The sequence below is a fragment of the Cupressus sempervirens genome, chromosome 10 (genome assembly GCF_028749045.1).
Source record: "Cupressus sempervirens isolate cs-2001-9-10 chromosome 10, ASM2874904v1, whole genome shotgun sequence".
NCBI classification, from domain to species: Eukaryota; Viridiplantae; Streptophyta; class Pinopsida; order Cupressales; family Cupressaceae; genus Cupressus; species Cupressus sempervirens.
In genome coordinates, this window is record NC_143127.1 from 410860221 (window position 1) to 410932309 (window position 72089).

The 72089-nt window shown below is 35.9% G+C and overlaps 1 long non-coding RNA gene and 1 pseudogene across 1 annotated transcript; both read left to right on the forward strand.

Moving 5' to 3' along the window:
- Positions 1-429: 429 nt before the first annotated feature.
- Positions 430-1994, forward strand: LOC149534437 (cytochrome P450 94A2 pseudogene; annotated as a pseudogene).
- A 6529-nt stretch (positions 1995-8523) lies between these two features.
- LOC149534438 (uncharacterized) lies at positions 8524-10095 on the forward strand. Its single transcript, XR_016357232.1, has 5 exons — positions 8524-9218; positions 9310-9374; positions 9463-9552; positions 9653-9718; positions 9805-10095. It is a non-coding gene; the product is annotated as an uncharacterized LOC149534438 (long non-coding RNA).
- Positions 10096-72089: the final 61994 nt, after the last annotated feature.

The following is a 72089-nucleotide window of genomic DNA, read 5'->3' on the forward strand; positions in this document are numbered from 1 at the left end:
GTCCAATCTATTGTTTTTACACTCCTTAGAAAACATAACCAGGTTTTGATTTTCAATTCCTATCTACTAGTAAGAAGTTGGAAAATCTGGTTTTGAGGCAAAATTGGAAGTTCGATATGCTAATTCCATTTTGCCAATTTTGAAACAAATGAAAAAAATTTCAAATCTGGATTTCAAAAAAGCCAATACCTGTCATCTTCTAGAACCAAACGGACCCTAAATTAGTATCCATGTAGGTACCCATTTCGGTGTCAAAAGAATAAAACATAAATATACCGAAAGCAAATTATAGCGCAATGTTACCCTATTTTACTAATTCATGATTTATATATAGATCTTTATACGTCACCACACAGTTAAGCTGGGTACGTGGCCTCCTCAACACCTTCCGAGGTTTATCATGTTGTACAATGAGACTTTGGGGCAAGGCAGGCATCCAAGGCAATGGCGATCTTGATTAGCTTTCTCCTCTTTTCTCTGGGCCTGCTATTGACCATTGCAGCCAGTAGTAAACGCTGGAAAAAGGCACGACCATACAATGGCCCTACGCTATATCCTCTTGTGGGTATCACATTCGAGTTTCTCAGAAACCGAAACAGATTCCTTGAATGGGCAACAGATGCCGTTTCCAGAACACCTTCCAAGACATTCATGATCCGCCGCCCAGGAGTAACGGGCTTCTTCACTGCCAATCCTGCAAACGTGGAACACATTCTCAGCACCAACTTTGTGAACTACCCAAAAGGAGAGCGTTTCAATTTCCTCCTCCATGATTTCCTCGGCAGCGGAATCTTCAATGTGGACGGCGACCTCTGGAGGATGCAGAGGAAAGCTGCAAGCTACGAATTCAATACCAAGTCTCTCAGAAACTTCGTGGTGGAATCAATGCAATCTGAGATTCATAGCCGCCTGATGCCGCTCCTGTCCCAGGTAAGCCAAACGTCCGCCGCCATAGACATGCAAGATGTTTTGCACAGGTTTGGATTTGATAATATATGCAAGGTTGCATTTGGCGTGGATCCTCCGTGCCTCGAATCTTCTATGCCTCGCTCGCCCTTCGCAGAGGCTTTCGACGATGCGACCCACATCAGCTCTGGTCGTTTCTTTTACGTTTTCCCCTACTTGTGGAGAATCAAGCGCTTTCTCAACGTGGGCTCTGAAAGGCAGCTCAGGAAAGCCATTCGCGTGGTGGATGACTTCGCCATGGATATAATTCGTTCCAGAAGGAATGAGATGGGGAAAAAGGAAAAACAGGATCTTCTCTCCAGATTCATGGAGGCTGTTCGCGTTGTGGGTAATCCAGAGCTGCAGAGGACTTTCGATGAGGAAGATTTGCTTTTAAGAGACATGGTGGTGAGTTTTATAATGGCCGGCAGAGACACGACTTCCACGGCGTTGACATGGTTTTTCTGGTTGATCTCTTCTCGTCCCTCCGTAGAAGAAACCATTCGCTCTGAGATTTCGAAGCTTCTCGCGGCCAGAAATGGCGGAGCAAAAGAAGGAGATTCGAAATCATGGGTTGTGTTTAGCTTTGAGGAATTGAAGGAGATGCATTATTTGCATGCGGCTCTGTGTGATGAGGCTCTGCCCGCCTGTGCCTCTTGATACCAAAATCGCTGCAGCCGATGATGTTCTGCCCGACGGTAATGTTATCCAAAAGGGCTGGTTTGTGAGTTACAGTATTTATTCCATGGGCAGGATGGAAAGCATCTGGGGCAGCGACTATCTGGAGTTCAAGCCGGAGAGATGGCTGAGAAATGGGAAATTTGTTGCAGCGGATTCGTGCAAGTTTCCTGTGCTTCAAGCCGGGCCTCGGATATGTCTTGGTAAGGAGATGAGCTTCATGCAGATGAAGTCGGTCGTGGCTTCCGTTCTACACAGGTTCAGTGTGAAAGTGAATGGAGAGTATAGTCCAAAATATTCTCTCTCTATCACGTTGCGTTTGAAGGGTGGACTCCCTGTAATGATATAACGTCTCTGAGTAATTTGTCTAATCACTGGCTTATAAAATCTTGTTAGTTGCCTCCAGTTCAGAAAAAGGACTAATCTTCCACATCTTGTCATAATGTGAACCACTTTATTAGTGTTTGCTGGAGGTAGGATACAGGATCACCCCGCGAATGAGTTCAATCAGCCAAAGCTAGAGCAAACAACATGGCCGCAGCCAGCAACTATAAACTATTCATCAAAAAAATAATAACAATCCTCATGCTGCCAAGGCAGTACCAGCAGAGGGAGGAGGATCATCTTTATCTGGAAATCCCCACGCATCAGTGGGATTGTAAGGCGGACTAGGAACAGTCCAGCCGTCAGCAGCATCTGCAGGATCTGGGGTGGTTGCAGTCTCCGCATCCTTCTTGTCTAGCCGCGGAGGAGAAATTGCCAAGGCCAGCCGGGGAAACTTGCCAGGGTGCGCCCGTCCAGGGGGAGGAGTTGGAGACCAGCCAGAAGCTCGCCCAGGGGGGGGAGCCAGGGACCAACCAGCACCACCACGTGGTGGGGAAGCAGAGCGGCGCCTCCAACCGCCATGACCACCATTGGGAGAGCGATGGCGGGGACCCTGGGAGCGCGGCGTGTGAGAATGGCGGCCAGAGGAATGGCGTCTGGAACGGTGATCGCGAGATGAGGAAGCATCAGTTGAGGCCTCCAGAGGCACTCTGGCAACGGTACAAGGAGCATTGCCCCAGTGGTTTAACAATTCTTGTAAGTGGGCAACCTCTAGTGCAACTTTATTAGCTTACACCTGTATCTGCATAATGACATTGTTACAAATGCATGCCTTAGTGTACATTGCAATGTTAACATCCAAAAAACTGTGAGTGAATAAAATTGCATTCCTATCTTTCCATAGAAAAAACAAAATTTCCATCCTAAAGGTATGCCAAATCTAGAAAAACTTTCGAGGAAATCTGGGGGAATCACCCAGAAGGATCATGTGCCATGAAAAAGGTTCGGGCCTGAAAGGCTTGAAAAAATCATGGATCCAGTGCCAATAATTCTGAGCACGTTTGCAAAACCAAAAAATATGCAAAAAGGACTCAGGTTGGCCACAAAAGGGGCATTTGGGGTCAGGAACCCCAATGTGCTTGAGCCAAGGCCCCAGGGGAAGACCTTGGAAAGCAAGGCACCAAGCAAAGTGAGCAATCTTAGGTTTTGTAATGGCACTCCAAATGGTGTCGAACCGTTTTCTCCATTGAGAAAGCAAAGAATGCAAATGCCACCATTGATTAAGCATGTCTACCATTGGAAGGTGGGGCGAAAGCCATCTATATCCCATATTGGGCTTATAATTGGTAAATGGAGTGGCAGGAAACCACTTCCAATCATACCACCAAGGTCGAACAGACTGAATCCCCTCTTTATGAAGTAAGTGCACAGGGATGGAAGACAACAGAAGCTCATAAGTCTGACGATCGGCACGAACAAGGCGGTATTGAACTTACATATCCTCCCAAGACCTGAAATTCATGGTGACTCTTGAAAAGATATCCTTAGTAGTGTGAATGCCTCGTTTATAGAAACGCAGAGCACTGGCACCTTGAGTCTTGGCAAGAGGAATACCCTGGAAGGAAAATAGGGGAGACCACCAAATGTTCTGTTGATTTAAGGATAGCCCATTGCGGAACTCATTACCGGCCCAATGAAGCCAAGGTTTAACAGCTTCCCAGGCTTTCTAGATGCTCTTTATAATGAAGGAGCCCTGTATGACCACTAGTTCTCACATAGTGAGAAGAATCTAAAAACCAATTCCCTTCTAGGTCGGTCTGTTAGCAGGGAAGCCTGAAGAGATGCAATGTCTGACAAGAATTTTCCAGGCTTCATCTCCAAAAATAGCTTTGATAATCCATTTAGCACAAAGGGCATGGCCCTGCTTCCAAGTGGAAAGCAGGCCAAGACCCCCAGATTCCCTCGGGAGACAATAGAAATCTCAAGCAACTCTATGAAAACCATGATGGTCAGAACCAGAGGCCCAAAGAAAATCTCTGAGAAAACGTTCTAATTTGAGGTATGAAGCTTTGGAGGGAGCCCAACAAGAACAATAAAACACATGGGTGCCAGCCAAAATCTTAGAAAAAATCTGGAATTTTCCAGCAAGAGAAAGCAGCTTAGTGATCCAATAATCAAGCTTTTTGGTAATCTTTGTAAGCACAACATTCCAAAGTTCCACAGGGGAAGCCTGGAAAGCAAAGGGAATGCCAAGAAAGCAAAAAATTTCTCCATGAGTAACCCATTTCCATTGGAATTGGCTGAGCCAAGGTGGAGCTGGCAAAAAAGACTGTTGGTAACAGAGCATTTTATGCCATTGAATGGTAGATCCGAAGGCTTGACAAAAAGTGTCAAGACAATCTAACTCATTTTTGATGGTTTCTTCATCCTCAAGAAGAGTGAGAAAAGAATCATTAGCAAAATGACCATTGACTAACTGGGAGGAAGAATCAGGCAAGGAAATGCCACAGACCAGCCCATAAGACACAGAATGAGCAAGTAAATAACCAAAGCCTTTGGCAGCAAGGACATAAAGCATAGGAGCTAACGGACAACCTTTTCTGATGGAACGAAAAAGTCCAAAAGCTTCAGATTGCGAATTATTGATGGTGATGCAAGCATTAGCGTCACCAAAGAGCATCTCTACAGACTGAAAGAAATTGGGACCAAAACCCAGAGCCTGAAGCATAGCCAAAATGAAAGGCCATTCAATACAATCATAGGCTTTAGCAAAATCTATCTTTAAAAAGATAGCCTACTGCTTGGACTTATGGGCCCATTCCATACCTTCCCAGACAACAATGATGTTGTCAAGAATATACTTGGATTTGATGAAGCCAGTTTGTTCAGGCCGCACAATTAGAGGAAGCAAATGGCAGATTTTGAGAGAGAGCACCTTAGCAATGATCTTATAAGACACATTGAGGAGGGTGATGGGCCTCCAGTTGCAGATGTCCTCAGGATCGCCAACTTTAGGTATGAACTTAATATTGCCTTTATTTATGATCATTCCTAAGCTTTTAGAATGGTATGCTTCAAGATAGACTTTGTGCAGATCAGGACCAATTTTCTCCCAAAGATGTTTGTAAAATTCACAGGGAAATCCATCACACTCAGGGGATTTGTCATCCACCATGGAGTAAGCTGCCTCTTTAAGGTCTCGGAGGGAAAGAAGTTGCTCACAGAAAGCATGTTGCTCAACCGCGAGGCGGTTTGGAGTAACAGAAATACACTTTCTAAGAGCCTCCTCCTAAGCAACCGAATGGCCCTAAGAAGCAAAAAGGTTCTCATAGTGAAGAACAAAAGCTTGCAGGATGTCTGGCAGATTGAAAAGAACCTCAGTTCCCTGTTTTATCTTTTTAATCCCAATATTGGTATGACGGGCTTGTAGAACCTGAAAGAACTCCTTCGAGGCTTTGTCGCCAACCTCCAACTAGTGGAGATGGGCTTTGATTTGAGCTCCTTGGGTAGCATAGTTAGCAGCAATTTTCTTTTCATGGCGAAGCTTGGCAAGCTGAAGTTGCAGATCCACATCAAAAGGGCTGAAGGTGAGCGCTTTAGAGGCTTTTTTGAGGGCAAGGGTGTTGGCTTCATAAGAATGTTTTCTAAAAATTGCCAGCTAACGCCCATAGATGCGCAAAAAATGAGCCGTTCTGGCAATGGCATCATTCCACCATTGAATCCAACCTCGATGGGAATGTGGACGTGGTTCCAAATTCCAGACACGTTGTATGTGGGAGATAGTGGAGGCATGCAATAGCATAGACGTGTTGAGGAAGAATTGAGACTTAACCACTTTGGGGACAGCTGTTTGCCAAGAAATGCCAAAATAAATGGGATAGTGGTCTGACAAGGTCACATCTATCAAGGGAATGACAGGTAGATCATGATCTTCAGAAAAATAAAAAAAAGATTGCGCCGAGATCATAGCACGATCAAGACGTTTCAATATGCAATCAGGACCGGCTCAAAAATTGGACCAAGTGTGCCAAGCCCCATTATCATGACGACAGCTAGTATTGGGATCAAAGAGGCCCAATTTATGACGCATGTGAAACCAGGCTTGTCTTTCCCTAGCTATCCAACGGAAAGGTAGAATGCCATCTTTGTCAGAGGCTACTTCAACCATATTGAAGTCCCCACACAGGACCCAAGTAGCAGGCGACAAGTTGTCAGCAAGCCTAACCCACATTTGCTCCCTTTCCATAGCATCATTGGAGGCATAAACATTAATGACTCCAAAAGAATGATTGTTGATGGAAAGCAAAAGCCAAATAATACAGTGTGTGGGGTCAAAACCGTGTGAAATAATAGCAGAATGAAGGCAAGGTGACAGGAGAGTAACTACACCACCTCGGCCAGCTTCATGCTGAGAAGAAAACATGACGCTATCCTGCCAAATGACTCGGCATGCAGCAGAAAGCATGAGACTAGAAATCTTAACTTCTTGCAGGCAAAGAAAATCTAAATTCCCAAGTCTATGACGGGTATCTCGGGCATAGAATTTTCTTGGGAGGTCTGTAAGACCTCAAACATTCTAGGATTGGAAGTTCATGAAAACTCTTCCATATCATCCTCGTCCTCGAGAGAGGAGTAACTATTTTGCAAAAAGGTAGAAACCGGGTGGAAGTCAGACGAGAAATCCTCTAGACTTATAGCCTACTGTTTGACAGAACGCCTTGTTGCTAGTGGTACTATGGAAGAGACTACAAGAGGAAAATGAGCCCCATCCAAGGATGAGGTCCTGGTGGCTGCCTTAATCCCCTGCAAGCCAACAGGGTTTGAAACCTGTAGAACCAAAATCGACACAACAGAAGCCGCTGGTGTCTCCATGCTAGTAGGCATTGATACTTCGATGGAAGCAGGAGGAATTGTAGTTATGGTCGCATAGGATGGCTTGGGGGCCAAAGGATTCAAGGCAAGCTTGCCTTTGTGCCCAACAGTAACCCATTCTTCTTTTTTTCCTTCGACCTGCTTGACAAGCGTTGCTTTAGGCTAGGGTTTGACCCTAGGCATGGCCAAAGGGCAGTCCCTGATCTTGTGTTCCATAGACTGACACCTATAACAGGTGTTAGGTAGGTTCAAGTAAAGCACCTTCTGTGCGAAGGTTTGAGCGCCAATCTAGAATTTCACCGAATCCTTGAGATCTTTAGAAAGATCAACTTCAATGCAAACACGCTACTGAGGGTAAGCATTAAAAAAAAATTCTGGCTCCTTGGTAACAACTTTGCCAAGGGCTTGGGCAATAGACTCAATAAAAGGCCAGCAGGGCAAGGGTAGACATGGGAATTCAACCCAAACAGGAACCCTAAACTTTTTATCGTCCGAGACAGAGAAGTCTCGGGACCATTTCTGAAATCCAAGCAGAGAGGAATGCACAGACCAAGGGTCGTTGGTAAAAATCGCGTCAGCTTGCGACAGGCTAGCGAAGCGAAATAAAAAAAACCTTTGTTAAGGTTTTGCACAGCGTCAAGGCGGACGCCATGCGGGGTCCATCTTTTTTTAACCCATTCTCTGAGCATAGCTTTAGGTGGGGTCCTAACAACAAAATACCCAATCAAGGTATGTTGTTCTAACCAGTCACATGCGGCATCAAATTCTTGCAAAGGAAGGACAATATCAGGCTTACCTCATGGAAAAATTTTGGGACAAACTTGCGCGGGCATTTGTTCGGTGGCAGCGCCATGGCAGTCCGAAGCAGCAGCGGGGCATATGCACCGAGTTGTGGTGCCAAAAAGGTGACAAGGAAATTTTTTTTTCCTATTTTAAATAGCGTGTGCGCGCTATTTTTTAAAAATAAAAAGTATATATGATGGGCTGCAAACCTGCAGCCCATCATTTTCATTACCATTTTCTTCGACTCCTACAGCAAGCAGCGCGTACGCGAGTTGAAGACTCAACATTTGCACCAGCATTTGCCAAAATGCCTCCTCGTCGATGAAATCCAAGACCACAAGCGCACCCACGACGATGCCGTAAGTGATATAAACCTAACTTTGAATTGTTTGATATATTTTTCATATTGTTTTGTAAGTTTTTTATATTCTTTTGTAGGATTTTTACAAATTTCATTAAGATTTGTTTATTTATTTGAATTTCAATTGTTTTTTTATCAGGAAATGTTCATAATCAACTAGAAAATCTACAAGAACATCAAAACCCTCAAGAACCCCAAAACCAAAACCCTCCTCAAGAAGAAGAACAAATTCCACAACCCGAACCAATTGCAAGACCTCCACCAGGCACACAAGAAAATCTAAGAAATGAAATAGAGAGAGGAAAAACTGAATTAGAAGGAATCATTGCTCGGTTGAAAGAATCCAAACAAACCAATCCAATGAGGGCTAAATTGGCATCATCCCTCAAATCCATTAACACTCAGATAGCCTCAGTTAGTGGTCAGTTAGATATTTGGTAGGCTAAGAGGGATGAACAAAAATGATTTTATGCAAATAAATTGTCATATGAAGATGTTAAAAAAAAGGAAATACCAAAAGGTAGTATATGTGCATTATTTAGAAAACCCGGTGAGCAAAATACTGTTAGAGAGGGTACTAAACGATTCCCCATCCATTGGTGCATACATGATGCTATTAGAAATAATTTTTGGCTTAGATGGTGGATGGTTTTTGATGCCCCTCCTTGCAACAATCACGAGGTCCCCATGTATTTTTTGAAGAAATTATATTGTGAGTTTGTCCTTGGGGAGATCACCAATTATTTTGATATGTTAGGCTCCCAGGGTAGAGGTGGGGGGTCATCATTTGAGAGGCCCGGAGCACGTTGTGACCCTAAAGTAGTTAGGGCACCCGTGGTCCATCCACGGTGTGAGCATGTGATTATTCCTTCAGTTGTGAAGGAACATGTAGAGGCCAGCACTCTAGGGACCATTAATGCTTTGACGCAGACCCTCATCCATTCCATGAGACCATTAGTTGAGGGGGAGCCTTCTATACGTCGTGGTCACATGTGCACTTCATGCGGATCCCTATGCACATTTGGCACTCATGTTGGAGATGGTGCAGATGATGGGCTTTTCACCGATCAGTTCCTAAATGAGACATTTGGCATTGACACATAGGTAAATTACTAATTTGATCACATTTCATACGTATAGTGAATGATTAATTAATTAGGATTTATTGACATTGTTCAAAATTTAGGGTCAAAGTGTTCCCGGGCCTAGCAGTGATCCTCCAGGCCCATTTTTTGTCCCTTCGACGAGTCCTGAGGTATGTATCAATTTAATCATTTTAATTAATACATATATTTATTACGTAATCATATTAAGGATTGACCAAAAAAAATATGCATGTGCATCAGTTCTCCACAAGACCTCAACCTTTACCACAGACGCAGAGCAGAGACATCATACGAGCTTCACACAGGTACAATTGTTTCATGTTAATTTAATTCATTTGATTATATTTATTCCATGTTTCATGTTAGATATAACGTGTATTGTATGACATGCAGCTCATGATGTCAGACACACCTCCTCATCTGCGACAGTCTGTTGATAGTGGAGTGGCCGCAGCTGTGGCTAGCTCACAGCCACTGACGGAGGTATGAAAGAATTTTCTTCGTTTTAGTTGTTGTTTATAATAGTTAATCTCAAAATTTCTAATGTTATTTATAAGTGATTATATTTATTGAATTGTTGTAGGGTCTTGTCATGCCTGATCGTCCACGAGCATTTGAGGTGGACTTACAGAGTGACTATTTGTTGGTGGTAAGAAAATAATTGATTTTGTGAGTACATATATTTGATTTCAACGTATAATAAATATTGATTCATATCTACTTTATTTGTATTAGTTGGACCTGGAGAAGAGCCTCAACAAGAGGTCAAGTGAGCATGTCAGGAGGGCCCCGTCATCTCCACTGTCTCCCTCCACACGATGACAGAGGACGTCGAGAGACTTGTTTCCTTCCCCTCATGGGAAGGAAAAGATGTAGTTGAGATATTTGATACATATATATAGACACTTGTTTCCTTCCCCATGTATATATATAGGCATCTGAGAGACATATTCGATACACATTTGATGTACATATGACATTCTATATTTGATGTATGACATTATTGGTTAATATATGATATGTTTGTTCATATACAACATTATTGGTTATCATAATATATTATGTGTTTGTTAATGTATATGACATTATTGGTTATCATTTTATATTATATGTTTGTTCATGTATGACGTTAAATTAGATATGTTCGTGTATGAAATTAAATTAGATATGTGCATGTATGAAATTAAATTCAATTGCTAGAGAGTTGCCATTATGTCTACCAACTAGTAGATGTTCTATTTTGCTTTATTAGTATTTCTCAAAAACTGCAAAGAAGTTGTTTCTGGTAGTATCTACAATAGTCCTTCTACTCAAATATGTTTTCAAAAATACTTAGTATGGCAAAGAAATGTCTATGGAAAGCTTGTCAAATAGGATATTGAAGAACTAAATGTGGATAGTCATTAGTACCCATCAATAAGAACACGGACATCTTTCTCAAGCAAGCCATATGACATTAGCAAGTAATTTATAAATTTCCTTTGCAAATAACTAGAAGATGCTATGAATCTTAATACAAAGTTAATCACGAACTCATTATTCCATCCAAGAAGCATATATCACCCTAAGCCAATTAACCGACAGGATAAAAATTAATTCAATTTCAACAAAATTTTGAGTATAACAAGCATCTTAGGGATTCTTACAAGAATTAACATGATGTTCACAAGAGCATTACAAGTTCTTGTAATGCTATTTCACATATTGTAATCATATTCAGTTTTGAATGGCCATTTGTGTTACAAGCATAAATGTTCTTTAAGGTCTTTTAATTCTAGACATGAATTTTATTATGAAGCTTTGTTATGACAACCCACTCAATGCATATATTGTTGTTCCACATTATGCTAATTTGACTTTCATTGGTTGATTTGGGTCTAGACATGACGTTATTCACTACCTTTTTTATATATTATTTTTTTGTAGTGAGGTTTTGGCCTGAATGAATGTATTAATCATCAAAGTTGTGAACCTTGGTCGAGATCCTTACAAATATATTTTCAAATTGGACCTCAAATAGTTTTCTCAGTCACCCCCTGTACATAGATACTGAAATTTTAGTTAATTACAAAATTAATACTGAATTAACATAAGTTTAATTGAGAAGTATTATGTACCTCAATAGGCTAGATTATTATTGACCGGGAAGCTTTATCTTAGAGCAGTTGGTTTCCTAAATCTTTAGCACAATGACCGTCTTATGGAATGTGGAATTAGGTCTGCTAGCTAAGGAACGTTCTTTAAAAGGTAGAGGAAACTCAAGACTCACATGTTTCCAATCAATATAAATGTTTAAATCACTTCTCTATTTTTTTCTATTTATGATCTTCTTAAAACTTAACTTTCTAAATGCATTGATGGGGCAATAAAGATCTTCTAGGAACTAAAGGCTAATCATGTTTAATACTTACAATTCTATGTTTTTATCTAATAATTTAAAAAAGATTGTACAAGTGTTTTCAAAGAGCAACACTTGTCACTAACATCATAAGAAGGAATATCCAAGGAGTCTTACCACTGATCCCCCACCACCAAATTCAAGAGAAAACAAAATTCCGCTACTAAAGAGATAGTAACAATGATCATCCCTAGTCTCTCCCTTATCACAAAATGATTACCATCAAAATTTGCATTTCCAATTGCGTCATGTGCGTTGAAGCGATAGTAACATTTTCACTCTCTTACCTAATGTCTCCCATTTCTGAAACTCCTAGGGAAGGGCAAGGCCATCTTTGTAGGGCCCATTTGCTATTGCACCAAAAGCCATGACTGTTAGTGAACATGGAACACCACATAATTAACCACCTGTGGGCAGGGGAGCGCGTCGCATCACCCAACAATCTCCCCCTCGATGCGCATACCAGGTGCTTACGCAGGTCGGGAAGGCACCGGAGATATTTGAACCCATGACCAGGCCAAAACTAGGCTCTGATACCAATTGTAGGCCCCATTTTCTATTGCACCAAAAGCCATGACTGTTAGTCAACATGGAACACCACATAATTAACCACCTGTCGGCAGGGGAGCGCATCGCGTCACCCAAAAATCTTCTCAGTACTTCAAAATACAACGAGTTCCATTTTTTCACATATTGATAATTGTTGACTTAAAGTATAGTCGAAGTATTGACAGCCCATAGATATGCCCCGTCAAAGATCGCAGCCCTGTGGCATTTAGTGACTTTTAGGGACATTTTGGTTCAGCGTTCCTGAGAACGTTCGAGCACTGAAGGGGATAGGAAGAGGTTGGGGATAGGGTTTACCCAGCCACCCAGAACTAATGGAGCAGATAGTTTGATCCCACGACAAAAGATGAGAGAGATTTGATAGTTGGCAACTTTGTACTGGCCAACACTACAAGTTTTAGCATCACCCGAGATGGCATTGTAGAATGAAAATGGAATGTGATCTCCAAAAAGTGAGAGAGGTTATTATAGGTCTCTACAACACAGTCTTGTAGGAATTGGAATCTCTCCATATCTCGCACGAGCTTCGAGATATGCCCCGTCAAAGATCGCAGCCCTATGGCATTTAGTGACCCTTAGGGACATTCTGGTTCGACGTGCCTGAGAATGTTCAAGCATTGAAGGGGAAAAGACAAGGTTGGGGATAGGGTTTACCTGGCCACCCTGAGCTAATGGAGCAGACAGTTTGATCCCACGACGAAAGATGAGAGAGATTTGGTAGTTGGCAACTTTGTACTGACCAACAGTACAAGTTTCAGTATCACCCAAAATGGTGTTGTAAAATGAAAACAGAATGTGATCTCCAAAAAGTGAGAGAGGTTATTGTAGGTCTCCGCAACATGGTCTTGTAGGAACTACAATCACATCCATACCTCGCACGAGCTCTGAGATATGCCCCGTCAAAGATCGCAGCCCTATGGCATTTAGTGACCCTTGGGGACATTCCGGATTGGCGTTCCTGAGAACGTTCGAGCACTAAAGGGGATAGGAAAAGGTTGGGGATAGGGTTTACCCAGCCACTCGGAGCTAACGGAGTAGACAGTTCGATCCCACGATGAAAGGTGAGAGAGATTTGGTAGTTGGCAACTTTGTAGTAGCCCACACTGCAAGTTTCAGCATCACCCAAGATGGCATTGTAAAACAAAAATAAAGTGTGATCTCCAAAAAGTGAGAGAGGTTATTGTAGGTCTCTGCAACACAGTCCTGTAGGAACTAGAATCACATCCATACCTTGCACGAGCTTCGAGATATGCCCCATCAAAGATTGCAGCCCTGTGGCATTTAGTGACCCTTAGGGACATTCTGGTTCAGCGTGCCTGAGAACGTTCGAGCACTGAAGGGGACAGGAAGAGGTTGGAGATAAGGTTTACTCGGCCACCCAGAGCTAATGGAGTAGGCAGTTTGATCCCACGACGAAAGATGAGAGAGATTTGGCAGTTGGCAACTTTGTACTGGCCAACACTACAAGTTTTAGCATCACCCAACATGGCATTGTAGATTGAAAACGGAATGTGATCTCCAAAAAGAGAGAGAGGTTATTGTAGGTCTCTGCAACACAGTCCTATAGCAATTAGAATCTCATCCATATCTTCCACGAGCTCCGAGATATGCCCCGTCAAAGATCGCAGCCCTGTGGCATTTAGTGACCCTTAGGGACATTCTGGTTTGGCGTGCCTGAGAACGTTCAAGCATTGAAGGGGACAATACAAGGTTGGGGATAGGGTTTACCCGACCACCCAGAGCTAATGGAGTAGACAGTTTGATCCCACGACGAAAGATGAGAGAGATTTGGCAGTTGGCAACTTTGTACTAGCCAACACTACAAGTTTCAGCATCACCCGAGATGGCGTTGTAAAATGAAAACAGAATATGATCTCCAAAAAAAAAGAGAGGTTATTGTAGGTCTCTGCAACATGGTCCTGTAGGAACTAGAATCACATCCATACCTTGCACGAGCTCTGAGATATGCCTCGTCAAAGATCGCAGCCCTATGGCATTTAGTGACCCTTGGGGATATTCCGGATTGGCGTGCCTGAGAACGTTCAAGCACTAAAGGGGATAGGAAAAGGTTGGGGATAGGGTTTACCCAACCACCCGAAGCTAACAGAGCAGACAATTCGATCCCACGATGAAAGGTGACAGAGATTTGGCAGTTGGCAACTTTGTACTGGCCCACACTGCAAGTTTCAGCATCACCTGAGATGGCATTGTAAATAAAAAATGGAGTGTGATCTCCAAAAAGTGAGAGAGGTTATTTTAGTTCTCCACAACATGGTGTTTTAGGAACTAGAATCACATCCATACCTCACAAGAGCTCCGAGATATGCCCCGTCAAAGATCGCAGCCCTATGGCATTTAGTGACCCTTGTGGACATTTTGGATTGGCGTGCCTGAGAACGTTCGAGCACTGAAGGGGATAGGATGAGGTTAGGGATAGGGTTTACCTGACCACGTGGAGCTAATGGAGTAGACAGTTTGATCCCATTTGGAAAGATGAGAGAGATTTGGCAGTTGGCAACTTTGTACTAGCCGACATTGCAAGTTTCAGCATCACCCGAGATGGCGTCGTAAAATGAAAACGGAGTGTGATCTCCAAAAAGTGAGAGAGGTTATTGTAGGTCTCCAAAAAGAGTGTTTAAAAATGCAAAAACAGTGGGGGGTCCTTTGTATAGTTTGGGAGTTTGACCATTAAAACTAGAAATTGTCCTAGTAGTTAGTGTTGGTAATAGTTTTGAAATTTGATTGTTGAGTGTTGAGAAACCTCAAGTTTGGGATTTTTCTTCTTGGTTTGAGTCTATAATAACCATTTCCATCTGAAAAGTTGAGTGTTGAAACCATTTAAGAAGTATTTGCATAGTTTTCCCTAAAATTTGAGTGCATAAAAAGGGGTATGTGATTGCTCCCAAGGTGGATTTAGTGTTTTCTCCAAAAAAGAGTTGCATTTTATGTTTGAATTCATCCAATATAACCAAAGTGAAGGTGTTTGAACCATTTTGGGATTCTAGAGATGTTGTAAAGTAAGAGTTCTAGAAAGCGCTAGGGTAAAGGGGCTAGAAAGGAGGGTTTTGTAAAAACCATTGTAAAGTTGATCATGAGACCAAAAAAATAAAAGAATCCTTGCATTTGAGTCATGTCTTAAGACGTTTTTGGGTCATGGGAGTTCCAAAAGTCAAGGGATTGTGAGTTGCTTTGTAAATGGCCTCAAACTAGGCCTAGTTGGCAAACTGAAATAGCCAGTTTTGATTGCTATTTTACAAAACAAGTGTAGTTGGTTTTGGAGTATATTTTAAAGTGAGGAAAAGGGTATTTTAATAATCCAATAGTTTAGGAATTTCTGTAGAAAATTTTGGAGAAAACAACAAATTAGTGACTGGCAAGGGCTAGTTGGAACAAGCCTAGAAGAGGCAAAATTGAGAAAGTGTAAGAGATGAGTTGCTGAGAGTGTGCAAGGAGTTGGAACATGTTAGATGAGATTTTTTGAGATGATCTAAGGTTTCCATAATGATAGGGATAGGATAGGGATATGTTCTTTGAATAGGGAGGTTTTAGTGAATGAGGAAACAATACAGGCCCAAGAAAGTGCTTCATTGCTGATGAGGATGGAAAATAGGGATCTAAACCACAACCCACAAGTAGTGAATCAGAAGAAACAACTACTGTAGATGATGCAAATATTGATGAGTTGTAAAGTGAGGGGGAGGAAATCACTATTGAATCCTTACTAAAAATCAATGGCTTATTAGATGAACCAATTAACACTTTGTTGAGGAGTTATGGACAAAATATGAAGGGACTAGGTACAATTGCACCTAAAAATACCCAACCAGAAAACCTAAACCAGCCAGTGGACTATTATAGGAGATAAAACCTTGAGCATACAACAAACATTGATATTAGATTAAGCTTGCTAATGCAAGATTCACAACCAGATTGGTTGTAGGAGGTTGTCACAAACCTTGGGTAACCAAATACTTGTGGGGATGAAAATGTTTCCCTTTTAATTCCATCCCCACCACATGTTGACCCCAAGGATGTCATCTAATGCTTTGCAAATGGTGGCAACCATGATGAAATAAATAGTTAACAATTTTTTGATACCCAGGCCCAAAATGACTATGATGGAGATGTTGATTTTATACGTTACATGCCACTAGACAGAAAACAACATAGTGGTTTAACCAATAGATTCCTATAGCTACCAAAGAAAAGGATACAAAATTCTAAGGAACAAGAGGGACTAAGAAGTTATTTGAGGCTAATGCACTTTACATGAAGGAGAAGATCAGGGATAGGAAAGATGGGAGAGAGGAAAAGATTGCAAGAAATGAGATCTTAGATACTATAGAGAGGGGAAAATGAGTTGCGGAGAAGGTTGCACTAAAGGAATAGAAGAGGAAAGAAAGAGAGGATAATCTAAATGTTTGAAAGAGATATAGACCAAATATTGGAGGTGCACCTTCAACAACTATAGAAATTATATTTACAACAGTAGTGGAAGGAGAAGTAATTGCACTAGCCCTAGAATCAATTAGTATGCCCAACATACCTCTTCTCCCATAGCATAAATCACATTATGATATGTTCAATGCTCTAATCCCTAGATTAGGAAATATTCTTAATAAGTGTAACCCCAAGCATTGTCACCATAGTTGGCAACAAATGGTGAGAGTCCCAATCAACTAGTGAAAAAAATGACTAAGTTGATGGAGCTGAATCCTACATTGCACACATCTCCTAGTAGTGGATAGGAGGATGTTGGGATTGGGAGCATAGCACCTATTCCCTTTCCCAGTTTTATGGACAATTGATGGGAACTCAAGTAGATGGGAGAAATTCCAATTTTTTTGAAGCGATAAAGTTTTGTGATGTATTTAGAATATCTAAGATAGACTTATTTTTTATGTGAACTAAACCATTCTTACATTACTATTTAAATGTATTTGTATTGTTATAATAGTTTGATTGTTGGTCATGGTGTAAAATATGTAAAGTTTAGAAATTTAAATAGTTCATCATAGAGATATTATAGAATTAATTTATTTTAATTAATAGAAATAATCATAACAAATAGATAGAAATAAAAAATAATAATTTTATACAAAAAGTTTTAATTTATTTTAAATAATTAAATAATAGAAACATCGTAGAATTAATAATTCAGTATAATCATAAAAAATAGACACTAAACAATCCTAAATTCAAACATACGAAGGTCCAACTAGAATAATGACTTTAAATAACCAAATACCAAAGCCAAAGAAAGGAAATGGGACTTTTACCTTAAATGAATAAATTACATGAAGAAGGGTGGCTTGTTGTTTGGAAATCTACATATTTTTCTTCTCTCCCTCCTGTCATCCAAGAGAACATGAAATGAAAGAAAAATATCGTCACAATAAGAAAATATGAAAAATATTGTTCTAGCTTTAAAAAAATTAGAGACATCAAAACATAAAATCTAGATTCTAAACAAATCAAAACATAAAATCTATAATTTAAACTAAATCTCATCACTTACGTATCATAACAATACGGTCCACCTTAGTCATGTGGACAGTCTTGGGGAAGAGGTTGCAACAATGTATTTGGATCCAGTTGATCACTCTTTCTCTCTCTCCCTCTCTCTGTATTCAATCTAATGAGCCAACTGGATCTGCTCGACATTTTAATGTCTCAAGTATTTCCTCGTGTTCTGACTGACGAACTCTCCAAAGATTCTTATTATGTGGTTTTCCACCATATTTTATCAAGTGGACATTTGATGCGACAACAAGATTTGAATAATGAAGAATCTTCCTCTCTATTTGCCAATCCTCGAATAACCACAAGTTAGGGTTCTTCATAGAATATCGTCTAAGCCATGTGCCGGTTACAACCACCGCACCAACATGGTACTCTAAACCTTGACCATCTATAACCGAGTGATCCAATTTTTGTTTGGCTTGAACACAATGACACAAATAATAATCTATCCCTTCTTCATTGTCTTCAGGTGCAATAATAGCAAAAACATGGCCTGTAGTGACAAATGTACAAAATGCGGTCATTAATTCATAAAATACTTGCGTAAAAGTTATAAAGTTACATATTGAAATTAAAAAGATATATAAATATATATATTACCAGGTTGCACTAGATTAGACAAGCGGTCAAAGTCAATAGACGATTCCATCTGTACCATTTCCAGTGCTTGTGGGGGATGATAGGTGTCAATTGGGTCCAAAACCCATATATCCCATTTGTCCACCCATTCAGTCGACTCACAGTCATCCCAATTTTCCTCTGCACATGATGGACAATAGCATGCCATTTTTCGTGTGTGGATACTCCATGAACCTACATCAGAGCTTCTAAAAGAGTGCAACTCACTGGATCCTGTTAGTGTGCAACAATCCTGATATGGTGCAATGTTAGTATTATCTATCAACCAAAAAAATCTATGAACCGTAGACTCACCTTCCTTACCTGGACCCATTGTAGCATTACACCACTAGACAATGGATTTTGCATCTATCAATATTGCTCCATCTTTGTACTTTAGTTCTTCACAAGCTAAGGCTCTTTTGATGCATGCGCCTGCACCATCGTGCTCTCCCTTTCCATAACCAACCTCTGTGAAATTCCACATATATTGAATTCTACACAACTTGTGCATCCTGCTCAACCAATAGAACATCCGTGCATTCTTGAATTGAGATGCACAATTGTCTGACCAAATAATGTGCTAATGATATGTGATGCCCCTGTTAGCCAAATCTCCATAAAATAGTTGAAAACAACCATGTACGAACTTCGTAGAATGTGATCGATCATCGCTGATGTAAAAATGGTAGTCCCTCAAAATCTTCCTGTCATCCTTTGTACTTGTAGGTGAATGCATGAATGTTATGTGAACAAATATGGAAACCTGTTGAGAAGTATAATACTTTGCTTGCACCTCATTCTGTGGTTGTAGTGTGTAGTTCTCGGTGAAATCTACAATCGAAAAAATGGTATCCAGTGGAAATGTATCCTTGCACAACTTGAATTGCAAATCCAGCCATCGAGCTCTATGGGTATGCCTTGCATACTCGTAAATAATATTTTCACAAAAAATCTTCATGAACTCATACACTGGAATCTTTTTAGTGACTAAATCACATCTTTTACCATGTTTCCCATCTTTTAGAGCATATGTCACTGTCTTAAATTTTGCATAATCTACTATTTCATTTCAAATTGCATGTGTACTATCCGTATGTTGACAGGTTGATAAAAATTGCAAAGCACCACAAAATAAGCATGTACCATCCAAGCATGATGTCTTGTAAAATTGTTGGTCGTCCCTTATTTCACATAAAATGTTGGATATGAATTCCCTTGAAGATCTTGGTGGCTCATTTATGTCACAATCCTACAAAACAAACTGAGAATGCAAAATTATGCATATATGCCTAAAAACATCAAAATGGTTAGAAAATTCAATATGTATCCTACAACAACAAGTTGTGCGTGTGTGATTTATCTTCACATAAAAAGGTTTACCCATCTCAAAAAATCTTTGACTTATTCGAATTTGAGGATACATACCAATAAATTTTGCAAAAAATTGTGTCTGAGTTGTGTCCAAAAAATGTTTTGCATGTGGCTCGCGATTTTGGCTACCAATCCTCCTTCTTACAACATCTCTTTGAGTAGGGAAAACACCTGTGTTATTTTTTCAAAAAATTTCGATCAATGATTTCAAGGCTTCACTAATTTCTTTATCCTTTCGCGGTAGTCTATCGCTAAATGTCCATAACTCATTTTTTGTTGGATCTTCCAATCTCTCATGCCTTAGCATGGCTCTCCTTAGAGTACCTCTACCAATTTGTAATGTTTTGCTTGTCTTTATCATGAGTCAAGATTTTTGCATTTGGCTACTTACTATTGTCGATGTAAGTACTCATCTCGTGATATTACTATCTTTGGTGCGTGATTTAGAACCCACTTTGTCATAAGCAGTCATTAGATTCTTTACAATATTTTTTTCATTTGAATCATCCATCGTTCTTAGCCCAAGAATCTTCATGATAGGCCTAAATTTTAAATTCCTCATCATTTCAACAAATAATTGGCATTGACCTGTAATATTTAATACATCAAAAAATAATCTCCACATACGATTAACTTTTCTGTGACAAATACGCTTGCTAATCTTGTCAGGCATTGATTTCAAAATGTTACTATCAATATCAATTAAATATTTTGGTCTTCTAAAACGAATTCTAGAAGGTGTTATAATCTCTTCAATTCTCTCAACATTTTGAACATCAACATAAGGTTGAGTGTATTGCGTACCTTGAACCGAAGATGATGTGCCTTGGCAATAAGTTGCAAAAGATGGAATATCACCTACTTGATGTGTTGATGTTGTGCCTTCAACATGACATGATGGAGTGTGTATATCGTCGGATCTACAAATCGGTGTGTCTTCAACATGAGAGGACGATATGACTTCAACATTGGAAGATGGTGTAGCGGACGATATGACTCCAACATTAGAAGATGGTGTAGCTTCACAATTCAATTGTCTTCTTGAGCATAACAGTCTCATTCATTCTCTTTGTCTTTCCAATTCTTCCTCTTTGTTTCTTGGTACTGGTGGTTCTTGATCCTCTTCAAAAGTCAATTCTTCATTATTGCTTTGCAATTTTCTTTGCTCACGTAGTAATTTCATTTTATCTCTTTTAATTGCCAAATCTCTCTCCCTATCTTCATTTGTTTCATTTTTTGGTTTCTTCCTTGGCATGATGATGATTTCTACATGTCAAATTATTCAAACATTTGAATTACTTAAAATGTATAAATTACAAATTATTCAAATACATAAAAAAATTATAATTATTTTAATGAATACACAATATATATATATATAAAACGACTTGTCAAATTTCTAACTATTTCGAAATAACATTTCATTGAAACATACAAATTTCAATGAATTCACTATATATTAAACAACATGTCAAATTATAATCAAATTTGTATCTATACATCAACAAACAATATTTAAAATAGATTGCACTAAGCTTTTCTATACAAGGAATATTAAAAAAGTCTTCAAATCGTGTATCCAATGATTGAATTTGGTGCTTTTTAGCTTCCAAAAGTGTTTGCCACCTTGAAATAGTTTTTGTTAGCTTGAAATAGTGTTTGCCACCTTGAAAGAGTGTTTGTTGTGTTGAAACCCGCGATTTCTGTCGGGATAACACAGTGCAAAACAGAACAAAAGCAGAGAATGAATGAAACAGGCCCCAAAGTTGTTTTTTGACCATTTTTAGGTGATTTCACATAGTGCGTACGCGCTATAGCGCATACGCACTATATAAGAACACATCACTCTCCACCCTCCCTACTCTCTCTCTCTCTCCCTACTCTCTCTCCCCTCTCCCATCCCATAAAATCTCTCTCTCTCCCCTCTCCCATTCTTTACCCTCTCTCGCTCTCCCTCTCCCACCGCCTACTCTCTCTATCTCTCTCACCCTCTCTCCTTTCCCATCCCCTACTCTTTATATCTCTCACACACACTCCCATCCTCCCTCTCCCACTTCTTACTCTCTCTCTCTCTCTGCCACCTCCTACTCTCTCTCACACTCTCTCCCATCCCCTACTCTCTCTTACACACACTCCCATCCGCTACTCTCTCTCTCTCTCCCCTCTCCCATCCCCTAAACTCTCTCTTTTTTAGATACACACTCCCATCCCCTTCTCTCTCTCCCCTCTCCCATCCCCTAAACTCTCTCTTTTTTAGATACACACTCCCATCCCCTTCTCTCTCTCCCCTCTCCCATCCCTTACTCTCTAGATTGCTCACACGCACTCCCATCCCTCTCTCTCCTCCTCTCCCACCACCTACTATCTCTCTCTCTCAAGTTCTCTCTCTCCCTCTCTACTCTCTCTCTCTCTCCCATCCCCTACTCTTACTCTCTCTCTCTCTCCAATCCCCACATCTCTCTCACACTCTCTCCCATCCCCTACTCTCTCTGACGCTCTCTCAGCCTTTCACTTTGTCTCTCTCATCTCGTACTCTCTCTCTCTCTCTATCACCTCCTACTCTCTCTCACACTCTTTCCCATCCTTTCACTCTGTCTCTCCCATCTCATACTCTCTCTTTGCCACCCCTTACTCTCTCTCACACTCTCACACTCTCTCCTATCCCCTACTCTCTCTCTTTCATAGACACACACACACACACTCACTCACACTCCCATCCCCCCTCTCTCTTCTCTCCCATCCCCTACTCTCTAGATTTGTCACACGCACTCCCATCCCTCTCTCTCCTCCTCTCCCACTCCCTCTCCCAGGTGACCTACTATTTCTCTCTCTCAAGTTCTCTCTCTCCCTCTCTACTCTCTCTCTCCCATCCCCTACTCTTACTCTCTCTCTCTCTCCCATTCCCAACTCTCTCTCACACTCTCTCCCATCCCCTACTCTCTCTCACACTCTCTCCCATCCTTTCACTCTATCTCTCCCATCCCGTACTCTCTCTCTCTCTCTCTCTCTCTCACTCTCTCCCATCCTTTCACTCTATCTCTCCCATCCTTTCACTTTGTCTCTCCCATCTCGTAATCTCTCTCTACCACCCCCTACTCTCTCTCACACTCTCACACTCTCTCCCATCCCCTACTCTCTCTCTTTCACAGACACACACACTCTTATCCCCCCACTCTCTTCTCTCCCATCCCCTACTCTCTACATCCATCACGCACACTCCCATCCCCCCTATCTCTCTCCCTCTCCCTCTCCTACCGCCTACTAGATCTCTCTCTCTCAAGTTCTCTCTCTCCCTCTCTACTCTCTCTCTCTCTCCCATCCCATCCCTTACTCTCACTCTCTCTCTCTCTCCCATCCCCTACTCTCTTTCACACTCCCATCCCCTAATCTCACTCTCTCTCTCCCATCCTGTACGAGCTCTCTCCGCCACCACCTACTCTCTCTCACACTCTCACACTCTCTCCCATCCCCTACTCTGTCTCTCTTACACACATTTTCGTTCCCCCCCTCTCTCTCTCTCCCTCTCCCACTCCCTCTCCCACTACCTACTTTCTCTCCCCCATCCCCTACTCTCTCTCTCCCCTCTCCCATCCCCTACTCTCTCTCTTTCATAGACACACACTCCCATCCCCACCTCTCTCTCTCCTCTCCCATCCCCTACTCTCTAGATTTTTCACACACACTCCCATCCCCCCTCTCTCTCCCTCTCCCACTCCCTCTTTCACCACCTACTATCTCTCTCTCTCAAGTACTCTCTTTCCCTCTTTACTTTCTCTCTCCCATCCCCTACTCTCACTCTCTCTCTTCCATCCCCTACTCTCTCTCATACTCTCTCTCTCTCTCTCTCTCTCTCTCTCTCTCTCACCCCCATCCTGTACAAGCTCTCTCTACCACACCGTACTCTCTCTCAAACTCTCACACTCTCTCCCATCTCCTACTCTATCTCTCTTATACACATTCCCATTCCCCCCCCTCTCTCTCTCTCACTCCCTCTCCCATTGCCTACTCTCTCCCATCCCCAACTCTATCTCTCTTACACACTTCCATCCCCCTCTCTCTCTCCCTCCCACTCCCTCTCCCATCGCCTACTATCTCTCACTCTCTCTCTTTGCCACCCCTACTCTCTCTCACACTCTCTCCCATCCCCTACTTTCTCTCTTACACACACTTCCATCCCCCCTCTCTCTCCCTCTCCCACTCGCTCTACCATTGCCTAATCTCTTTCTCTTCCATCCACCCTCTCTCTCCCTCTCCCACTCCCTCTGCCATTGCCTACTCTCTTTCTATCCCATCCCCTACTCTCTCTATCTCTCTCTCCCCTCTCTCATTCCCTACTCTCTCTCTCTTTCACACACACCCATCCCCCCTCTCTCCTCTCCCATTCTCTACTTTTTCTCTCACTCACTCTCCCTTTCCCACTGCCTACTCTCTCTCTCTCTCTCTCTCTCTCTCTCTCTCTCTCTCTCTCTCTCTCCCTCTCTCCCTCTCTCCCTCTCTCCCTCTCTACTCTCTCTCTGCTACCCCCTACCTTCTCTCACATTTTTACACTCTCTCTCTTTCTCTCTTACACACATTTCCATCCCCCCTCTCTCTCTCCCTCTCCCACTTCCTCTCCCATCGCCTACTCTCTCTTCCATCCCCTACTCTCTCTTCCATCCCCTACTCTCTCTCAAGCTACTCTATCTTCCCCCTCTCCCATTCCCTACTCTCTCTCTTTCACACACATGCACTCCCATCCTCCTCTCTCTCGCTCTTCCTCTCCCACTCCATCTCCCACCACCTACTCTCTCTCTCCCCCATCCCCTACTCTCAATCTCTCTCTCACACTTCCTCTCTCTCCCATCCCCTACTTTCAATCTCTCTCCCCCATCCCATACTCTCTCTTTGCCACCTCTACTCTCTCTCTCACACTTCCTCTCTCTTGCATCTTGTACTCTCTTTGCCACCCCTACTCTCTCAAATTTCCTCTATCTCCTATCCTATACTCTCTCTACTACCCCTACTCTTTCTCACTTCCTCTCTCCCCTCTCCCATCCCCTACTTTCTCTTTATCTCTCTCACAGAAACAAATAGTCATTCCCTCGCCCCACCCCCCAGCTCTCTCTTGGTTTTGGTTTTTAATTTAGGTCTCAATAGTGCATGCGCACTACAACGCGTGTGCACTATAGCTCATGCGCACTACCTCAAATTCAATAGCATTTTAATAAGGCATGCGTGCTATAGGGCGCACACGCTATTCAAAGCTTTGCATTAAAACCAAGCCTAAGGCTTGGTTTTGCCTTGGAGATCCAACCCAAAGGTTTGGAGTTTATAAACAGGTCTGAGACGTGTTTTCCAGCAAACATACAAAAAATGATTGATTTTTCTTGTGTGCTCCCCTTCAAGATTCCTCATGGTTGGGTATCGATAAGATTAGGTTACATAACATTATAGGTCTCTGTGTTAGCTATCTAACCATATAATTTATTTTTAATTTGAACTATTTTAATTCTTTCATCTATAATTTCTTTTGAATGTATGTTCATTTTTTGTCAAAAACCACCATGTACTAATTGGGCTGTAGATTTTAGCTCATTCATCAAATTTTGTAACAACTTAGTTTTTTAGAAACTAGACTCCATTCTACACACTTTGAAAAAAAAGAAGTTTTGATTTTAGATTAGTTTTCAATCATTTCTAGGGGGAGCACACAGATATTTCACATTTTTGGGATGGGTCCAATTTAAAATTTATTAAAAAAAATACACATTATAAAATTACCCGAAAAATCTGGGATGAACTACATAGTGTTAGGTAACTTTTGACTGGAGCGATTAAAGAATTTCAAAAAAAAAGTTAAAATTTTCAGGGGGCCACACTTTGTACTATGTTATGTTTTTTTGGAATAAACAGTACCACTTTCTATGGCCCCCTTATTTGAGGACCTAAAACTAAACTATTTTGAAATAAAATTAGTAGTTTAGAAACTAGATTCAAAGGACTACGACTTTTGTTTTTGTCATATCTTAAAATTTTGAGCGTAACTATCTTCAAATTCTTGTTGAAGTCCAAAATTTTCTAATTTCAGGAAAATGGTGTCCACTTATACCCCCCTTTTGGCACCACAACTTGGTGCACTTACCCAATGTGAACACCAGAAACAACTGGTTCACCGCTGGCTGGAGCCATTATATCCTAACCTAAAGCTCCTGTAGTAAATGTGGTATGACAAGTGCCGACAGAAGGGGAGTACAAGTGAAAGGCCGTACGCAAAAAAATTTGCAAGTTTGCATGAAGCAAGAAAACCCAGGCAGACCCTAGACATGTTTCAATAGACATGTTTAGATATATTTGTTTATTAGTTAGTTTCTATTTTTTTTAGAAAAAGAGGGGTAAGAACTTTATTGAACTTTAGAACAAAGCAATAAAAAACAACAAAGGGCCAAAGCCCCAGAAGACACTAAAAACCAAATCATCTCTCCATGATTTCACTTACTTCCTCTGTCAAAATCCTCTCCAAGTCCTGACATAATTCACCTAGCATTTGCTCTCGCTCATCAATCCTCCAACCATCTATATTTTTCGATGCCTATTTTGCCAAGCAATTTGCTGCCCTATTCCACTCCCTTGGAATATGGGTATACAACACTAAATCCATCACAGAGCTAATCTGTAAGATCTGCTACACTATCAAAGACAACTCCCAACTAACACTCGAATTCTTCCTCTCAAGGAGAAGATTCACCATAACCTGAGAATCAGATTCGCAAATCACCTTACACCATCCAAGAGCATACGCCCTCTTCAAAGCATAAAGAATAGCCAGACCTTCCATTCTATTAATAGTCTGCATCCCTTCATTGACTAAGAAAATAAAGGCCACCGATCCAGAAGAATCCCTACCAATCCCACCTATTCCAGCTGGCCCAAGATTTCCCCTGGATGAACCATCTGTATTAATTTTTAGAATGCCAGTAGGAGGGATCATCCATTTCCCCATCCTTTAAACTTTTTGCTTTTTATTTCTGCCTCTACTAACATAGGGTAATGCCGAAGATATTCCTTGTATCCCGAGCCTATCAACCATCGTAGCATCATTTCTCTCAAGTGGTAGCACTATCTCACTCTCAGCCAAGAAAGTATCCTGAATCATTCCCAAAATTCTATTCCAAACCTAATGAATCCCCAATGCTTCCCCTTGGAAGATTCTTCAATTTCATTCCATCCAGACTTGCCAAAGTAGAAAGATAGGTCCAACATACCAAACATCTTATAGGAGGGGACCCAAGGATGGGGGCCTCCCCAAGATCATCCAGAAATCAGCCAGGGAGGAGGCATGAATGCACGGGTGTTTCAAAACACCCCACCAAAAATGCCATAACTGTAGGGTGAAAGAGAAATGGAAGAACAAATGCAAAGAGTTTTCCTCCCCACTACTGCAAAGGATGCATCTTGAAGGGCCAAAGAAACCCCTTTTGTGAATATTGTCCCAAGTCAAGCATCTATTCCAGACTAAAGCCCAAATGAAGCAATTACATTTTGGCCAAGAAAAACCTATTCCAGACTTTCTTCCATCATTGAACCTCCTCCCCCACCAACTATTGGGAGAGAAACTCCTAATATCTAGAGGAAACAGTATAAGCACCCTTGGGATTAGGGGACCAGGCCAACACATCATCTCCCATAAGGGCACTACAACTTCGCCTAGAAAGAATGTATTGGATCTCAGTATGCTCCACTTCCAAACCAAAAATAGGCCATTCATCTGGGTTCTTCCACCTTGCCTCCACCATTTGACCTGGAAGGGAAAATGACTTAAAGTCGCGCACCCTTGACCAACCAGCATCACAAAACCCGTGGACTAATATGGGAAAATTAGGATATTGAGAAACCATGGGAGGATAGCCATCCCAAGCATCATACTAGAACTGGGCCTTTGAACCACCCTTGTAGATCCAAAATAAACCACCCTTAATAAGCGTAGCCCCTTTCTTGAGAGTATTCCAAATAATCGAGCCTTTCCCATACAAGCTATACCGTGGGATATCTTTCTAAGGGATCCTAGGAAGATACTTCTGAGTCAAAATTCTAGCCCATACCTGGTCCTATTCCACACACCATCACCAATACAATTTGGCAACCAAAACAATACCAGTTAGCAAGGATTGTCATAATCCAAGACCACCTAACTGTTTTGGGCTACAAACAACCTCCCATCTGACAAGACTCCACTTAGTTGAAGATAGATTACCAGCCCATAAAAATTGTCTTTCTAGCAAATCCAATTCCCCAACAAAGCTAATTGGTGCCACCTGAACCATACTCCTATAGAGAGGAAGAGCTTGAATCACAAATTGAAGCAACTAGACCCAACCAGCAAATGAAAGCCAACGATGAGTCCAATGAGTAACTTTGACTCGAAACTTATCCATAATATCCTGCCAAGATTCCTTAGACTGCCTACCACCTGAAATAGGAATGCCAAGGTAGAGAAAAGGAAGACTACTAATCTGGAATCTAAGAATACGAGCGATTCTTCTTTGAATAGAGAGTGGAGTGTTGAAGAAAAAAATGGATGATTTTCCCTTGTTAATCAACTGTCCTGAAGCAACAAGATAAACATCCAACACCTTACAAATATTAGAAGCCTCACGAATAGTAGTCATGCCCATCAAAGCCGTATCATCCACAAATTGTAGGTGAGATTGCACAGGAAGGCTTCCTCCCCATTGCCAACCCTGAATGTAGCCCCCTTCAACATTCTTTTTTATCAAGTGTCCCAAACCTTCTGCCAAAATAAGAAACAAATAAGGAGAAAGGGGGTCACCTTGCCGTAATCCTTGAGAAGCACCAAAAAGATCAGAGTGTTCTCCATTAATCAAGACTGAAAAAGAAGTCGAATTCACACAACTCATAACCCACCTAATCCATTCTTCCTCAAAACCAAAGGCTCTCAAGACCTTTTGGAGAAATTACCAATGGACTCTATCATATGCCTTAGCCATATCCAACTTAATGAACATAGCCTTATCTTTAGAATTGACCATAGAATTAATAGTCTCAGTAGCCACGACCACCCCATCCAATATCTAACGGCCCATCACAAATCCACTCTATTCCTCAGAAATTAGTATTGGATTCCACTTTTTAAACTTGTCAGCTATCAACTTAGATATAATTTTAAAAATAACATTGCAAAGAGAGATAGGGCGGAATTGATTTAACCGGTCAACCCCTTCCCCTTTGGGGATGAGAGCAAGGAAGGTAGAATTCAAAGCCTGAAGCATTTTCTTGTTCCTCTGGGATTCTTGAACAACTGCCAATAAGTCTAACTTGATAATATCTCAAAATTCTTGGAAGAATTCAATCGGAAAGCCGTCTAGACCTAGAGCTTTTCCTTTCTTCATCTAGAAAATAGTCCTCTCTAACTCCTCCAAAGATATGACACTCACAAGTTGCTCTTTCATTTCCAAAGAGACTAAAGAAGAAATACAAGAAAAGACCTTAGCCTCTTCAACCAAGTCCCCCTATGATTCCTCCCTAAATAAAGACGAAAAATACTGCACAGCTTCACTAAAGATGTCCTGGGAAGAAGAGAGAACCTCCCCCCTATCAGTCACCAAAGTAGATATGAAATTACCATGTCACTTGGCCTTCACTAAGTTGAAGAAGAAAGTAGTATTCTTATCACCTTCTTGAAGCCAGTCAATCTGAGCTTTTTGTTTCCAATAGATTTCCTCTCTTAGCTCCCATTCCTCCAAGGTTTCCCATTCCTCCAAGGTTTTTAGAGCCCTAGCTTCCTCCTGCAGCAAATACTCTGAGACCCCATCTTCCCTAATCAACCTAGTAATATCATGCAACTCAGCCTGGGCCACATATTTTTCCTGGAAAATATTTCCAAAGCTATACATGTTCCATCGTTTAAGCTGGTACTTAAAATATTGAACCCGATTCAGAATCTCCTTAGAAGGATTAAATCCTACATGCCATGGTTTAACAAATAGCCCAACCTAGTTGTAACAATAGGGCCCGCCTTCAAAGACCCTGTTTTGATTAGCCATGCAGGTGAATGTGACCATGAAAAAGTTATTTGCAAGAAATGTGACCTCCATTTCGCCCTCTGGTTCTTAGACTCTCCGAGCCCAATTCTCCAAAAATTGAAGGGATACTCTTAAACCCAAAAATTTGCAATATAGCAAGTGCCTTAAAAAATACTCAACATCCTCAACAATCATTTCATAAGGGATTATCAATTTAGGTCTTTCTTTGCATCATTCAAGACACCCATTTATCTTCATGATCCAAGGTCCACCAAACGGGTTTGAATCTATAGCTCCTGAGCTCTGAGAAAAAAGGGCATTATCCAACACCCTTGCCCCTTGTTTTGGCGGATGCATGTCTTCCACATCATGTAAAACTATGTCGGGTATAGCCACAGAAGGCTGACCCTGAGACATATCTTGCACAGCCCTATGGTGATCACTGCAGGGGGTCACTATCCAGGCTCCACCTGATTCAGCACCCCACAACCCATAGGAATGCTACTACCAAGGCTCAGCCTGTAGAAAACCCACACTCTGCACCTAATATCTTCCTCCACACAAGAAAAACACACCCTCCCATAGTCGCACGCATAGAAGACCTAGGAAAGAGCTAGTGCATGGTTCTCCTAGCTCAGCAGTAGCACACAGACGCTGCACGCAGACTCCATCCTTCTATCGCTCCAAATCACCAATATCATTACCCAGTTTCTATTTTTTTTAGTGTTATTTAATGTGGGTATTTTCAAGTTGATCTAATGTTTTAAATTGAAGGATACTATTTGTTGCTTTAACATACATTATCATTCCTAAGTGGCTGACCTCAATAGTTTTGGCATTAACAATTCGATAGACAAAAAATGATTCATGCCAGTTGTCCCTTTATTTTTTGACAAGAACATGCAATCATTGTTTTCCAATGTCATTAGTGATATTCACAATTATGCATATTAACTTCACCGACCAACTCAAGTGACCTACATTTGACATAGTGCAATATAATTTGTTAAAAGATCCTCCACTTTTTTATGTTGGGAGTTATTTATTAGTCCACAATACATTATAATATATGGAATATATTACAATATATTGTATTTTATTACAATAGTATATAGTAGTATTTTTTTTCTTTTTATAAACACATAATTATTATTCTTTAGTGTGTGATAACTCATCAAAAGATCCTCCACTTTTAAATATTGTGAGTTGTTTATTAGCAAATAATAATCACATTGTCTAGTCGGTTAGAAGATTTTTTCTATAGTAATTTTGTTTAAGGCTTATCAGTCGACTGCTTAGCTTTTCCCATTTTCTATCTTAAATTTTTCAAAAGTATGCAATTGTTAACTAGAACTGAAATTAGTATTACTTATATTGTCATTGATTGGCCATATTCTATCCAAATGTGTTGTCTATTCAAGCTCACGATGGCTCAGAGTGAAGCAATGAATTTAAGAACATCTACAATATCAATATGGAATGACAAAATCATATCAATAAGAGCTATAGCCAATGATGGCTCCTTTGTGAGTCTCAACAAATTTAATATATTATTCACTACCTTCTCAATCACAACTCTTAGGGTGGAATTTGAAATTTGGAGTCGAATGATTCCAATGTTATTTGCTAATTTCCATTATATCTTCTTTTGTTGACTATGATCTTTGATTTTAGTTGTCTGTTGAAAACTTGACCAAATATTTTCTCTAACCTATACTGGTGACTAGGGCAACAACTAAATTTGTTGATTGTGCATGTATGACATGAACAATGCTTCTTCGATTTCAAATCACTCGAATTCAAAGATTTAGCAATTTATGTTCCTTGCATTTTTTATGAGTTTGTTAATATATTTCATATTGATAGAGTAAGAATGTAATTTACAATGTATATCATTTTACTCGAGTAACCTAAAATGCATAAAATATCTATTATAGTAAAGGGTTAATTTAATTTAATTTATTAAATTACCTCTACTCCCTTCTTAAGATTTCACTTTATGCACTTACATTTCTATTTAATAATTAAATATTAATTATAAAATGTCATTTACCTCTTAGGGTTTCCTTTTTAGATTTTACAATCTCCTTCTATAAGGATTGATCAATTATAAATTTCATTATTTCTTTTCAGTCTAATAATATAATTTTTCATATTTTTAGAGCCAAAACCTTGCCTCTTCTTTGTCTTTTCTTCTCTATGATATTTTCTTTCATGCAAGTGTTCTACAAGTTTTGTGGATTTGTATTGCTCAAATCCTTCATTTTTGAAGAAAGTGGGATTGAGGGTTTTTTGAATTAGAGCTAGTTATCTTTTGGCATTTTTTGTGCAAATAGGGGATCTTTGAAAATTAGAACTCTTTGAGTCCAAATAAACCTCACAATTGGATTAAAAAGATGTCAAAACCTCTATTTTCATATAAACTATGTCAATTTTTGGACACTAGGAAAATCTATGCAATTTTTTTTTCTTACCAAGGTCATATGGCCCTCAACATGCATTATGAGGCAATTTTTTTAATTAAAAAATTAAAATCATGTTTTTTAAATGCATCACTGTCATTGGTGTTCACTGCCTATGCACCACCATGCCTGTCTCTACCCACATGTTGCCGACAATCACATGAGGGAAAGGGGGCTTAAACTTTAGCCCCAATTTCATTTTTTTGGGGGGGGGTTTCAAGTTTAATTTTTCTTTCTACAGGTCTTGTTAGTTTTTTGGCTCTAACTTGAGCATACGAAGGCATTTTTTGGAAAACAAAATATTGCCAAAAAAATTATTCTCACACAGACATGATGGTGAAGGTATTTTTTGGATTTTTTTCTAGTTTGGTACCTATTTCTTTACTTGAAGTCAAATGATGCTTTCTATCTTATGGAGGGCATACCTTTCTTGTTTTATCTCCATTTTTTAATCCGAAAGAAGCATCAAAATCCTCTTCTTGATCACTATCTCAGTTCTCTTTTATTTTCATCAATATTTTTCAAAGGTACATGTGATTCTCAAATTGAATCTTTTTTCACTTTTCTTGTATATGCATTCCTTCTACGAATTGGGGTTCAATTTTTTGTATTGTAGGCAATTTTTTCTATTATTGTTTATGTTATTTACATCTAGTAAACCAAAAAAAATTGAAAAAATAATCCAAAAACTTCTAAAATAATGGTTGAGACCTCTTCTTGTCTAGAACTTCTAACCCGTCATAAATATCACACATGGAAGTCCCTGATGACACAATTTCTCTAATCAAAAGAGTTGTGGTCTTGTTTAGAAGCAGTGCAACCAATTTTACAAAGGCCTTTTAAGGTCATACAACATAGGAATAAGATGGATGAGGTAATGGTGTTGATTTCTTTATAGGTATTCAACAATCTACAATTTCATCTTGATGGGTGCAATACCCCTCTAGCTATTTGGACCAAGCTTGATGACTTGTTTGGTACAATGAATGAGTTTAGGGAACTTTAGATTGAGGTAGATCTTACCTCTCTTGTACCAAATTATTTTCCTTCCATTGAGGACTTCTTGATAAATTTCAAAAGAAAAGATCTTTATTGCAAGGTTGTGGGCAAACCAAGATTGGCATTGAGTGCATTTACCTGATTATTTCTAAGCTTTTTGAAAACTTTTAGATTTTTTCTCGTACCTTCCATTCCACCATGGATTCTTTCAATACTAGATTTACCATACCATCCATTAATGTTTTTTGTGATCACTTGACTTCAGAGGAAGCTAAGCTCTCTTAGTTAGATTCTCTCATAGGCTCACAAACTTATGCATTAAAAGCTCAAACATCTTTTGGAAAGAAGGAGAAGAAATAGAAGTCACATCCTACAGAGTCTTAGATTGATTCTATCCCTCACATCACATCAGGCCCACCTCCTCCCAAGGGGGATAAACCAAAGCCAGATAGACTATCATGATGAGTCACATTGATATGAGAAGAAGTTAGATGGTCGTGCCAAATAGGTTTCAAATTTGACAGAGCTCTTCTTTAGAAGTGCAACATTGCTATTCCTTCTACTTCTCATAGATCTTCCTCGTCATCATCATTTCAGTTAGATGGTAAAGACATAGGAAAGGGTCATGCACTATGTGCAACTACTACTCCACATTCTTCTAGATGGTTACTAGATTTATGTGCTTCACACCATATGGCATCTTCTTAGGATCAGTTCTCTTCTTTTGAGGCTTCTCCTACTCCACACATTTTGATAAGGAACAAAATTATTATGACTGTATGTGGGAAAGGTTCTATTGACATTTAAAATGGTACATTTCATTATGTACTATATGTTTCATCTTTGTCCTCTAACCTTCTCTCTATTTATCAAATTACACATAGTGAGATAGGGAAGATAGTTGATTTTGCGCAAGATTTAGTGCATGTTAGAGATAGTGAGACATGCAATATTTTTTCTATAGGGATTGTTGATCATTCTTCCTACTTATACTCTTTCTCTCATTTTGGTCCACTATCGGAGACTCACTCTCCTTCTTTATGAGAGACAACTAAGGTGATGTCGAGTCACTTGAACTTATGTGTTGTTCCTGAGACTAGTGTTCTGACTTCTACACCTCCACCTCCTACTATGATTTCATCTATTGCATAAGATTACTCTTCAACATTGTCTAACATTGAAACTCAATTCATCAAACCACCTAGTGCAATTGTTGAGGATATATCAAAGGACAAACATCTCCTCTTAGATGACATATTCAACACACCTATTATCCTACCTCCATTGGAGATTCCATTTCATGATTTTTATGCATTCTCCTTTGAGCATTAGTTAGGACTTCTAGATTCACCTTACATATAGGGGTTTCATAACCCTTGTCCAGTTCCTCTGTTTCCTTCATATTGGAGCCACTTTGGACTATTCATCAACATAGAAGTTTTTCCCTTCTAGGGGGATATGGAGTCTCAAGCCTCTATCATTGGGGGTTCCATTGTACTTATGGTTTTGAGAGTCTCTTGAGACATATCAATTTTACTTTTTCTTTCTATCTCTTTTTGGAGTAAGGTTTTTCCCACGTGGTTTCTCCTATTTATTTGTTTCATAGAGATTTGGTTTTTATTGGGTACCTCATCAAGCCTTCTTGTTGAGACCCAAGTTTTCTTTCAGTATTGTAGTTTCCTTGCTTTTTCATGATTTGTTTGTAGTTTCATTATTGCTCATCTCAAGGGGGGTGTTAGAGTAAAGGGTTAATTTAACGTCATTTATTAAATTACCTTTACTACCTTCTTAATATTTCACTTTATTTTCCATTTAATAATTAAACATCAATTATTAAATGTCATTTTCCTCTTAGGGTTTCCATTTTAGGTTTTACAGTCTCCTTCTATGAGGATTGATCAATTGTAAATTGCATTCACTTTTCAGTCCGATAATATAAATCCAAATTTTTAGAGCCAAAGCCTTGTCTCTTCTTTTTCTTTTCTTCTCTATGACAAATTCTTGCATGTAGGTGTTCTTTGGGTTTTGTAGATTTGTATTGCTCAAATCCTTCAATATCTAAGTACCTAGTACAATCCATTCTATGGTTAGATTTGAGTATAAAATCCACTTGCACTTTCCTTAATTGTCATATATAAATAGAACAAGTGTCTTCAATTGACATAATTATTCAAATAAATTTTTGTAAGAGATTATTTTAATTTTATTATTTATTGGGGGGGAAAAGTTAGACTTTTATAAGAGGGATCTATCAATAATGTACCAGCTATATTTTTTATGTCACACTTAATTGTAAAATCTAATTGATTTTGAACATTATAGTGCTATACAAATATCTAATATCAAACTAGAAAAAAATGCATTTAGATAAAAATTGGTTTTAAAGGGGACCCAAAACCCTAGTCAAAATATTAGAAAGGATGTTCAAAATAAAACCATAGTTTGAGACAATGGTGGAGAACTTGAACAACCAACAAACTACCTTACATCCAACAACTGAAATATAAAAATAAAATACACAAGACTAGCAAGATAGAAAAAAAAAGTCTTGAAAACAAACCATCTCCTTAAGAGCCTTGACAACATGTATCCCCATCATATTCACCTTATCCATAGTGGTGTCCAGCTACTTCATGGCCTTCAAGGAAGTCATTGCCTTCCTATTAAGACTTCTAATGTGTCTCTTGCCTTCAAAAAAGCTGCAAAATAAATTACACACATAGAAAATAGAGCATTTCCTCACTCCCAATCCATCCTAATCATATGCATATTCAATAAACTAATTTGGTTGACAAATTCAAATCTTTTTTCCATTTATTATGTAAATGATGTAATTAATTTTATTTTTAATAATTATTTTTAAAATATGAGATAATATATTAGATTAGATTAATATATTCTATTATTAATTCCTAATTTCTCTCACCCACTACATGAGCCAAATTTAGTCAACAAGTGAGAATTAAAAATGGAGCTCACATGGATCACTAAAATTTTTTCTATCCTCACCATTCAATTTGTCTTTACAATCTTGACCATTGATCTTGCTATCTTGCAAAAACATTTGAACTGTTAACATGATCTCCTAGTCTCATCATTTGAAACCATTGACATGAATCTCATTTAACCTTTGGTTACTTGACTTTATCCCCACCTATTAGAAAAATCTATAAATAATAATCCATGTTAGAGTAGACCATTCATTTTCATTTTGCATTTATATTATAAGTAGTTGCACTCAACTTTAGTTTTAATTTGAGCATTTATTTATAATTTGCAAGATTCATCATAGCTTAAAGTCTAGTTTATTATAAGTTGTAATCATGAAATAGCATAATCTTGTACTCTTGATCTAGGAATTGTGACTTAGGAATTTTTGTGGATTTGAGAGCATCCTTAGTTTCATTAGTTAGAAAGACATGATAGATTTTCTAGAGATTAATTTAGTAGTTTTTTTCATGGTTTATCATTAATTTTCATTCAATTTCAATAATCAAGCTAAATTTCATAAGTATATTTTCTTTTGTATACAAAATGGATATCTTCATAAACAATTTGAATATGGAGAGAAATTATCAATTGAAACTCCCGCATTTGATAAGGTGATAGAAAATTAAATCAAAATAGAGATATTTTTAGTCAAAAATGGTCAACTAAAACTTTATAAAGACACCAAAGATTTGTCAAAAAATAACCAAAATAATAAGATCATTAAAAAATCCAATGATAAAAATGTCAACAACAATAAAAATAATGACAAATCCTAATTTTGGTAGAAGAACAATCACAAGAGCCTTGTAAATGATGGAGTGGTTAAAGCCAATAACCTCAAAGCTAAATCATGTATCAAATGAAGTGAATACTCTAGAACAAACAATGTGAACCAATTGTCCATAAATAATAACTCTATGAATAAAGTTACCAATAAATCAAGGAAAAAATTTGCGCAAAAAATTTGAAGAAATTTCACTACTTTGGGAGAAATGGACATTACACCAAAATAAAATATAAATAAACTCTTGTTAAACTACCATTCTGGAATGATGCCATCATTTTGAATATCATCAAAATAAAGGGAGCAATAATGATCACATAAGGTTGAGATACATGTTACAAGACTTAATTAATGGTGGAACAATTAAGATCATACAACTTTTTGAATTCCTTTCTTAAACCATGAGGAAGGTGAGTCATAAAATTCAATTCAAATCAATATTAAGAGAAATGAGAAAGTGAATTTTTTACACACCTATGACAAAACTATTAAATATGAGAACAATACCAATATCATCATTGTGAAGGATAAACAAGATAGATTTAATCTTAAAATGTGATAAGTAGGGGGAAAGAAAAAATCATATTACAAGTACCTATTAGCATGAATGTTGATGGTATTCCAATGGGGAAGTATCCTAGAAATACTGGTGAAATAATTCAAATGTTGTGTGTTGCATTCATCACAGAATTTTTAATTAATGTCAACATGTTAGTTATTTTTTAATGTTTGGCAAAGTAGAAAACCAAGTTTGTCTTCTCCCAATTTGAGGATTGAAGATTAACTTATGTGCACTTGGGATTATGTTCTAGAGTATGTCTAGATGCTCCAGTTAAGAGTGCATATAGAAATATGAAGACTGGGTAGATTTATGGTGGATTTAGTGAAGGAAACATTCAAAAAGTGTTTCTAGAAAGCGAACACTATTGTTTGGATTGTATCTGCTGATAGAGATAGAATCTAGTTGAGCATACTTAGACAAAGGTTGAAGACATGTTGAATATGTTGTGATTAAACACACACATCTAGATGATCAATAAGTGGAAATTAATGAACAACATGAGCTTATAGATTGCTTATAATTGTGAAAAGATGTAATATTATAATGTGACATGTAAATGTAATGTCTTAAGTTGGTCTTGTATTATTATTCTAAATTGGGAAAGCCTCAACGTTTACTTAATAACTTGTTTTAGGACTTTGTGTAAAGGAAATATTATTTCCCTGGGGTAGAGTGTGATATGTAATCATATCTATTTGGTGTATTATGTAAACTTGCATCCAAACATCTTTTGGATTAGAGAAGTGGTTGGTGTAGTTAAGGCATAGTGAGCTTACAAGGAACTATATTTGGAAAAGAAGTTTTTGTTGGATATTTATTAATGTACACTTGTATTATTTAGTGAGGATAGCACTAAATTTGTTTGGAAAATGAACCTTCTATCTTCCTATCAACTCCTAAGAGGGTTGGCACAACTCCTAACAAGGTTGACACAACTCAGGTAATAGGGTTGGAATCTCCTAATAGGGAGTCAAAGTCTTTGAACAAGGACTCATAGCTATTGAATGTATTTCATTGACTCATAATAGGGTCCATCATTTCATTTAAGGAACATTTATATTAGCACATCATCTTGTGTTACTATCCCAACTGGAGTTTCCCTTTGATCAAGGGTTTCTCTAGTTAATAGATTCAGTGTTATTATGTACATGGTTATCTTTTTGTGGTTGTTGCATATATTATTTACAAGTTTTAGAATTAATAAGGATATTAAGAGTTATTTTAATTGCAAAACTGATTCACCCCCCTCTCAGTTATCTTTGTGGAGTTTACTTTCTAACAATTGATATCTAAGAACCAAATCCTTGATGGAAAAGCTTAACAACTTAAGGAGATCTATGGCACAATTTTAGAAAGAAAGTCTAAATTTTGATGAAGTTAATTATGAAAGTTAGAAAGATAAGATGAAGAAAAAAATTCTATGTATGGGTCCAAGTTATTGGTTGATTATAAAAAATCAAAAGGATGTGATTGAAGAAAACAAGCTTGAAGGTTGTGTTGAAACTTAGAAAGACATATTCATGCTCAATAGGCTTGGTACAGAAGAACTATTATCAGCTCTTCCTGAAATTGAATTTGTTCAAGTAAAATCTTTAAGGCTTTATCATGAAATTTGAGAATCTTTGCAAAGTATATTTGAAGGTGATAGCCATGCTTACTCGGTTAGATTACAAAATTGGATATGCTTATATCAAGATGCTAAAATGATGGAAGATTAATTTGTAAGAAGTTATTTTTGTAGAACAGTACAAATTATTGTAGGAATTAAAACTTATGGAGGAGAGAAATATGAAGACAAAGTTATATAAAAGATATTAAAGACTTTGATAGTTGCAAATAGATAGAAAACACAAATGATTGAACAAGTTATTCCATTATCAACTAACTTTAGAAGAGAGACTTTTCTTAGGATACTACATTCAACAAAAGTATGGATGAGACAGAGTGGAAAATGTCCTAAAGTTGAAAATTATTTTAGTGCATTAAGTGTTCAACCTATATTGACGAGGAGTTCAAGTACATATGGAGATTATACTAGTAGCAACTAAACAAATGTTGAACAAGAAAAGAAGATTGAGGAAGGTCTTTCCCTGCTTATGAAGAGAGAACCTAAAGATAACAAAATATTAAGTGTTGAATTTGTAATGAACTTAGTCACTATAAACCAAGAATGCCTAAGGATTTCCTCTTTTCTAATGACGAAAAATTTAATGCTAGACTAGAAGAATTATATAGTAAAAGTCGTGATGATAATGATGAAATCGGATTTGTTGCTATTAAGGAAGAAAGCCTTGAAAAAGAAGAAGAGTTAGAAAAGAAAAAGCATTAGTATCACAAGTTGGAAAGAAGAAATCTTATTGGATTATTGATAGCGGTTGTTCCCATCACATAAGTGAACATATGAATAAGTTTATTGAATTAAGTAGCTATGATGGAGGAATAGTTAGAGTTATAAATAATGTATCATGTCATATAAAATGAAAAGGATCTATTATACTTGATGGAAAGAATAATGTACTGATGATTTTTACTTTATTGATGGTTTGAAACATAATCAATTAAGCATTTGATAGCTAGTGGACAAGGGATTTCAGGTGTAGTTTATAGATAATACTTGTATTAATCAAAGATACAAATGGTACATTGATCAATACTAGTACAAGGAAAAGAGGTAATAAATTTCAGTTGAATCCTATTGAGACAACATGTTTATTTGCTAAGGTGGATGGTAGTTAGTTGTGGCATAAAAGACTTTATCATTTCAACTTATATAACATCATGAAGATTGGTAGTACACATGTAGTTAGAGATTTTCTTAAGATTGTGATACCTACTAACATGGTATGTATGGAACATGTAATGGAAAAATAGAAGAAAAGTTTATTTCCAGGCAAGAAATTTGCTACATCTACAAAGTTGGGGATTGTACACACAGACTTCACTTGTCCTACAAAGACAAGAATATTCTATGGTGAAAGGTATTTTATGATACTTGTTGATGATTTCAGTAGAATAATGTGGGTAGCATTTCTTAGAGAAAAATTTGAAGCTTTCAAGAAATTCGAGATATTTAAGAGTAGAGTTGAGAATGAATCTAGTTTGAAGATTAGATGTTTGATATATGATGAAGGGGAGAGTTAAATCCAAATGAGTTTAATAGCTTTTGTGAAGATAATGGTATAAAGAGTCAACATTCGGTCCCTAAAGCACTTGAAAATAATGGAATAACACAAAGAAGAATCTGAATAGTGAAAAAGGTAGCAAGAGAAATGATGTTTGAGAATGATGTATCTAAGATATTTTGGAGAGAAGTAGCAAATACAACAATATATGCTATGAACAAAGTACAAATTAGACAATGAACTAGTAAGACAGCTTATGAACTTTGGCTTTGACATACACCTTCTATGAAATATTTTAGATTCTATGAAAGTAAATGTTATATTAAGAGAGATGATGATATTGAAAAGTTTGATCCAAGAAGTGATAAATTTATGTTCCTTGGATAATCATTGAAAATTAAGGCATGTAGATGTTTTAATAAGAGAAATAGGACTATCATTGAGATCACAAATGTGAGAGTTGATGAAAATTTTAGAATTCAAGAAAGGGTGCTTGATTACAATTCAGATGAAGAGATTAGTCCAATGCCTAGCAAGGAGATTGTTGAACAAGAATAATCTTATGAGTTTGACACTGGTTTATAGAATGAAATTCAGAGAGAAGTACAAAGAGAAGAATAGAGATTTGAATGTAGAACTGAAGTTAGAGTTGAGGTGGTAACACCTAACAAAAACTTGATAAAGAATCACCCTATTCATTATATTGGAAGTAAAGATAGACGATTTATGAAAAGAAACAAGGTACAAGAAGAACTATGTTAATTTCTCAAGTTGAACCTAAAAATTCTAATGAAGCTAGTAAAGATGGTTATTGGATTAAAGCTATGAATAAGAACAAGAGAAAATTGAAAATAGCAATACATGGGAATTGGTTTGTAGACCTAAGGATAATACTATTATTGGAACTAAATGTGTATTCAAAAACAAGATGAATGAACAAGGTGAGGTTATAAGAAACAAAGCAAGATTGGTATGTAAAGGTTATTCACAACAAGAAAGAATTGATATTGAGGAAAAAATTGCACGTATTGCTAGAATAGAAGAAGTAAGAATGTTTTTGGCATATGCAGCTAACAAGAATATTAAAGTTTATCAAATGGATGTCAAATCATCTTTTCTAAATAGTGAATGTAATAACTCCAATCGGTTATAACTTTGTCAAACTCCAAATTCTTCTCAAATTCAGTTGTTTGACATTTACCCTATAATAACCCCAATCAATTATAACTTTGTCAAACTCCAAATTCTTCTAAAATTAAGTTGTTTGACATTTCATCAAATGCTTTGCAACCAAGCTTTGATACCAATGTAATATCCCTTGTCAATTTGAACCTCAACTTATTGATTTGTAGGTCAAGGAATATTGTCAAATACTTGAAATGATATCAAAGGGAATGTAAAATCCCATAAGTGGTAACTACTATATCTACGAAAAGAACTAAATGCATCTAAAATTATCTATTGGCTTTTCAAATGCATATAGATGTTCATTCTAAATGAAAAATGTGCACTTATAGCCAATTGATATTTTTTCAAACACTTGGCATGCATACTATTATGTCAATCATGGAAGATATAAATATGCACATTACATCAAATATATAGACCTGCAACTTATCACTCCTTTAGTGGGATATTTTCTAACTCAATGCTTAACATAATATTCCAAGGCTCTTGGCTTTGCAACCTCAAAAAAAATAGAGTAGAAATGACATTATAAATTTGATATAAAATGTGCATCTATAGCTACTCATGACAACCACCTTTACAATGCCAAATGACCAATTTAAATTATGCAAATTGATTGTAGAACCTGATATACAAATCACTCAATGAAGAAGATGAAATTGCAATCATAATCAAGCCAAGAAGTATAGTGTGGGTACTATTCATGACACTATTCATGGCACTATTCACATTCACAACATTGTAGTAGCCAGCAATAAATGCATTCTCCAATTTAAGCACAAATAGAACTCTAGAATAAAGCTCTTTTGAATGAAAAATTCATTAGATATTTCACCACCTCAAATGGTTGCAACACTAAAGAATTGCCTCTCTCAAATGACTAACTAAAATTAGAAACCCTTAGTTTGTTCTCCTGAGTTTATATCAAATGCAATTGACAATAATTGGATGCCTAACTAATAGTTGCAAGAGGAACCTGATAATAGTGATGCCCATAGATGGAGATGAAACTTGCAATATAAATCAAGCATAAATATTGTAGCGAGGCATTGTTCATGCATACTATAGTAGCAAGGGAAAACATGATTACTAATGACTACCAAAGATGAAGCTTTAGGTCTACACTCGATATTCCTTCATTTTTTCTTTAAAGCCTTCAACTATTCCTTTACTTTAAGCACAAATAGAACTCCAAAATGAAGCTCTCTTGAATGCCAAATTTAGTAGATATTTCACCACCTCAAATGGTTGCAACACTGGAGAATTGACACTCTCCAATGGGTAACTGAAATAAAAAATTCTTAGTTTCTTTTCCCAAGTTCATATCAAATATAATTGACAATAATCGAATGCTTAAAAATGAAGCTCTCACCTCTATTTATTCTTTTCCTTCACCCTTCTAGAAGAAAATAAAATATTAATTAACTTCACTCTCTAGAAGCTTCCCCCTTTCCAATGAAATAATTAATTTTACTTCTAGAAAATGCACTCTCTAGAAGCTTGCCCCTTTCCAATATAATTATTAGCTATTCTTCTAAAAAATTAAATTCATTAAATAAAAGTTCACCTTTAGATTTATTTATTTTTTGACTTTAATTTAATTTATTTTTCCTTATTTCTCCACTTATCCTTCAGAAAATGAAAAGCTTATAACTCCATTTAGGGCCCAAAAGATGGGGGACATTACAATGAACTAGAAGAAGAGGGGTAGATTGAGTAGAATGATGGTTTTCCTTTAACAAAGAAAGAGGACATGGTTTACAGATTGAAAAAAGCATTGTATGGATTGAGACAAGCACCTAGAGACTGGTATGAAAGATTGTATAAGTATCTAACAAATTTGGAATTTGTAAAAGGTAATGTTGATAGTAAATTATATTTGAAAAAGATTGACAGTGGCTTATGGATTATTGGGGTATTTGTGGATGACTTAATTTTTGAAGGAGATGATGAATCAAGTAAGGAATTTGTAAATAATATGAAGAAGAATTTGAGATGAGTATGATTGGTGAGATGAAGTATTTCTTGAGATTGTAGATTTTTCATCACAAATATGGCTTTTTCATATCATAAGATAAGTATCTTAAAGATTTGTTTAAGAGATTTGGTTTGGAAAGTTGTAAAGATGTTGGAACACCTATTGTAACTAGAGATAAATTATCTAGCAAAGATGAATCCTGAGAAAAAAGATATAGATCTATGATTGGTGGATTAAAATACTTAACACACACTAGACCTTATATAGCTAATGGATTTGAATTGTGCCACTATTTTAGGCAAATCCTAAAGAGTTACATAATGTAGAAATAAAGAGAATTTTTAGATATTTGAAGGGTACACCTAATTATGGACTATGGTATGAAAAATCAAATGACTTTAGTTAATATGCATACATTAATATGGATTGGGCAGCAATTGTAGATGACAAAAAGAGCACTAGTGGTGGAGCATTCTTCTTAATAGGGAGATTAGTTTCTTGGATAAGAAAGAAACATGATTGTATTTCACAGAGTATAGTAGAAGCATAGTATGTTGTAGCAAAAAACATTTGTAATCAGATTATTTGGATGAAACAAATGTTGAAAGATAATAGGATTGAGTTTAGTACCAATTATCATATATTGTGATAACTCAAGTATAGCAAGTATGTCAAAGAATCCAATCTTACATTCAAAGACAAAGCTTATATCTATTTATACTTTTTGAGAGAGAAAGTTAAAGAGAAAGAGGTTAGATTGGAGTATATTAGCACAAAGGAGAAGATAGTAGACATATTTGCAAAACCTTTAGTGAAGTGCACATTTGAGTACTTGCGAGATATGCTAGGGGTTATGCCCCAGCCTACTTTTGTGTAGTTGATGCAGAGATTGCATCAGTCAAATGGTAAGAGAGAACTATTTATTTGGACTAGATACTTGATGTCTCCTCTATGGGGGAGTATCTCTATTTTAGATAAGTCATAAAGGACTCTTGGTAACTTGCATTTAACAGTGTCTTTGGACACTTCAACTTATTGGAGATTATATACTTAGAGAATTGACATAATGATACCTTTGTCATTTATGTCAACGGGGGAGAAAATAACACATGAAAAATATCCTTTGATATAAATTTTTGGAGACATCTTATGTGGAGTAACACATGAAATATTATTGTATATTAAGTGATGTCAATGGGGAAGATGATGTGCAGGAGCTTATTGCTTAGGGGAGAGATGTTCCCAAAGGAGGGATTAGTTGATAAAGAGGGTTTCAAAAGATATTGATGTATGGGGGAGATTAAAACCTTCCTTATGCATGATGGTTGTAATAGTATAGTTGAAATTCTAGACAACATGAATGGGGAAGAAATTGTAATAGCGACTTTTGGTATTCATGGAACTTAGATTTTTTTATCTATGTTCCCATCAATGCCAAATAGGGAGAATGTTAGCATGAATGCTAATGGTATTCCTATGGGAGAGTATCTAACAGTGTTGGTGACATGATTCAAAGGATGTGTGTGTTAACCCCAACTAATAATATAATAGGTAATGCTATAAATGTATTTAAAAGAGTCATATCAGTTATTATATTTTGATTGATGTCGAAGTCTTAGTTTGATTGACATTATGCTAACACCGTAGAGTGCCATATCGCTTGATTGATGAAGAGGATTTGAAGAAAGTATGATGAAGACTAAATTGATAAATATGGTATTCAATGGATACTTGAATGAATTGGGTAGTGCTAATGTAATGTTAGTTTGATTGTTTTATAGTCATATATTGTTGTAATGTATTGAAGAATACAATCTTAACCAAGTGACAAGGTTAATGAAGGAAGACTGTATTCACCAAGTTCCTATAGTCTTGACCAAGGATTTGTCAAAGAAAAGGGAAATTTAGTATTTCCCAAGCAAGTTGAGTACTAATCGAGTTCTATATTAACCAATTAAATGTAATGTGTACCAAGTAATAGTTGGATGAATACATTTAGAAAGTTGGAATCTAAGGCTGAATTTTTATGGAAATTTGGAAAGTTCGAGATGGTCTAAGGCACAAGTCAAATTTTTTTACAAGATAAATGGTTGAGAAAATTTGATAAGGATCTGATGATGGAGATTAGAGAAGGATAAGGATGAGCACATATTTCATGAAATTTGTATTGTCCAAGTATCTAGATGAATTATATGGAGTTTTGAATCTGGAAATTTGGTATCAACCTAAGGATGACAATTTTGAATAAGTGACAATAGATGGAAGAACCTAGAATCTTGGAGATGAATTTTTAAGGAGGAGACAAAGACAATTTTGAGTTGTTGGTTTGTTGATGGTTGCAAGGTGATCAAGTAATGATAAGGTTATTGTGAATGTGAAGTTGAAGAAGGTGAAAGAAGATAGTTGATCCAAGTGAACTTTGTAGTTGAAGGAGAAAGAGAAGGTATAAATCAGCTAATCAAAAGTACATGGTGAAAGGAGATTAAAGTGAGAGATCTGATAGAGACAAGATCAAGGAACAAAGATCTGAATAGAAAAGGTAGTTTCTATTCTTAATAGATCATATCTACTAATACCTTTTAACCATTTTAGGATAAATTCTTAGAAGACCAAGTGGACTTAACAAGTCTATGAAATCATATATGGTAACATTGATTATTAAAGTTTGTAAGTCCTTTAGAGAAGACCACTCTTTAGACAAGATCAAGGAGTGATAAAGTCTAGATGCTCTTTGGGTGAAATCCTCTAACAAGGTCACATTAACAATGTGTATGTAAACTCTAATAAGGTTGGCTCCTAGAACAACTCACTTTAGAAGATTCAATATCTTTAGGTTGCTAGTCCCAAGTGGTTTTTCCCTTCATAGGGTTTCCCCATTAAAATCATGGTGTCAAATGTGCAATTGTTATTTCTGTTGTTAGTTTTTTTAAATAGTTTACATTCGACTGAAACTTGGTAACAATTACGTAATTGCAAGGTAATAACTATGTTATTTTAATAACACTTGGTAATGCAAATAAAAATACATTAACAATTTGGAATAAAGTGATTTAAAGAGTTAAATGATAAGTTGAATGATTACACCAAGTGATTGTTGTTAAAGTTTATAAAGTTTTATTGGTACTAATATTGTTTGAAGGGAATGTATGATAATTGAACATAATTGTTTCACCCCTCCCCTCTCTATTATCTAACAATTGGAATCAAAGCATAGGGATTGGAGAAAGAAGTTAAAAGGAACTCAAGAAAAAGGTCAAAGATGTATAAGAGAGAGGTACTAAAGCTAAACAGGGAGAAATTTTCCTCATGGAAAGAAAGAATGAAGAAGAATATGTCTTTCATTGGAGATAATGTCACACAATGATTAGAACATGAATATGTTACCCCTATTGGCTCCCTAACTATGGAATAAATGAATGAGAAAAGGAACCATAATAATTTGATGATTGATATTGCATATGCTCTCAATGATGTTGAGTTTGATGATATCAAGAACTGCACTAATGCTAAACAAATGTGGGATAAACTAAAATTTGTACATGGAAGAGATAAAAATGTGCTAAGAGCTAAGAGTGAAAGCTTGAGAGGCAAGTATGATGATGTGAGAATGAAGGAAGGTGAGAATGTTACACAATATGTGAACTAAATCAAAGGATTAGTCATTACGATTAGAGTTGCTACAGGAACAATCCTTGATTCTAAAATTGTAAGTAAAGTTCTTAGAACTCTTATTCTTATTTATGCTATTAAAGTTCCTACTATTCAAGAAGTAAGTCCTATGCCTGGTAATGATCGGACACTTGATGATCTAGTTGGTCAGTTGACTACATTTGAGTTAAGAAATTATGATAACAGTATGATTACAATGGGAGATGCATTTAATTCTTCAATAACCATCATTATTTCAAAGAAAGAGAAAAAGGTAAAGAAGAAAGTGTTTTTGAATCTAAAGATGATATGGATGAGCTTGAAGAATTGCTTGCAAGAAGGTTATCAAGGGTTAAAGGTAAATAAAAAGGTAAACTACCCTTGATTTATTTCAAATGTAATGAGGTTGGTCACTTTGTTGCTAAATCATGTCCTAACAAAAATAAGAGTGACATAATTGACAAGAAATATTTCAAGTATAGGAAGAATGGAGATTACAAAGACAAAGGAAAGAATCCATGCTTCATACCTGAGGAAGAGCATAACGAGTCATGTTTTGATGATGACAAGGAAGTAGTTAAATGGGTTTATGTTGCAATCAAGGAAGATCCAAACAGTGAAAGTGAAATGTCCCCTTTTCTGATTTGATATGGTATTTCAACCTCTAATCAGATCTTTAAAATCAAACAGCTAATATCCCAAAGATCCACCAAATTCCTTAAGAAACCCCAAATCGGGTATGTTGAAAATAGTGCTAAAAGCTTCACAATCTTCACAAATTATTAATGAATCTGAAAATGGAAATTTTTACAGAACTTTCAGCAGCATAAAAGCCTACAAATTGACATTTCCAGATCCGTATAGCCTTTACACAACAGCTCGAAAATGTAGGACCAAAACTATGCTCATCGGGCTCCCGAAATAGCACAAAATATGCCCGGAAACACCACAAGAACACTAATAATCTATCTCAAAAGTTTAATCAAGTCCCAATATATATATTCAGCTCTATTTTAACAGCTTAAATTATAAAATACAGCAGCAACCAAAACTGATATGAAATACTCAACCGGAAACACCAAACTCTTACAAAAATACACCCGGAAACTCACAAATCTGCACTGTTCAGCACAAAGGCAAACTCTGTATGAGCATGCACATGGAATGGATTCAAACTCCCATCCTTAGCCTTCCTAGAAACCTGCAAACTCCCGTTCTTGGGTCTCCCTGGAAACCTGCAAACTCCCGTTCTTGGGTCTCCTTCTCCAGAGGTTTGGCAGCCTCTGAAGAATAACAAAGAATGAGCAAAAATCAAGTTCTGGAATGAGCCCAAAATGCCTCCAAACCCCTTAAAAGAGGGCATAACTGTAACTCACGTCCAAGAGAGGTTAATGAAACTTATTTTAATAATAATTTTCATTTATTAGTCCAACGGTTTCCAAAGATTAACCCCCTTTTTCCGAAACTTCACTTTCTTGGGCCTACCTGCCTTAGCAAAGATTTTCTTTTTTAATTATTTGAAAAGGGGACATGACAAGTCCTCCCCTCCCAATCATTGCTTGTCCTCAAGCAATGGCTGAACAATAAACCAATCAATCCACCTGGATCCCAAATGTAGTCATGAACTATACTACTACCAATTAACACAGGCTCCTGCAATATCCTCATCAACGCATCCCACTGGCCTATATGGAATGTACAATCCAACTCTGCAACAATGGTGAACCCTCTCGAATGAAACTGTACCAAGTATGGAGAATCCACACACTGTACAACTCCATGAAGAAGTGATACAACCCACTATGACTGATCACCAGCTAAGTCAAGAGATGTCATAGCAAAAGGAGTAGAATCAATAACAACACCTGCTAAAGCATCACTCCAAAACTCTTGCTCTAAGTCATGTATTATCAACCTCATAGTGTAATGCCGATAGAATGCACCAATCTCAGTCAGTGGCTTAGACTGCAATCCAAATGTAACTAACTGCAATTGATCATTAACCAAGTTGGAATTGACTACTACCTCTGAAGACATTGCGAAGGGAGTAGTATTACTAGTAGGAACCATGCCAACTATCAGCTCACCAACGTCACACATGGTCTTTGATACAACATCTCTAGTCTTCATGCCATTAGTACTAGAGGTCACCACCATGTCAGGCACACCACAAAAATCTGCTATAGCACCCAACTCAATTGAACCTGACTCTAGTGGGAATGAACCTGATATGCCAATGTTAGTATCAAGGATGGATGCATCCCCATCTCCACTGTCTCTAACAGTCTTGGCCATGGACATCCTCGGATCACCAAACACCACAGCTTGTGACTGTATAGAATTAGGTAAAGACTATAGTCGCTCTAACTCCATGGTCACCTTAGCCAAATGAAACTGTGACTCCTTGAGAGCCAACTGTGTACTCTCAAGAATCTCAGAAGTCACCTCAAGCTGCTCAGTAAGCTCACTCACCTCATCTTCCTTGGCCAACAATGCATCATATGCTGTACTGCCCCACTCCATAAGATAATCTCTGTCGGCTACCAACTGCATATAATTTTGTCTCAAAATCTGAATAGCCTCCCATAAAGAGTGGATCTCTATCAAGGAAAGATAACTTCCTCCCTGCTCATCACTAGTAGGAGAACCCCATCCATAAACTGCTAACAACTGACGAGCAGCATCGAAATGTTGGCAAGTGATAGCAATGTCTTGGTCACTAACTCTCAACTAATTAGACACATGATGGCACTGGCTTGACTATCTCCTACAAACCTCCTCTGATGCACTGTCTGAAGGAGTGTCCTCAAAGTTACTAGTCTCTAGAGTATTACCATCCATATCCTGTGAATCAAATCTAAAGCTCATATCAACATACGGAGTATCAAAAACATTAGCATTGCTGTCCAACTCCTCTGTACCCAAGGAAACTAAGTCTTCAAAACTGCCCACTGCATCCTCCTGGATGTCATCAATGCCAATATGATCCTGGGACTCATCTATACACACTGCCAAATATGAAATATCATCAACACATTCCAGCAAGTATGGTCGACTGGATATATGAACAAAGCCCAACATTGGTGTATAAAAACTAATACCAATATCAAACAAGATACTGGCACAAGAAAAGACAACACTGTGTAATCTGCTAATCAAATCCATGATAGCACCCAAACAAACACTGCTACCAAAAAGTGTTAAAGATCTCCAGTCAACTGAATCCCAAATGCCAATATAACAATCTCGAGTCCATATCCGTAAACTAGAATTAGCTGGTAACTCAAGCAAAATCCTGACTTGAGTAATATGACCAATACCAACTAACTCCACATACCTGTCATGATGAGATAATGTAGTGACAATACTGTCTTCACACACCTTCAGCTGGCGGGATAAATCATGTGAAGTACTACTAGCCTCAACCTCATGTGACGAAGCATCTAACTGTGCCTGGTACTCTCTCTCAAAAAAGTCATGAATGCTCAATGTCTGCTCATCTACACCAGGTATCTCACCATCATGCACAACAACATCCTCATAATCATCATCCTTGAGGTCAAATCTATCTATCACTCTTTGACTAAAATCATCAAATGTAGTTACCTGATCATGACCTTGAGTAGTCATTCCATGATACCACCAATCATAGGCTGCATCTTCCAAGTGTAGACTTGCAATTTGAACAACATCACTCTCCTTCATGGGGTTAAGTGTGAAGAAGGTCTGTAATTTTTGTAGCCATGCTCTAGCTGAAATTTTATTTGTTCCATCAAAAGTAGGTGCTATAAACTTGCTTATTTTATTTTTGAGCTCTCTTCCACTTATGTCATGCTCCCTTCTGTACTCTTTCTTGGGAATCAAAGTGTTCATCATATCCACATATTCTCTAAAAGGAACTGAACTATGAAAGTCATCATCTAAGCCATTATAAGTAGCTCTTAATGTAATCAAGTTACCTGTAACCTCTTCCATAGGATTAATGGCTGGATTTGGTACTGGTGGCTCATCTGCAGGCAAGAAAATAGTTTTGGTTGATTTAGATGGTGTGGATTTCAGATTTCTTGGCTCCTCTGAAGTGCTCCATTTCTCATTAATAGATGCAACTCCTTGTAGTTTTTCTGTCAATATTCACAAAGCCTCTCTAGTTTTTGCCAAACTATCCACTGTTTGCTTCTGAGTATTTTGGATGTCTTGGAAGAATTTCTTTGCCATCTTATCTGGATCAGCCATACTTTTCCCTTCCTTGGATTTTGTACTTTTACTTTCAACTGGAGGTTTGATCAAAATTTCTTTATTCTTTTCTCGCTGCAAATATCTTTTTTCTCTTTCACTTAGTTGCATGCAACCATAAATTTTGACATGCAACTGATTAGAAGCAACATGCAACCACCAAATTCACCAAGAACTAACATGCATATGATTAGAAGTAGAATGCAACCATAAATTTTGACATGCAAGATTTGGGTAGTTATCAAAACTGACATGCAAGATCTGGGTAGTTGTCAAAACTAACATGCAAGATCTGGGTAGTTGTCAAAACTGACATGCAAACTTCTACAACCACCAAATTCACCAAGAACTGCAACTTGTACAAACCCTCAGGCTGGCAAGATCATGGTTCTGATACCACTGAAATGTCCCCTTTTCTGATTTGATATGGTATTTCAACCTCTAATCAGATCTTTAAAATCAAACAGCTAATATCCCAAAGATCCACCAAATTCCTTAAGAAACCCCAAATCGGGTATGTTGAAAATAGTGCTAAAAGCTTCACAATCTTCACAAATTATTAATGAATCTGAAAATGGAAATTTTTACAGAACTTTCAGCAGCATAACAGCCTACAAATTGACATTTCCAGATCCGTATAGCCTTTACACAACAGCTCAAAAATGTAGGACCAAAACTATGCTCATCGGGCTCCCGAAATAGCACAAAATATGCCCGAAAACACCACAAGAACACTAATAATCTATCTCAAAAGTTTAATCAAGTCCCAATATATATATTCAGCTCTATTTTAACAGCTTAAAGTATAAAATACAGCAGCAACCCAAACTGATATGAAATACTCAACCGGAAACACCAAACTCTTACAAAAATACACCCGGAAACTCACAAATCTGCACTGTTCAGCACAAAGGCAAACTCTGTATGAGCATGCACATGGAATGGCTTCAAACTCCCATCCTTAGCCTTCCTAGAAACCTGCAAACTCCTGTTCTTGGGTCTCCTTGGAAACCTGCAAACTCCCGTTCTTGGGTCTCCTTCTCCACAGGTTTGGCAGCCTCTGAAGAATAACAAAGAATGAGCAAAAATCAAGTTCTGGAATGAGCCCAAAATGCCTCCAAACCCCTTAAAAGAGGGCATAACTGTAACTCACGTCTAAGAGAGGTTAATGAAACTTATTTTAATAATAATTTTCATTTATTAGTCCAACGGTTTCCAAAGATTAACCCCCTTTTTCCGAAACTTCACTTTCTTGGGCCTGCCTGCCTTAGCAAAGATTTTCTTTTTTAATTATTTGAAAAGGGGACATGACAGAAAGGTATGAAAGTGAAACTGTCCTTATTTCACATGTTAGTAAGAATTACTCATGGATTGTTGATAGTGGTTGCTCACATCACATGATGGATGATCTAAGTAAGTCTGATAAATTTGAAGAAATTGATGATGGTGGAATGGTTAAGCTAGGTAATAAATTTTCATACTTGATGAAATGTAAATGATCACTAATGTTGAATGATAAGATCAAATGTGATGATACATATTTGGTTCAAGGACTTCAATATAATATTTTTAGTGTTGCATATTTGAATAAATCAAGTCACAAACTAGAATTTGAGAAAAGAAAGGTCAAGATCTTTGATGATGAAGGACATCTAATTAAAATAGGCATGTAAAAAAAGGTAACTTATTATATCTTGATCCTATGGTTGATACATTCTCTTTCTCTAGAATTGAGGATGTGTGGTTATGGCATAAAAATTTGTATCATGAAAAATTTTAGAATGTGGAGAAAATTAGTAAAAAGAATAGAGTGAGAGGCTTGCCAAATATACAAAGAATAGAGAATGTTATGTGTAAAGAATGTAAGCTTAGTAAGATGATAAAGTCTAGTTTTTCTAAGAAGACACACACTTGAAATGAAGTCCTAGAATTGGTGTATACAAATTTGTAGGCCAATTAGTGTTGAGAATTATTACGGTGATAAATATTTCATATTGTTTATTGATGATTATTCAAGGATGATGACTATTATGTTCATGGAAGTGCAATCATGTGGTTTTGATTTGTTCAAGTAGTATAAAGCTAAAGTTGAAAAGAAAACTAGTGAATGTTAAAAATGCTTGAGATCTTATAGTTATGGTGAGTTTATGTTTGTTGAATGAACTAAATTTTGTGCTAAGAATGGTATTAAAAGATAGTTATCTACACTAAGGAAAATACAAAAAAAAATGATATTTTTGAAGGGATAAATAAGTCAATTATGGATTTTGCAAGGACATTGATGATTGAAAAGGAAATTTCTTACATATTCTGGAGAAAAACAATTAGTATTGTTTTTTAAAATCTCAATTGAGTTTAATTAAAGAAAGATACAAACAAGACACCCTATGAACTTTGGTATGGTCGTACATTGCATGTAACTTATTTAAATATATTTGGAAGTAGGTGTCATATTTACAAGGATACAAGGAATGGTAACATTGATGTTAAAGAAGATAAATGTATATCCCTTGGTTATTGATCTAAGAGTAAATCTTATAAATATTTTGAACAAAGCTACTAACAAGATGATGAAAAGTGTAAATGTAAGATTTGATGAGTTTGCAGAGAGGGGCAATGTGGAGAGCAAGAAGGAACCTAAATATTACAAAAAGTTTGTATATTTCTATGAAGAGACACCTAATACTCTACCCAAGTTACAACACAAAACTACTAAGAATTAGTCAATGACACCTGAGTTACAAAATGCTTTACTCAAGCATCAAAAAATTTAGCCTGTATAGGAAGTTGAACCTCTATTGAGTGAAGGAAATGTTGAAAAAAAAGGACTAAACTTATTTTGGAAAAATATGTGAGGAAGAACCACTCACTTAAATAGATAATTGGATATAGAAGTGTTGGAGTACAAATAAGGAGTTAGTTAAGAGGTAGTACATGTTTGATTGTTGACTTTGAACAAAGAATAGTAAAGGCTACATTAGATGATGAATGTTGGATTAATTCTATGAATGAGGAGATTACTTAGATTGAAAAAGAACAATACCTAGACATTAGTACCAAAACCTAACAAAAATATTAAAAGAAACAAATAGATTTTCATAAACAAGTTAAACAAGAATGGAGAAGTGGTTAGGAAAAAGCAAATATTAGTTTGCAAAGGATATACACATGAAGAATAAATTGATTATGGTGAAACTTTTGCACCTATGGCAAGATTGGAAGGAGTAAAAACATTTTTGGCTTATGTTACATACAAGAAGTTTAAAGTGTATCAAATGGATGGAAAATATGCATTTTTGAATGGGATACTTTAAGAGGAAGTATATATTGAACAACTTGAAGGATTAGTTAAATTTGAAAAAGAAGAACATGGTCTACAAGTTGAACAAATATCTCTATGGATTTAACAAGCCCCTAGAGCATGGTATGAAATATTAAACACATATCTAATTAAGATTGGATTTTCTAGAACAAGTGAAAGAAATAATCTATATTGGAAAAATGAATCTGAAGATATGGTGTTGATTGCTAAAATACTCAATTTGAAATGTTAATATTTTGTGAAATTAAAAAAATGGATTGCAATTCTATAAAAAAAAGGTATATAGGTGACTTAGTGTCATGCCCAAAAATTAGGGGAAGAAAACACCAACAATTTTTTTAAGTTAGTAACAACTATGTTAAGCATATACCAACATAAAATATATTACAAAAGGATATCAATAGGACAAGGTTAGTTCTGAGTCACAAGGTCTAGGCTACAATTGAGTTTCTATTGCATTGCATGAGGATGCAAAGTCAGTATTCAAATATATTGCTTGGGTTTGAAACCCTAAGTTTGACTATTTTAGGAACACTTAGATCAAGTTGATTAATTTGGTTATATAAACCTTAGTTTCATGTTTAATAAGGTGTGACATCATATTCGAGGAGTATTTTATTAGTAATATAAGTTGCATTAGGTAGATTTGATACTTTTTACACTTATTTCATTACACTAATACTTGATTCTGATTATTATCATAACCAATTCAGAACTAATTAAAATATTAAATAATTACTATTAAACTATCTATGACATTCATCTTATCTTCTAATCATAACCTGATGCATCTTATTACATTACATGAATACTTACTAACTCGATGACACCTTCTAATCAAAAAATTTATAAACATTAAAATTATAATTAATTAAATCTTTAATTTAAATATTATAATGTTTAAAATAATTCCCTAATGTATATATATATATATATATAGGAGACATAAGTTGCTTTACTTTCTTTTAACCCTATTTAACTCTATTATTTCTCCCCTATCACTATTGTCCAATTACCCTTTATGAAACTTTATTAAATTTAAAATATATTCTAATTTCAACATGAAAACCAACTCTTAATATCACCATCTAATCATTTTATTTTTAAAAACTAAACACTAATTGTTAATCCCTAACTATCTCCTAACCCTCCTTTCCTAGTAACCTTTTAAACAACTTACCTTTATTGCTTCTAACTAATCCTAATTAATAAAGTACTAAACATCATTATAGTTCCTAATCCACACTATCATTTCTAAGTATACCTTTAGTATCCACTAGTTAATTGTACTTAACTACTAAACATCCTCTAAACTATCCTAAACCCTTACCTACTACTTATACTAGGCCACTTGGCCACTACACAACCCATTTCCCAAGCCTTGTGCATGCTTATCCAAGTTTGACTGGACTTACACAAGGACTAACATGTCCTTTAAAATGGGGCAACTTGAAGTACTCTTGAAACAATGATTGGCCTTTTCAAAAGGTATATGCTAATCTCCCACAAAAAAGTACCGAAGACAAAACAAAGTCAAACTTTTTTTTTTCCAAATTCATGAAAACTTAGTGATTTTTTTTCCAATTCTTTTGTTTTTTTTTACTACAAACTATGCAAATCATGATGATCAAATGCTGAAATTTTCAAAAAAATCCATGATATTTTCAATCTTTTGAAAATTGGTCAACTGTACTTTTTTGTGGGAGGATAGTCTCATCCTTTTCAAAAAGGTGATTTAATGACAAAGGTAAGAGGGTAAATTTGAAGGTAAACGCTTTGTTTTCAAATTATTATTTTGTTGAATTTTTTTTTGCAGTTTATAAACCAATGTGGGTTTTGGATGGGTGGAGGGTGATGGGTGGTGTGGGACCCACTAAGCCCCTCCAACTTGTATTTTGATATTTATTTTTGTTTAGTTGCCTTAAAGACATTGAGTTTGAATATTGACTAATACAAAGGGGTATGTCAAGTGGGTATTATATACCCCTATTATATTGACTATTGGAAGTGGAATATTGTATGGGGGAAATTTAATTTCCTCCCATAAAATTTCAAGCATCCTCTAGATGCACATTTCTTATTAAAAAAATCAGTGCATTTTTTTTAATCTTGAAAATACTTACATGGGTTTTTTCTGAACTCTTTCTTTTTTCTAAGTAACATTATTAGGAGTATTCTAATGTTTTTAGGGTTGAATTAATAGGTATAATAAATGTAATACAAATATAATTTTAATATGATGATTTACCATTTAATCCATTGTATTTAATTTAGGTGCAACTATAGGAAATATAGCAATTTAAGTATTGAACTTAATCAAGAACACTAAAAAAATTTATATCTTTCATTATGATTTCATAATGAATTACTTCCAACTCAAAAATAGCTCAAATTCCTTATTATATGTGATTGACTCCAAGATTTCATAGGAATGAACTATACATTGAATTAACATTTGATACTTTTCTATTTAGGTACATATCAAAACATGAAATGAAAGAGAAAGAAAATCTGCATCTTACTACAATCCAATGCACCATGTTTATTAAAAAAAATAATTTCTATTATTGAAAGTGAAATATACAATATTTAAAACACTTCCATATATCAAAATAAGATGTAATTCTTTGTTTCAAACAAGAATACAAGATTCAACTAGGAAGATGATGGAAAGGAGAAGTCTCCAACAACAAGGTGACTCAATAACTGCACCAAAATTCTATTCCAAGTTGTCTCCCTTCTTTGAATCCATCAGATAATTTACAAATACATATAAGGCACACCATGGAGAACTCACCTCCCAACCTCGGCCTTAGGGAGGTTACCCACTAAGCTAGAAAAGATGACAACCAACCAGGTGACAAACAAATCCAAATCACAACACATAATTACAATAATAATAGCCATCCAAGGTATTTCAAAAATGGGCTTCACCATGAGCCCTTGAAAATGGGTGATGGTGAATCTTCCATGTAGGAGATGCCAATGATGAACATACAAAGCATGCCTCTTCCAAGGCTAAAATTTCACATAAAACCTCCATAATTCTTTCTCCTTATATCCCCCAAATAGAATCAATAACCATTGGCATGCAAGGGACCATATACCTTGCATTTTTTCCCTCTTCTCACTATGAGAAGAGACTCTACACTACCTTGGAGTCCAACTAACCCCTTCCCCCATTGCTAGTGAGATGGGATGAATTAATCACTAGTTCATGCTTCTAGTCTGCCACTAAGACCTAAGGTGACTTCCAAGTCCACCAAATGGATCTATAGGATCCCTCTTATACAGAGATCCCCTAATCCCAAACCCCTACTCTTCTATCTTGAAAAAAATCCTCTTCTTACCACTTGCTAGGTTCTCATGCTAGATGGAGAACACTTAAGGTTCCTAAATTTTTCTAGGTCTTTCTTGGCTAATATTGACACTCATTTTGTAGAGTCATGGAGATTATGTAAGACCTCTCAACAAATTCTTTCATTGCTTAAGGCAACAAGGTATTTTTCTTCCTTACCGATTCCACACCTTTCCACCAAAATAGGGCTACTAGAAAAGAGCCCCAATTAGCCCTCTTGCTCCAAGAAATCAAGGATTTACTCAAATTCTTCCACTAACCAACATAAAATTTCTTCAAATAACTCCAATAAATTTGTTAGTACTCACAAATTTTCTATGTTTTGGGTCTCAAAATGACCATACAACAGCTCTACACAAATTGAGGGTTTTTAAGGGTTTCTTGCCCTTTTCTAGGTCTGTCTTCTATATGGGTTGGTTTGGTGCCTTAGAATATTTCTATAAATCTCTCATTTCCAATGAGTCTTAACTCACTCCCCTTTCTACTCCATACTTTTTTTCCTGCTGATCTTCATAACCCTACTTTTTGTAGGCTCTGCAACATCAATCTTCCCTAGTCGAGCATGCACTGGCTTGCTTAGGGAAAGAGCTAAGAAATTCTTCCATGGATTATGAGGGCCCTTCCTTCTACATGAAATAAGAACATAGAGTATGCTCACTATCCCCAAGATGTTGTACTATTTCTACAATGGGATAGTGAGTTACATGTTCCTCAATGCCAACTACCTAGTTTAGGAAAATGAACTAACAAAAACAAAAAGATTTACAAACTTGAAAGGAAACACACACACACACCTACTTGAATAAAACAAAACTACTCTAAAAAAACTAAATTAAAATTCCAATATGTTACAACAATTAATTCAGCACACAAAAGCTTTCATTGCTCTCTATTTTGTCTTTTTACATTCAAAATCCACACTACAGCATACAATCCATACACTGACATCCACACTCTACCAACATTAGGGTTTTGTAGGCTTTTATACTACCTCTTAGGTATTTTCCATCACAACTAAGGTTTCCATCAATCTCCACCATGTTTGGAAGGGGTTGTGCAATGTTGTTCAGCAACTTTTGTAAAGTTGTAACTTTTGTACCTTGCAACTTTTGTTTACATCTTTTTGACGTATTTTTCTTGCAAAATTAGCTAACTCTTAGCTTTCCAAGGCTAGAGACCCTTCCCAAGCTAGAGACATTTCCTAGGACTTCATGAAAATGAGTATCTTATTAATTCTAAGGCCCCTCCTAAGACTCTGATGACTTCTAATCACCTAACCAATACTACCAAAGCACACAACTAGGTCCTTAGACCTTTATTCTAGTGACAAAGCTCTCTTAGAGCATAGCACAACAAAATTTCTATTCATGAGGGCCCTATTTCTAAAGATTCCTCTGCACCACCCATACATGGCCATGTCTTCCCTATCTAAGGGTGAGTAATGCCAACACTCTCTTCACAAATCCCTCAATAAAAAAAGGATAAGAACATGAAAAGAATTGCAACCAAACCTAGAATCTCATCCCTCACATGATAATACCAAAAAAAAAAAACTAAACATATGCAATAGATTTTCAAACACATACTTAAGCTATTGAAACACATAACCAAATATCCATGGCAAAGGAGGTAACCAACCTTCACAAGATGTTATGGAAAAGTGAATTTTGAGAAGAGCTTAATCTTTTTGTTGCTCAAATTCGAAAATCCAACTTCTCTAAAAATAGAGAGTGGGTGAACACCCTCAAATGGCCTCTAATAAGCTTATAAAACTAAACCACCTAAAATTGAAATAAATTCAAGATTGACTCTAAGCCTCTTCATTCCCAACTTGTTCCTGCCATAAATGTAAATCTTTTGGCAAGAGTATGGACTTGGGAAAGCTCATGAAGTTGTTCAATTTTTGCAACCAAAGTAAAATAAGATATTTTGAGGGTCATAAAAGTCAATAGGAGGTTCTAGAAGGGTTAAAAAGGTACCCAACCCATACCCCTACCACTACCACTTGGGTACTTGGTTTTCATTAAAATTTGCTTCTAGGACCCATTTTTGGCCTCTTCAAGTGACTATAAAAATTTGAAATTAAAATCCTAATTATTAGGACTATTCAATTACATTTAATCAAGGGTGTTTAATTAGGTTCCTAATTAGTCAATTAGGTTTAGGGTTACATTTCTAACCTTAGTGGACATCTCATTAACATATTCACATAACAAGTGTCAAGTGACATTATAACAACACATACACATCCATTTGACATGTCACTAATTACATATGAAAATACCTAGTACATACATAAAAATTATGACCATGAATTAAATCACTTAACAATGAGGTTTGAATCTCTTGATTAGATTCTACCTTGGTCTTATAGTTTGCACATAGGGTTGGTTATTGTTTCTCCGATTAATTCCATAATAAATATTCCTACACACTCAATTCAAATATCATTTGTTCAATAAAAATCACATTTATACATATACCAAATTGCATAGTTGAATTGATCAAAAATATTATAACTTTCATTTCAATAAATTTTTCTATCTATGCATAGATAAAACATAATTGATTGCATAATTAAAATACTGACATATTCATCAATTTGAATTATAGACTGAAATAAATCATCATAATGCATGCATATACATAAACATCAATAATAGACATAATCAAATATACAAATGTAATCATCACATCATAATAGTACTGATAATGTCTAGTGCATCAAATAGTGTCTCAAAAAGTATCAAAATTGCAATGTATCAAGATAATGTATCAATTGAGCTATGATTGGTCGGGGTGAGGCCTCACACTCAGTATAAGTATGTGAAAGAAGTCTTCAAGACATTCAGGATGGATGATTCTAAGCCAGCCAATACACCTATGGTGGATGGAGGCAAATTATAAAAAGAAGGTACCGATGGTGAGGTAAACGAGACTTAATATAGATCTATGATTAGAAAATTATAGTATGTTGTGTGTAGTAGATTAGATATTTCACCTGATGTTACAATTGTTGCAAGGTTTTAATCTAATCCATAGGAGGCTCACATGACTACTATGAAAAGGATATTCATATATCTCAAAGGAATTGAAGATTATGGCCTATGGTATAAACAAGAGGATGACTTTAATCTTAAAGTCTACACAGATACTGATTGGACTTGTAATGTTGATGATAGAAAAAGCACAAGTGGTGGAACTTTCTTTTTTGAAGAAAGATTGATAACATAGATATGTAAGAAATAAAGTTCTATTTCACAATCTACTACTAAAGTTGAATGGATAAAAGCACAAACCAGTGTCACCCATTTGTGAAGGAAAAGGCTAACAAAAGTATAATAGTTTACCTTTAATGATCAACATAAAATTGGTATTATTATTTTGAATTTGAAATGAAGTAAACTAATGAAATGTGTTGAAATGGATGAAGTTAATAATTATTTGGAACAAGAATTGATACAATTTCCTAATTTTTATACATAATTTTTTAGCTACTAAATAATGTTAAAAACTAGGGGTCTAGTTCCCACCACAAAATTATATGGTAATAGGGTCAGTGCAAGAAGTTGGGTCTCACTTTTGGCCAAAAAGTGGGTGTTTTTCCCGTATTTGAAATATTTTGTCAATTGATGCCAAAATTTGAGCCATTTAGAGATTAAATATAAAAAAAATTCAGAAATAAAAATTGTAGTGCTTGGAATCTTCTTTTTGAATATGTAATTTATTTGTATACCCATATGATAGATTATTTTTTTGGTACGGATCTTTAAAAACCACTTTTTCAAAATGCCTGTTTCAAGACCATACCACGCTTGTGTACGGACACCATAATTTGACACAAATGAATGAATTTTTGTGAATCCTTTTAAATGGAGTTACCTGACACACCAAAGATTGATGAGAATATTTTTCTTGAATTTTTTAATGAATTTTTTTTTAATTAATTTTTAATTGACTATAAAAGAAAATTTTAAAACCTCTCGTGTACGAACACCATAATTTGATCAAAATTTCACTTTTTTCAATTTTTTCTTTTTAACTTCAAAAGAATTGAATGTAGATTGATGACATATAAATTAATTTTAAAAACTATATAAAATAAAAAAGTTATTAAAGTTTTAGTGAACGTTGCTATTTTACATTTAGGTACCACCTTTGATTAAAAAATAATAATAAAATAATAAATAAAATCATAACTCTATAAAAATTATATTTCTAAAATCAGGACAGTGAGAGCTCTAATGGGTTTTTGTTTTGTAAAAAAATTTGATCGGGAAGACCCTTTAAAAATTATGGCAAGGCATGAATTTGTTAGTTCAATGCCTTAGCCAAATCTTGAGAGGCCAAGGCATAGGCTTGGTCTCACCAAGCTTGTCCCAAACCAAAATCCGAGGTAGGAAAAAAAATTCTGCCTCATGTTGTAAGAAATGGGCACCCGTTATTTGAATTTCAAAAAATGGGTACCCGTTTTGAAAAGCTAAAACCAACATGTAAAATTCGTCAAAAACTTAAAAAATTGAATTTTTAAGAAATGAGTACCCATTTTTTAATTTTAAAAAATGGGTACTTGATTTTTTAAAAATGGGTACCCATTTTTTATTTTTTTTAAATGGGTGCCCGTTTCTTAAAAATTTAAATTTTTAATTTTTTGAGTAATGAGTACCCATTTTTTGAAAATAAAAAATAGGTACCCGATTTTGAAAATAAAGGGCACCCTTTTTTAAATTTAGGGTCGGGCACCTGAGCCAAAATTGGGTGCCCATTTTTTAAAATCGGGTACCCGTTTCCAAGAGGTCTCATTTCGCGGATTTGACTTCCGCGGAATTGCGACCCAAATTTGTGCATTCACCCAATACACTTATTTAACTTTGATCTCAGACTATGTTATAGATAATATACATAGCTAGAATAGTCAAAAATATAAATTGACTTTAGACTTATATTTTCTCTTTTATAATGATTCAAACTTCAACTCACCTAAAATTGATAGTTTTCATCTCCCACCACATTTTTCAAAACAAATCTATTCTAACTAGGATGCAAATTATATATTCTAGAAGCAGACTCTCTCCTCTAGAATGCCATATAATTTAAATTTTTGATATGATTTAATATTTTTTCCTTTGTCAAAATTGACATCTTTTCAAGTGTTAAAATACGTGCTTGTAGATTTTTTAATTACAATATATTGTATCTAATGAAAATACTATAAAATCTATATAAGATTTTTCTTGACTAAGAGCTCTGTAAAATGGTGTTTATATGTTATTTTAAAAATATCATAAAAAATAATAAGAGTTATTGAAATGCCACTTTTTTGAAATAATTTTTTTTTTTAGTAATTGGATACAAACTAGTATGAAACATGTATTTAATAGACATTTCTGATTGGAAAAGTGTGAGACCATATGTAACTTAGCTAGAATGAATTTATCTAGATCATATGTTTAAACAAAATTAATTTTTAGATATAAATACTCAAATTCCATCATTCTAATAAGTTAGCCTGAAAGGTGACATAGCTTTGTACTTTTACCCGAATATGTTGTTGTTGCAATCAAGTGTTCAAATATTTTATGGATTATGAAACTATTGAAAGATATACAAGAAGAGGTAACTAAGATTATTATTAATTATTGTGATAATACTAGTGCCATAAATATTTCAAAAAATCTAGCGATGCATGGAAACATAAAGCACATATCAATCAAATATAATTATTTGAGGAAGGAAGCTCAAGATAAACGAAGTATAAGGAACAAATTGTTGGCATATTTACCAAGCCATTTCCTAAAGATTCTTTTGAGTATCTAAGAGGTAAAACGGGGGTCCTACCCCTATCCAAAATTCACTAGGTGAAGAGGCATGTTGCATCAATTCATGGATGAATTGTAATATCTTTATGGAGTTTATGCATAAGATTTCACACATTAGGAGCATTTCTAAAGTTGTGAAAGTCACTATGATGAAAGTGATGTAACTAGTACATGCAAGGCACAAAGATAATTACAAGGTTATATAAGTTTCACATTGAAATTTATAATGACCTTTGGCATTGTTTTCAAAGGGTCTCTGCAAATGATATAAATTATGATAAGATTACCAAAAAAAAAAGATGTAGATAATTACTAAAGGAGATGATGTTGTTACAAAGATGAAGATGAAGATGAAGAGAATATTAGATTGAAGACTGAATTAAGAGATCATATCCGAAGGGGGGCAAATGTTAGAAATGTTGGAGATTATTATTGATGTTGAAAATACAGACTGAGTACGTGAATGAAGACAAGAACAAAAAAGTTGTATTGTTGACAATGCATACATTTGATTATCTTATGTAATGTAAAATCATATTTTATGTGTTGCCATCAATGCCAAATAGGGAGATTGTTAGCCCTTACTAATAATATAATGGATAATGCTATGAATGTATGCAAAAGAATCATATCATTTGTTATATTGTCACTGATGTCAAAGTCTTAGTTGGCTAGATATTATGCTAACTCAATAGAGTACCCTATCATTTGATTGATGAAGAGGATTTGAAGAAAGTATGATGAAGATAAATTTGATGAGTATGTTACTCAATAGGTACTTTAATGAGTTGGACAATATTAAAGAAATGTTTTCTTGAGTACTTTACAATCATATATTGTTGCAATGTATGGAAGAGTACAAGCTTAACTAAGTGACAAGGTTAATGATGGAAGTCTATATTCACCAAGTGCCTACAGTATTTGTCGAGTGATTATCAAAGAAAAAGGGAAATTTTGTAGTCCTCGAGAAAGTTAAACATTAATTGAGTTCTATATTACCCAAGTAAATGTAATTTTTACCAAGTAATATCTGGATGAATAAGTTTAGAAAATTGGAATCTAATTCTAAGTTTTGATGGAAATTTGGACTGTTTGAGATGGTCTAAGGCACAAGTCAAACTTTTTTAAAGATCAACAATCAGGAAAATTTGTTAAGGATCTAATAATGGAGATTGGAGAAGGATAGGGATGAGTACAAGTTCTATAAAATTTATAATGTCAAAGTGTCTAGATTCATTGTATAATTTTTTTAATTTGGAAATTTGGTATGAACCTAAGATGAATAAATGTTATTAAGTGCTAATAGATGGAAGAATCTTGTAGCTTAGAGATGACTATTTAAGGGGGAGCCAAAGATAGTTTTAGGTTGTTGGTTTGTTGCTAGTTGGAAGATAATGAAGTAATGATAAATTTGTTGTGAATGCAAGGTTGAAGAAGGTGAAAGAAGATAGTTTTAGAGTAAGGTAAAAATAGGTTTTGAAGGGAATTGAATTCCTTTAACAAAAGAAAAAGACCAACACTAAAAACCAACCATGTTTTATAATGACCTAAAACTACAAATTTTAACCAAACACCCCCAAGTTTTACAAGGAATTGGAACCTAAAAGTTTTTAAATAGAAAGATGGAAAAAAAATATAACATAGAACCAACAACAATACCCAGACCAATGACCAACACCTACACCAATTTCTTGATGTTCTTCTCCACCTCCTTACTAACTTCAACAATAGCTTGGAAAATATCAATCATGGTAGAAACAGGAACCTCAGGAGCATTAGCAATTTTTTTTGTCATACTTTGCCTCATTCTCTTACTAGGCCCTCCTGAACTCCTCACCATAATAGTGTTTGGAGACATGATCTCCTTGTTGCTTTTCTCACCCAAGCTGGTCACTACGGCTCACAAAATGGAAGTGACCTACTCTATTCTCTAACCACTTTCCTTACTATGTTGATGGAGTTCTAGCTTGTAATCCTTAAGTTTATCAAGTATGTTGCTGACAATTTTTTCTAACTGGGCTCTCATAACACGTTAATGGTCCAACTCTTTTTGAATGACTCCAACCTTTTTTTGGAGCATCATGATTTCATTTTATAGCCACAAATCATCTTGTAGAGAGGCTTCTGCTTTAAGTTTTCTAGTATGAAGAAATGAGAGTTTTGCATGGTGGGTCTAATCCCTGGTATCTTCTTCATTTCTAATCATAGCATCAATAGTAGTTTTATTGACCTAGATGTCAGTGCTAGCATTCTTCTTCTCCTTAAACTCTCCTTACTCAGGTTTTTCCCTTTCATAACAAGGACATTATCCTCATTGTTTTAGATTATGGTAAAAGAAAGTTTTGAAGGGACATGAAACCCTTCACAAAAAATTAAACATAAACATTAAAGCACCACCATGTTTTACAAGGACCTAAAACCTAAAGTTTAAAACATTACCTTCATTGTTATTTCCTATGTCAATATTCATTTTCTCCTCACCGCATCTAGTATTAGGAGGAGAAGAAAGTGTTAGAAACAATAGTCCACCAAGATAACTGAGAAGGGGGGTGAATCAATTATCCAATTAAAACAATTATCAACCTTAATTAATCTTAACCATTTAATCAAAGTAAATAACGACCATACCAAGATGCACATACACAATTATACCAGATGTATTAACTAGGGAAACCCTTGATCAAAGGGAAAACCTAGTTGGGAATGATGCCCACAAGATGATGTACTAATAAAAATATTCCTTGTTAAAGGGTGGACCTTGTTAGGAGTCTATTACAAATTTTAGTACATATCAATCCCTGTTAGGAGACTTTGAATCCCTACGAGGAGATTCCAACCTAGTTGTGCCAACCCTGTTAGGAGTTGTAGAAGGCAGAAGGACCCACTATCCAAACAGCTTATGGGTAAAGACTATTGAACTCATTGTCCAACTGATGTCTCAACTATTCCTTGTAGAATAATTGTCTATACTATACTTTAACCTCTTTCCTCTATCCTGTTAACCACACCAATTACTATCAGACCTTATAGACTAAGTCACAAACCTCAGATCCAAATATCAAACCTTAGATCTCATAATAAAACCTCGATAATGAATTTATCTCCAGCTTTGTTCTACTCTACTTATCTTTGAATTCTTCTCTTTGTGCTTCTTGCAATCATCCATTCATTCCATACATGATAAAGGAAAATGTCCTTCCATTATACTAAATCCATAAAACAATTCCATGAGTAAGCTATTACACCTTCTCAATTAATTATTATGGGACCTCATTAAGAACATGTTACACTTACCGAAAACATTGATCTTTCACCTTGTAACTTGAATAACTTTCTATATGTGTGACATTATGATGAGTGAGCTTAGCCACGTCATCTCCAAAATGTCTTCTTCACATATTTACACTAGTAGATTTGACCTCATTTTTTGACAAATATTGGTCAAAATTTTAACCTAGGTTAGTCAAAAGTTTGACCAACTAGTCAGTCAAATTTTTTCTTGTAGAAATTTTGACCAATATGTTGGTCGAAAACTTTTAAAATTCTTGCTGCAATTTCTACCAAGCATTGGTCAAAACTTCAACCAATGCTTGGTAGAAAACTGCCAAGAATTGATCAAAATTTTGACCAATACATTGGTCGAAACTTTCAAAATTCTTGGTGTGGTTTCTACCAAGTATTGGTCAAAAAAAATTTTGAGGCATTCTATAAAACAGTTCACATGCCTTGCCTATTATTTGAGATTTTGCGTGCATCCTACACTCTCTCATCCTAATGATGGATTACAGAGAGTGATATGAAATGATGATGCCAAAAAAGACACACAATCAAATCCAAAATGAACTTGCATTACAAATGTATTGTGGAAATATGATATTGTTAATTTTGTATGCATGTCTACCAGGACAATCACAACTTAAACATATACATACATACATACATACATACATACATATATGTATGTATGTATGTATGTATGTATGTATGTATGTATATGTTTAAGTTGTGATTGTCCTAGTAGACATGCATGTAAAATTAACAATATCAGATTCCCACAATCCAATTGTAATGCAAGTTTGTTTTGGATTTGATTTTGTTTATTTTTTGGAATCATTGTTTCATATCACTCTCTATAATCTATCATTAGCTAGATGAGAGAGTTTAGAATGCATGCAAAATGTCAAATCATAGGCAAGGCATGTGAACTATTTTATAGAATGCCTCAAAGAAGTCAAAAATATTGAAAGACTTACAAGGGTGTGAGGCACTTCATATTTGTTGATCATACAATATGGTTTAAGAACTCCTCCTCACTGATTAACTTGCACCACAGACTGACAATCTTCATCTTTTTTGTGGGCTCCTATCCCCTATGTGAGTGCTGGTGTAGAAGCTAAAAAAGAAAAATAAGTGAAAGTGTGTTGAATAAGGTTTCTAATCTCAACTTGGTCAACATCTTTTATTTAAGGGCTATGGACTAGGAAATTCTTCAATGTCTAGTAATTAGGGGTAGCATTGCATGATTTGTTAAAGAAAATAAATGCTGAAGAAAGATCAATAATGGATTAGAGACACAAATTGATGCTTTTAAAATAAGTCGGCCACTGGATTTGACAAAATATATGAAATACATTGCACTTCAGAACCAAAATTATATTAAAGATGCATCATTTTTTTGATTTTGGTCATTTTATTATTAGGATATATTCTTGAATTATCTTGATTAGTAATTTCACAATGCTTTAGAAACAAGTAGGAGTTTCAGTGATATATTTACAATACAGACTATAAAACAGATGATCAAATCAATTATACGGCAAAGATCATTATGTATCAATAAAATTTTCATTTACAGAAAATAGATTTATAGAAAACATCAGAAGATGATCATGGAAATGATTTAATTACATAGAAATCCTTATCCAAGGTCTTTTGAAGAAGCTATGGACAAATATGAATATAATTTGTACTACCTTTCTTTAAGAAATGTTTGTCTACAAGCAATTTTATAATTTGTAATCACACATCATGAATTTGAGGCCTTTCCTCTAGACTAATTTTTGAGGTCCTATTGGGTCCAGTAAAAATAGCTAGATTTCATACATTAAATATAGGCAGATCCCAAAGCTCCTAGAAATTAGTACTTTAGTTAGATCATTATGGTCTATTGATTTTTCTTTAAGGATGCATATAAATTTTAGTAAGGTAAATTAACTAAAGCAACCATTTAACTCACACTATTATCTATAATGTATTCAACATGCTATTTATGATTGCATACTAGCCATATATAACAAAATATATAGTTTATGCTTCTATGACTCTTCTATAATCTTCACTGTGATCAAATTATTCATACTTGTCAAATCATTTCTTCAATCTTCCATTGTGCATCAAAATCAAAAGGAGTGGCATCAAGAAGTGTCTACCATATACAAAGCCCTTATAGAATTAGAAAAGAAAAAAGAGGCAATACCTTAAACAAGCAAAAATCTGTATGTCTCAAGCTGAAGGTTAGAATTAATATAAGTACTGATTATAGATTGCTACACAGTCTAAGTAAATATCAAAATCAAAAGAGAATTTTTCATGATAAAACAAATTCTTCAATAAATAGAGAAACAAACAATCAATATCCTATTTCAGCAACAACATCACTTATTTAATTCATCTACAAGAATACATGAAAACTTGAAATGGATTCACTAAGCACAATAAGCACTACCATGGAAAATCTAAATGCCAAAGCAAGCAAAGAATTAATTTTTCCACCGAGAAAACCTTCATTCAGACAAGCACAGCCTAGAAGTTCAAAACCATAAGAAGAATATGTAAGGTCAATAAAGAATAAAAAAATTACTTACTAATTCTTCCTATTGTATATGTTGTTTCTACAACCTTTCTTGCTGGCATCTTCTAAGAATTTTTTGAAAAGCATCTAAGTTATCCCCGAGAATAGCTTCTGTGAATTATGGATCTTTCTGCAAGATTTTAAAGTTAAAATGGGAACTAAAAAGATAAAATATCTTTCAAAATACAATGCAACGAAGGCTCTGGGACTTAACTTCCAACTTTATAGCTATTTCCAACTATAAATTAGAGATCAATAACATTTTCCTTAACAAAATACCATACACAAACCAAAGAATAAAAAATATCTATGCAGCTCATGTAGTATGTGCATAGCCTCTTGGGATTTAACTTTCAAGTGGTAAGATTTTAGAAATGGCATTATAAGCCTAATGTAAATGCCTCCAAACTGAACCAAATGAGAACACTTATCTTAGTTCTCTGTGATAAGTCCAACACTAGAAACAACATTTAAAAAGTGTTAAATTCAAGAAGAAGAAGAAACCAAGTGTAGCTTTACATTATTCAAAGACCTTACAAAAATTGATTTGCCATAATTTTAAGCCTCTCGATCAAATTAACATATAGTAATTTATTTATGGAAGGAAATTTCATCTTGAAATAAATGTTAATTAGGCAAATTCATGAAAGACAAAAAATGATTACCAGATGTGGGGCAATAAATTAGCCCAGAAAACTACTTCAACACTGCATGGGAAAATTTTGAAAATAATAATTAAGATTGATTCATATCTACAATCATGAAATTATATTCAAAATCAATATAGTCTGAGCATAATAGCTACTAGCAGTAATAGAGAAAAATTGTAAGGCATTAATTATAGACAAGCTAGACTACAACATACACAACCTATTTAGAAGACCTCAAACCACAAAACAAATCCAATACTGAGCTAGCTTAAACTACCTTCATCCTCCATATTAATTGAGAAGACACATTGCCCAACATTTCTTAAAATTTTAATATATCCCTAGCTTCTTCTCATGAATAATCATCCATTGTGGAAAGAATGGAGGACTACAACTACTAGATTAAAGTAAAAAATTTTACATTCATGAGAAAGGGATAAATCGCACTTAAATTCATCAAAGATTGTTAAGTCATGGGCATGGACTACTAATTCCCACATTATCTATTGATCCGATCTAATATAAGCCATATGCACTCCATAAGGGAGGGGTTAGAGGTTCAAATATACTAGAAAGTAGGCTTGTAAACCTTGTTGAACAATATTTAAATAAATGGAAAATAATCCTTTTATGGGCTTCCATACGGAGAGCCCACACCAAAGCAGCAATTGTCAAGAGCTTAGATGAACATTCATGTCTTATCATGGAAGAAGCACACAAATAATAAAGTGACTCTATTATTTGTTAACTATGAAATATAAAATAAAGTTTCCTTATGAGAAATGAAATCTTTTAAGTGAAACGTGTAACCAATAAGCTACATGGCATTTGTTGTGAAGAATAAGCTCTGGCTCTAAATTGTTGTAAAAGTGCATTCCTTGAAAGAAGTTGATTCATTCTTTTGTCTTTATGTTTATGCAAAATGAGAAAGTCTAAGGGTTTGGTGTGAGTATTGGGAAATTCTAAATTTCCATCATTCAATTCCAATATGAGTTGGCCAAAACTGCTACTAAATTTTAAGTTTCTTTCAATATTTGAAATCTACATTTTGATCCATGTCTAGAGAGTTTGAGCTAAAAAATGGATGACAAATTAATTGCAAATTGGTTGAATCTAGTACACTTACAACTGGGACTTGAAATAGAATAAATATTTTCATTAGCTCTCACCTCCTAAGCTTTGCATATAAATTACTATAGAGAATAACTCCCTCTAAAGTTCAACAAAGCAATATCATTTTGGCTAAAGTAAACAGCTAGACTGAATATAATAAAACTGACACGTCAAAGATATGTAAATTGATTACAAAATCACCTTATTTGGATGTACATTCATGCAACTTAAAAATTGTAAATGTGAACTTACTTCAAGTATTGTTGGCCATCAAAGCCACCAAGAGCATACGAAGCTCCACCCAAAAATGCTCCTGCTAAAGCAAATTGTATCCAAAGTAGAGATCCAAACAAACAAAATACAAAACATTTATATTAGCAATAAGTAAAAATAGATTTAGTAAATAGGAAAAAACTACAGTCAAGGGCAAACAAAATTGAA